Source organism: Ylistrum balloti, unplaced genomic scaffold (genome assembly GCF_031769215.1).
Source record: "Ylistrum balloti isolate Yb309-2 unplaced genomic scaffold, AGI_CSIRO_Ybal_v1 Utg370140, whole genome shotgun sequence".
NCBI classification, from domain to species: Eukaryota; Metazoa; Mollusca; class Bivalvia; order Pectinida; family Pectinidae; genus Ylistrum; species Ylistrum balloti.
In genome coordinates, this window is record NW_026782147.1 from 92,207 (window position 1) to 153,877 (window position 61,671).

At 32.6% G+C, this 61,671-nt stretch overlaps 1 protein-coding gene across 1 annotated transcript; it reads left to right on the forward strand.

Moving 5' to 3' along the window:
• Window positions 1-5,146: 5,146 nt before the first annotated feature.
• Window positions 5,147-32,314, forward strand: LOC132550699 (ALX homeobox protein 1-like). The gene is made up of 4 exons (XM_060214791.1): window positions 5,147-5,387; window positions 9,309-9,649; window positions 31,268-31,402; window positions 32,018-32,314. The coding sequence occupies exons 1-4, from the start codon at window positions 5,147-5,149 to the stop codon at window positions 32,312-32,314; spliced, it is 1,014 nt and encodes a 337-aa protein (XP_060070774.1).
• Window positions 32,315-61,671: the final 29,357 nt, after the last annotated feature.

The window sequence follows — 61,671 nt, forward strand, 5'->3', positions numbered from 1 at the left end:
GCTTCCAATTCGGATACAATTTCGTTCGGTAACCCACATCTTACCGTAGACCTTAATTCAAATATCTTCAGACATGTGCAGTCCTTCACGAAGTCTAGTTACAGATTTTCAGTTTGATAAAAAATAATTTTGTAGATATGTAACTTATGCATATTTCCATATAGTAATTGTTTCCGTATATAATTGTGAATAACTGGTGCCCCGTCCCTTGTTCTACGTTTGAATGATAAATATGTTTAAATTTATCACTTCTGACAAATTACATATGACTGTTTACCGTCTGCATTAGGTTATCGTCCGAATTATCAAATTTCTCAAAACTAGTAAACATCCATTTGCAACCTAACGTTACACAGCCTAGCTGTTTCTCGATCTCGCCAATTCTCTCCATGTCGGTTGCTACCAGTCGTGAAACTTATGACGTCACAGCCAATAGGGTCCCATTCAGCGTTGGTCACCATTTTGGTGATAAGTAGTAGACGGACTGGTGAAAATTCAGTATCTGGCTGTGGCCCCGGCCGATTTTGATGCGGTTTTCAACAATTTTAATTTTGGATAATGAATAATAATTGCATATTCATTTCTTTTTCATTTCTTTTTCAATCAGGGTACACTTTAAGGTGAGACGATACCCAGCACCCGGAGGAGTCGCGGAGACGGAAAACCGGTCAACCAACCAACCAACCATCACCATAGGGTGACACTGGCCTGGCCGAACGGTCCCTCATCGGGCGTTTGTCGCTGTGAGAACGGACATGCACATCTGGCATGTCACAGGAGAAAGGATACATTAACGGACACATGTGGTCGGGGAATATCTGTTTTTAACGTCATGATATAGGAATACAAATGACAATTATTTCGTGTCTTTTCTGTGCTTCGAACTCACGCTAATTAAACGACGGTAAGAAAAGGAGCGGTCAGCTTAGTTGGTCATTTGAACCCTCGAACGCTGTGTTGTAAGTGACCATGCGGAATGCACGTGAATTAACACACGAGCGCTTTGCGATCTCGGGCATGGTGATACAGAATTTAGCAGTCAGTTTCACAGATTTTTATTCGGCAATGCTATAAAAAAATATTCTTGAAATAGGTTGTTGGAAATGCACGCGCGCGCGGGAGAGGGAGAGAGAGAGAGAAAGAGAGAGAGAGAGAGGGAGAGGGAGGGAGAGAGAGAGACAGACAGGCAGACAGAGGGGGTGGGGGGAGGGGGTGAAGATATGGCGGCAGGGGGTAATGATAGACTATTCAAGATAGTATCTACTTAAAAGAAGCATTATATGAACATCATTTACGACAGCAAACTCTGATCGGACGGATATACAACATTAACAGGATTAAGAATTAAATTTGATTTTTAAATTGATATCATTTTGTTTGCGTTGCACAGGAAATGCAAGAAGTATAAGGAAAACTTGACACGGGAGACAGAAAGAAAATAAATATTGACATTAGCCTTACACCCTTAGTCTCGCTTACAAAGTCAATAACATATTCAGATAATCCCGACATCCAGCGGGCTCCCGCCCGCGGCGGTATCACGCCTCCTACTGTGGGATATATACATATCCCAATAATGAAGGTTTGTGATAAAACCAAACAATAATGCTCTATTTGTGAGTTATTTTACTGTTTTAAACTGGAACTGGTATTTCATGGTGAATCCACGAAGCGCCCACAAACCAAGTTCTTTTTTTATTTTCTCAGAAGAACCTTACTAGTCGGCTCGTATTCGCTATATTATCGTGACAATTGTACTTCAGCAATGAAGATTTGACAAAATTTAATGACAAATTATCATTTATTATGAAAGAAAATAAAACACTGCGACGAAGTTAAAAATTCCAGAATTATTTTCTTATTTAATGAACGATATATTCTGTTAAAACAAAAAAATACATAAACAAAACAGATATATGTATTTATTATATACAAAGGAAATATAAATGCATTTTGTTTAAAAGTGAGCCTAATTTCAAAATATTATGATATATTTTAACTTTGACATGTAAGTTAAATTTCAACTTAGATAATAAATTTTAAAGTTTCAGTGAACGTCACTACTTCATTTTGTAATTTTCATTAATTAAGAAATTTGAATTTGAGGCGCCTGAAACAAGTTTCAGATTAATTTAGTCTCGTTACCGCCATCCATTAGAACTGATGTATTATTATCAAACGACAGAACATTGAAGCTGTAGTATTATTTGCGACACTGCAAGGCTCCGTTGTTTTCTCGCTGTTTCGTGCTATGACGTCAGACGATGTACACAAGCGTTACGTGGTGTACATTTCACTTCCTCTTTTAAAAGGAGAGCCGCGTTGATTCATCCGGGTCATTAACCGGGACACCAATCACACAGGTTTAATATTGTCTATGAATAATGAAAGAAAAAGACAATATTCATTTAACGATTGCTTCAGTACTTAATTGATGTAGCATTTTATAATTAAAACGCCTTGTAAAATTGCATAAGTATTTTTTTCTTAATTGGCATAGGGCCAATTGCCAGATAAATCCCAGTACCAAACTAGATTGAAATATCAAAAATATATAAAACATATATGTTTTAGCTAATCTGAGCAAAGTTCTCACTCGAATTGTATTTATTCATTTAGATATTGTTTTGTCGATTGTTTAACGGTCAGTCACCTAGACCTGACTGTAAAGAAATTGAGTAATTTAATGAGCATTTAAGAGTAATTGCTATGGGTATGTTTGGAAATTTCATTTAAAGAATACCACACACTCATATGTTTTTAATGATTCGAGAAATGTTTATGGAACACATGAAATAAATCGTTAATCTAGAACGACAAAATTGCATATGCACGTGCATCTGTAATTTGATCTACGCGTGCCACGATATATATGTATGTCAGCAGTTGTTTTTTAACTTTCACTTCTGAAATAAGAAATATATTTCATAAATGTGATTTAGTAAAAACGATGTCATGCATCCATCAAACTGTTATTTAGCACCATTTCAATGACTGAAACTATTTCAATGGAAACCGAGAAACCGATATGAAAACTTAGAGAGGGAGAGAGAAATGCTCTGTCGGTACTGAAAGGATATGTTCCTGATGACTAGTGGACAATGTGTAGGATAAAGCTTGTCATAATTTATTCATTTATTTTATTTATCTATTATTAATTTTTCAAATCTACTTACCGGATCAAACTACTTCTTAAGCATCTTACTTGACAAGTTATTTAACACAATGTAATATTGAGTGCAACCTTTAGCCTGAATTAAAAGACTTAAAGTTTATTTTTTTTAAATCTATCTTTCTGTTCATAGTCTTATTTTCCTATTAATAATACCAACTAATTTCATGGATACAACACAACATGTTGAACTTTTTTGATATATCTATAAATAAATAAAAGATTTTTTAAAATCGACTTATATGCATATAATATTCTGAAGCTTTAAAGAAAACAAATATGACTTATATCTGGTTTTACTAGCACACCTACATGTAATTTTAACTTACCACAACGTCACCTTTTAAACATGTTTAACCAAAAATCATTTGAGGTAAATAATATTTTGATTGATGGTAGATTTATATACACTTCTACGAGTTCATAATAAATATTGATTTTTTAAATTTTCACTGTATCTTTTTAACAATTTTGGAAGTAAGCGCACCAATTTATAACAAATTTTGTATATGATCTAGACGGAATTGTGTATTTGTTCTTCCTGTTGGAGGGAACCTGGAGTTGTCCGAGAAAGTCCACATCATCTGACACGTGATGTCATAACTTCCACTTTCGTTCGGAGAATGTAACACACGCCTCCTCGATAGATGCCACTATCCACTACACCCGAACAACACATAAACATTCGACTCTTTATGAACTTTTACGAAAAAGTGAAAATGAATGGTAGGTTGAAGGTTCATCAAAAATGAACGAAATTATGTAATTATATACTTATAGTGTATAATTCACTTTTGTGAATTAATTAACTCAGAAAAAAGTGTTTCTATGTGTTTCTAGGCGGACGTCTTTAATTGACAATTATGTACAATATTCCATCTATCGATGAACAACCATATTAATTACAATGAACGCATATTTTCTTCAAATGGTCATACATTTATAATTATTCTTTTCAAATTCTGCGGACAATTCTTTTAAAGTAAAAAAACTAAATAAATTCTTAATCGATTAAAACATGTCCACTGCTAAACATACATAAACGCCTTTCAAAACCAAATACGTGATGCGAAAATATCCCTCACAGCAATAATTTATATTAATAAGTGAATTTAATATTCCTAATCATCTACACAGTATTTTGTCTTATAGCTGTTCTAAATTTAAATCCATATATTTCAAAATGCTAATTTGCTGACCACGTCAAAAATATTTACATTTGACCCTATCTAAACAAAGTCTTTTTCATACTTCCGCCATTGTGTTCAATTTTGATATTTTAGTATTTACCTAAAGAACTAAAGCAGGTTACTTCCTCTATTTTGTCAAGGGGTATGTAAAACACCTCGATTTTTAATCCCAAACATGTGCACTAGAGCAGTAATCCTCTAAGATGTTGAGGTATATGATCCGAATTTCCTGTGGTCAGTACCCTGTCCGGACAAACCAGTGTTTGACCAGATGCCGTGGTCAGTTTGCCGGGATGTGCATACCCGTGTTGACTGCCGCACCCCTAGCTCGTGTCATGGTTTGATGGAAGTGTTGGAAACTGCAGTACACACACATGGTCCCTCCTCCCCGCGGGTACTCCCCGCGTCTGTATCCGGTATCATAGAACTGTATTATAACATGTTGCAATATAAACTCTGTACTGATACCAAGAGCTCACTCTGCCCGACATCATCGGACGAACCACGAGCTATTACTCTTAGAGAAAAAAGTGATTCTTGATCATAAGTACTTGTGTGTGTTAAGTACCATCGTGTTGGTTCGTTTATATATATATGTGTGTTGGGTTTCGTAACTTGGTACACTTAAGGTCATTAACACTAATTAACACATCGCCACATGAATGCCATTGTGGTCATCTATTCGCCATGGTTATCCAGTAATTTCTGACCGCTGTTACTGACCACTTTCTCTTAAACATCATCATTCGTATATTTATTGACAAGTCTCTATTCTTCTTTCGCGATGGATTCACGCGACTACGAAGTGAAGTTAGAGAAAATGTATGGTGCTTATGGGCGTATTCCGGACTCTTTGCGTGCGTCAGTTCTTGACAACGGACCTTACGTGGACAATGGTCACAATCCTCGGACAAATGCTGACTATAATCAGCAAAGCAAACCGGAATTATTAAACCATCATTCAATTGAGGGCATATTAGCCGGAAAGGGTCGTGGAGGAGACCCGCTTTTACAGCGACTGGAAGGTAAGCACCGACATCAAATTAACGTTATGAAGATATCACACATATCAGTGTATTGCCTATACAAGCCAAAAATACCATCAGTCGACCAAAGTTATCGCCAATGTATATCAAATTTAATGTCAATATCGGTTAAAATATTATCAGTTACGTCAAAGTTATCATTGTCAATACTGACCAGTCAAATCTATTGTCAATATCAAAGTTTGATTAAATGTCAATCTATTGTCAATACTCAGAGTTACCGTCAATATCAATACCGGCCAAGTTATTGTCAAAATCAAAGTTACCGTCTAACTCAATGTCAATAATTTTGCAAAATCGACTTAGTTCAATTTTCGTTTTAAACCCAATTTGCAATTAAATTTCTATAATTAGTCCTGTTAAATTGACACCAGTGTGTGATCGATAACGTTACGGATTCAGGTGGTTTAAGTCCAATTACAACAACGTAGTTTATTAAACGACTAATGGAATTAATAGATATGTTTCATTGACTTTTTTTCTCTGACTTTAATAACTCTTTGGATTTTTTTTTACATAAGACCAGTCAAACAAAAATAAATTGAAAAAAAATGGCATTTATTTAATAATGATTTTTTTCAGTGATATATTTCTGTTCTTAGCTATATTCTTTCAATTATACGGTATTGAAAGTTCAATAATTAAATGCCGTTTCATTAAATCAAGAGGGCGAGAAAACGAGTGAAATATTTTTGCTCTTCATTTTTGAATCCCTCGTTGAATAGATGCATACGTTAAATGAAAAGGTAATTTTTTTTAAAAATATTTCTATGGGGAATAATTATTCATCATTTACTCTTTATCATTCATAATGAATTAATAATTTAGCATAAATTATTTACCGGATATGTAATATTCTAACTTAAATAACAAGTCAAATTCCGAGTTGTTGCTTCCTCTTTAACTATTTAAAGCGTGACTCCACTTGAAATTTAATTTTAAAATTTTGATTCGGTGCACAAATGACATCGACATTTAACAGGCCATATAACCGATTAAACGTTTACAGAATAGAAATACAAGATCTGACTGTCAGCTGTCAATCTAAAAAAAATAACAACAACCGATTTATACATTTGAAACATAGTATTTTTTATCCTTTGTCCATCTCTCAACTTCAGTAATTTCAAGTTGGGTATAAAATTGTCAAATGTTTGAAACCAAAATATCTATACATAGTTTTATATACATCAGCCAGGAAATAACACCCTATACCTTTGTTGGAACTGGTCAATGGTCTTTGGTATCTTGATAAGTAAAAAATAAATAAAACCGCTGTGAAGGTGTGTATGTTTTTCATTAAAGCAGAGTCAATCTTAAGTGGGTACATATGTTTCCAGGGACGTGCAAAGCATAAAAACGAAGCTGGTCAAATTGTACGGAAAGTATATTTAATAGAAAGTGACGTTTTCATCTGAGGGCCTACGTCTTTTATTTTTTTACTATAAATTCAATATGGATAATATTCTTGTTATGAAAAGGATTTACAAAGATACACAGGAAGTACTAAGTTTTTGGTCTTAAATGATATGATAAGCAATTTAAATTTGTTTAACATTTCAATTTTATGAAAAAATCTCTTCACGTCACTAATGAAGGAACGAATGGCATAAAATATGACAATATGATTAGTCAGTTAAGTTTCTACAATTTATAAATGGCTTCTCCAAATGAATGAATGTATGAAATATCAAAGCAAACAGCATTTTTCTCCATTGAAATTATCAAACTTTTCCTCTTTAAAACCAGAAGGAGAGCAATGCTAAATAGGTTAAACTTTCGACACTAACCTGGAACTATTATAAGTTAAACTATGACGATAAATATGAAACAATCTTGACGACTGCTGATTGAAGTTAATGCCCATATAATTTGAATATGTAAGTTGCCAAAACGGAAAACGACATGAAATTGACACTTGCATTGACGTCAGTGGAAACACGTACTCTAAAATCAGATACCGAGCGTTATTCAATCAACACAGTGATATTTGATATTAAAAACTCTGATTTTGTCAACAACAGTCAATATGGTGTTTTTTTTGTGGAATATGTGATTGATGATGTCCCTATATATATATATATATATTTATATTTTTTAAAATTACTTTTTGTTTATAAGTACACCACTAGGACATGCCATATTTGTAATGGATTCACTCAAATTCGATAATTTATGAATACAATATTCATTCAGGAAAGTTTGAAAAATCATAAAATTCAACACAAAGAGGTATCGCCATCAACAGAAGACAGACATAAGCAACCTTTATCGTTAGGGAAAACACAAGGGCAGTATCTGTCTATTACATCAATAAATTAGAGTTATATTCATATCCGATGTCAGTTCGCCACCATCGTGCCAGGAAACTATACCAATTATGAAAGATAATTAACTTGATATTAGTATTTAAGCGTTTTAATATATTTTATTACCTCAAAAGTGAAGCAAAAAGATTGGATACAAATTACACCCATTTCATTAGATTTAAAGCTCAGCGATGGCTAAGGTGAATGACGTATTAACAAAATAAGAGAAAAAATTTCCTATGAGAAATGAAAACTGGAGATAAGAACTGGAGAAAGAGGAATATATCAGAATATATTTTATTGTATATATATTATAAGGTGATATGTTTCAGTTAAATAAAGCATACTGTAAGATAACGTCACATCAGTTATGTTAATAGTATTTTATATTTATATGAAAAATATTTCTTAGATATCAATTTATTCAGAGTTGTTGTCTCAGCCGTCAAATTTTGTTGTTTTATAAAGTGTGATTTCGGTTGTCTGAAACTTAGGACTGTCCAATCATTTTGATTCATCTAACATGTCTGACGTTTGTTGTAGCAGTTCTAATTAAAGCTCAGTTGCAGAACGATTCTAAGTTACAAACCTATGTTTATCAATCCCAGACTGACCATCACTTTAAGTAAGACAAAATCGACATTTTTGACCATCGTATGAAAATTTACAAGTCTATTAATAAATCACAATAAAATTTGTTATTATTCTAAGCGAATACCTCCATGTTATTAACATCACAACGTGTATTGACTGTGAGGGAATAGAAAACCCCGGACATTTAACAGCAAATAAACAAGTTATATCAGATAAGGATCTCTCTAGGCTAGCCAATTTAGAGAGGGTTTCCAACCTTGACAAGCATGCTCCTCGCTGTTGCCTGTTTCAATATTATTTTGATTCTTATGAAATTGCAAAACAAAATTATGTACTGCAGAGGCAGTGTAGTGACATATAGCTTAGTGTCCCTGGTGCACGTTTAACGGGATAAAGAATATGTAGGGGGTAGTTCCGAACGCATTCTCATGGTGTTTAGTTTTTATTGGTAGTCTACTTATGCTAATGAACTCCTGCAAAGCTCTGCTCCCCCATACCATCTGATAGGCGTTCTCCGGCACGAGATTGAAAACACGGTATACGTTCGTGTATCTGCACGTTAGATTTGGGACACTGAGAACGCATGGTGATAATAGATAGTTAATTAAGTTATGTAGCGGTTGATTTTGATAACGAACACAGTCAAATATTTTGTTTTTTAAAACCTGATTTTCGAATGTTGATGATATTGTATTAGTACTACGGTGCTGTGGTCCTTACACTTTACAGCGTTAATTACTTAATTCACTAATATCGTTCATTTTTCCGAAGATTTTCGCTGCCATGACGAAGTGTATGGACAAACATGTCAAAAGAGTTAAAATATTCATATAGATTTAGATAAAACGATATATTCACTGATATTTTTCGGGGATAATTGTACCTGCTAGTTTATTTTTGTTCCGGAGTATGTATATTGTGAAAATATTAATTTAATTTCGAAACAATTTGTTTGAGAGTTCTCTTTTTATGGAACACTATTTTTATTGAAACATAGATATGGATCAAGATATGATGGAAAGTAAAGTGATGAGGAGTTCCGAAGAGCGCGTCAAGTCGGAGCCGAACGGACAAACGAACTGTAACAAATCTCCAGCAGACGACAGCAAAGTCAAATGTAAACAAGAATCATCGGATATTAACGAAGACGGCGATGATAAAAAGGACGATTCCAGTGAAAGTGGCGACCAAAAGGGTAAAAAGAGACGAAATAGAACGACTTTTACAAGCTTCCAATTAGAAGAAATGGAACGAGTGTTCCAGAAAACACACTACCCTGATGTTTACGCCCGAGAACAATTGGCCCTCAGATGTAATCTGACAGAGGCGAGAGTACAGGTATATATTTTTATTTATTTTATCTTAAAAGAGATTTACAGACCATTTATCTTAATATGCATAAACTTAATTACAAATTACTATCAATTGATCATTAATTTAATTGCAGAAAAAACGGCACATTTACATCACGTGACATACAAACATACTTTCATGTATATACATACAATGATAGATTTTGGCAAACGTATTTTGTTTAATCGAGAGAAGGACAGGATGAAATGATAGAAAGAGAGAAAGAGGAGAAGCAGTGAATATACAAGTTCAGCGCTGTTTTTGTGGATCTTTGAGGAAATCATGCATTTACAAGATTTAAAACTTTTTACAGTGTATAAAAGTTTGGTTGTAACGACTTGTACTTTAGAGCTCTGTTTTCATCAGTGTATAAATTTCAACATAAAAATCATGAAAATGTTAACTATCGCATAGTTTATCAATTCTTATTAGATAAATAATAATTTAATAATTCAATAATATTATATTTGTTTTCATGATGTGAGGCAATAACGCTTTAATCTCTGTGGGTTCAGCTTCAGTCTACATTCTGACACCGCGCACCTGTTCGTAAATGACTATAAAAGAAAATCTGGTGCTTTCCGAAGGTTGAAATATCATTTAGATTAAGATTTCATAAAAAATGTGTTATTCAAAAATACTTTACAGCAATACCCAGTTTTTGTCTTACTGACGTTCAATGTGTATTTTCTTGATTTTATCTGGAAAAATGAAAAACGAGAAAAAAGGAAAGTGAGAAAAAATGATAAGATTTGATAATTATTTGCATCAGGGAAACTTAGGACGAGTAATTCGGTATACCTGGCATCATTCCAATCTTACACTAATTTTGCAATAAAAATATAAAAGAACTAATCATGCAATAAAAATCACACTGTTTTGAATATCAAACGAGTTTTTTAAAAGGAAATTTGATACACGTGTATTTTGCGATAAAGTGAACGTGTATGTCATTAGTCACGTGAAATGTTGTGTCATTCATCTAGTGAAATTGTGTGTCATTAGTAAAATGAACTTGTGTGGTACAGTATTCAAGTGCATTTGTGTGTCATTAGTCGTGTGACTTGTGTGACTTATGTCATTAGGCAAGTGAACTTGGGTGTTTTTTGTCTAGTGAACGTTTGTGTTATTAGTAAAGTGAACTTTTGTGTTATTAGTCAAGTGAACCTACGTGTCATTGGTCACGTGAACCTGTGCGCTACTAGTCAAGTAAACTTAAGTGTTATTAGTAAAGTGAACTTGTGTGTTATTAGTGAACTTGTGTGTTACTAGCCAAGTGAACTTGTGTGTCATTGGTCAAGTGAACTTGTGTGTTATTAGTCAAGTGAACTTGTGTGTCATTGGTCAAGTGAACTTGTGTGTTATTAGTCAAGTGAACTTGAAGGTGACTGGACCATACCCTATAGAACCACACGCGTACACTATGTACTGTACTGTGATAGGATGGTCTTTCATCAGCAGAAAATAATTTATTAATATGCGGAGATTTTTTAAGGGAACTTCTCTCTTGTGAAAGTATGTGGAAAAATATTTCCTTAACGCTGTATACTACGTCAAAGTAAAATGTGTATCTATGCAAAAGATTCCCACTCTAGAAAGCCTGGCATATAACTTATATGTATAGGGTTTGTTAAGAAATGCATTGTCAAAATCAAGTAACAGTTACAAATTGCATACAATGTCTCAGATCGTGTGCCACTCAACATTAATAAATAAAGCAAGAGGAAAAAAAAGAAAGAAAGAAAAGTTGTGATTTTTGGGGATAGGTCAAGGAAAGTAAAACGAAGTAATAATAATAAAGTGACATTTTCCTAGCCTATTGCAGAGATTTATTAATTTTTACTGGCTGTTCGTTATACAAATGTAGTTGGTCCTTTGATTCGTTTCGTCTGTTTCATGGAATTGTTAAAAAATAGTATTTGTTCTAAGTAAGATAAAAACGTAAACTAGTAATATGACAATATGTTTCGGTATTTTGAGAATTTAAAGAATTGCTATTTTACTAATTTTTTAATGAATAAGACAATACACACGTGTCCACCGTTTAACCCCGCTTAATAACATACGATGGGATACAACATGAGCGTAAAATAAACAAACTCAAGTGTCCATTTTATTGACATAAGTACTTCTTTTTTACTTCACTCCTACAACACGTGCCGATGTTCCCCTTAGTTTGACGGCAAAGCTAACTTTATTAGAGATCAAATTGCCCTTCCGCTTTGTGACCCCTGAAATACTCCGTTGTTTTAAGGGAAGAGGACTGAATTCGGGTCTGGTATAAGCCCCATGTGTAAATATTGTCGACACGAGTTAGCGCTAGCTCCCATAGATACATATGTCTCCATCCAGCTGATTCAGATTATATACGAAGCTCTCGGACCAAGTAATTAACAGACCCCCTATGTTTTTACCCTTGTAAAGTTTTACGGTCCGCTTCCACTCCCGGAGTTTAGAGTGTACTTAGAGTCATCTGGTACAAAGATATAAAAACGATCGAGTGTCTCCGAAACTTTGTCTCCCGTATAGCCTCGTCTCATACCCACTCTATACATACAAATGGCGGGAACCCTCGACTTTGATTTTAAAGATACCGAAATCTGGAAATTAAATTTGATGTTTATATGCGATGTTTTTATTACCAGAGAACCGGGTACAGGCAGCGCTATCTGATAACTGCGTCAAACCTATATCAGCGAAATGTTTGGAATTTCTTCCTCTCCGCATCTCAAAACTCTCAAAACATCTACCGATCTGTTAGGAGTTGGTGTTATCATTCAAAATCTCATAGAAATATAGCTGTCACTAAGTTCGGCAAATCCTCCCGGAATACCTCACTCAATTTGGAATAAATATTTAAATGCTTTTTAAGTTCGGCATTTGCATCGATCGCTCAGTGCTGTGCGATTGAGATTTTGCCTCGAAATATAGCATTAAAATAGAATTACTATTTATGAATTTCTTTTGTCTAGTTTTCAGTATATTGATAAGACATTATCTATGTTTGATATTTAAATTGCTCTTAAGCTTTTTAAAAACATCACGCCCCATTGCAATGAATCTATGTTTTATCACGTTCATATAAGTATTTTTGTTATAATGCCATGGTGAGGGCGTATACATTTTATGAAACACCGAAAAATACAGCATATAAGAAGGTTTCCGGCAATATTAGACAGCAAATATGTCTTTAATTGGTTTTAGAATCAAAGATGTAAAGATTATCACATTTTTATATCAAAATTTTGAAATGTTTTCAAATTAACTTTGAGGGATGAAAAAAATATTATAAAAATGAAACATAAAATAAAATCTATCAATATTGACAGGAACTTCCGTTTTTAATCTTAGAAAGTCACGATTTTTTATCTATAGCGGTTATTCCTTCCATGTAATGTGATAAAATAGGAAATAAATAAAACATATGTCATAACTGTTTACAAATGGGTTTTTTAACTAGTGAACAACAACATGGAGACGAATACGTATTTTGGTAACAATGTGTTTGCGCTAATGATATAGATTTATAATTTGTAATGTATAATTTATAAATATTTCTATACTGTATTCTGAGATTCACAAGGCATGACTTCACTAACTTCGACAGATACACATATTTTTCTAATACAAAACACCAGATTATATCGAACACAATGCCGAAAAAAATAAATATTATTTTCAAAAATTGCTTAAATTCTCTTGTTATGATAAAAACCAGAAAAAATATCTTAAATAATGCAAATATTATCTTTTCAAAAAAAATTTAACACTTTATTTAATCATTAACATCTTCACACTGTCGATGTCCGTTTGGCACATTGAGTTAATTACGATGGGGATTCTTTGTTAATCTGTCGCTCGCTTCACACCATATGTTGTGGTACGCTTACAAAATGTGTCGAATTCCGCCTTTGTGTTGACTTGAAAACATTTTATTCAAAATAAATTAGGTCTTAATGGGACACGCCCATTCGTATGTGCAACACTAGTTACCAAAACTGGTATCGGTTGTCAGTGTTCAGAATCAAAATGACTACAGATTTGTTATGTGGTTTAGTTTGAAACTAGAAATAATAACTTTAGTGACAGGATATGATGTCTCACCGAGGAAATTTCATTAATTTATATATATTCGTTTGCTAAAAAATTACAAGAATGCTGGACATCTTGTATTTTGTATACCAAAGCACAGCGTCTTCTTTTAAACGTCAAGAATATTACGTCCCAAAAATCAGAATACAGATTTCATCATCAATTTCTTACACACAGAATATCAATTCTCGCTTAAAGGGACAAGATCATTTAGTATCCTAACCAAATGTAAAAACGGTCATCGGCAATATTGATTCTAATACGTAAGATTATAGATAGATAAATAAATGTCCCATTTAACTTTCTATCATCATTACTCTTTTGTTAGATGTCTTAAATTGTCCAAAAGGGTTGAAAACCTCCAGTCAAATCTATTTTAAGATCGCAATGCTAATTTCATCAAATTGATTTTCATCAAAAATCCAATTAGTGCCAGTAAATATTACTCAATTTTCAATCCTCTAATTCTGTTAACAAGTCCATTGATATCAGTATCATCGTCAGTAACACGAGTATATTCTGATTAAATGTTATTTCCACTGTAAACTACATGTATTGTTATTGTATCTATTGTAATTGTAGCTGTTAACTCTGCACTGTCTTGTGGTACTTCAGTTGTTTTGGATGGTTAAACTTTTCTACCAAACACTTCATAATACTATAGGAAATCTTTGACTTGAAAACTTTAAAGAAAACTAAAAATAGTATCAAAGGCAGTCAAATGTAAATTATCACGACGTATATTCACACTTTCCACTCGTTTTGCTATCTTAAATTATTGATTACCGACAGTGCAACCCTTCACACGGAACAGCCATTTTGTTGGATGCACCGCTAATGGCTTCATTTCTTACGCCATAAAGTGCACGCGATTCGTTTTATTAGTTTACATATTATTTGACGTGTGAATGTAATATTTCCGATGAAATGAACGTTTTTTTCTCTTTTCCCAATCTTTTTTATCCGTAACATCATATAAGTTTATAAATCCTGTTGAACCTACCACTGTGTCATAATGTAACTTCTTTTTCCATCCGAAACGATTAATCATCTATCAAAATTTTATAAATTAAACCTTAGACATGTACCTAAGTTTACTGGGTACCAACAGTTTGATTTTAAACCCGCCATTACATGTAATTACGCCAACACTACATTGTACCACTTACTAATTGATCCTCGAACTCTTATCTCGGTCGCCATCTTTAATTCCTGCCATTAAGAGTTTTAAATAATCATTTTCACCTTCGATTGGGTATGGGTGGTGAAAGTGAAATCAGACGCGCCTCTGAAATGCCGTTTCCCATCATTTGTCTCAGCTTATCAGCAATAAACACACGTTAACAAGAGACTTCTACGATTAAATACCACAGATACTTATCCTGTTATGCTAATTCAATTATTTTAATATGAAAATTGGCAGATCAATTACGCTTGTGTTGTCAGCCAGGGAGTTTGTAATGAATAGATATAGGAGTTTGTAGAACAGTGCCCGCAGGGTGGCAAGTAAACGCTGGTCCGGCTCCGGTGTGCGTAAAATCCGGATGGGTGACCCGTCGTGTAAAGAAAAGATATGTATTTTTTCTGTAAGTTCGACTTTAATCAATAACGAAAGTAATCATATAAAAGTACATCTTATGCACAGGGCACGTGCAGAACACAGGTAGGTAAATGTAAAATAAAATTTTCATTATCTTGCATCGCCTAAAATTCCTGTAAAATGGTGAACTCTCTGGGATTCTCCACAGAAACATACGATGAAATCTTGTTTTTTTAGTACGGCCATCATAATGTCATTACGGGTTAATGGTCTTCCACCCCGAGAATTAAACATCATTCACGGTATTGTTTTTACACTATCTATATCACCGTATACATTTAATTCTCGATGCCATGGTTTAGTTTTTTTTTGAGGACACAGGAGTTGTACGCTGTAGTAATACTCCCGGAATCCGCGGCGGTATAGATTAACTGTATCACGTTATCAGACCTAGGACGTCTACGGTAGGTAAATCGCTTGCTTTATCTGATAAAAACATAACTTTGAAATACAGGATCATTTTACCCATCAGTTGAAAAAGAGAATTACATAAGATTTTTTTCTCTCTCTCTTGGGTGTTATTTATAAAGAGCCTAAGAAGGACATCGTTTAGAGTAAATTATATTCTGGTTGATATCGCCGAGAACCGGATAAAATTCCTCGCTAACAGTGAGATACAAATTGTATGTTATTTATCTGTTACACGCTTCCGCGCAAATATATCATACTAAGTTATGAAATTGATGTACATAAAATATGTAAATGAAAAAAAAATGTTCATGGAGGTCATTCACTATTCGAAGCCATTTCCATCAGTAGAAACGAGATAATTCTCAATATATTTTGCGATAATTTTCTGATTGTTTCGTAAATAATGTCTCATCCAATATCTACAATCTCTGTATTAAATGTTTATCAAGTAATGCCCCAAAACAGACATTAAAAAATGTAGGTTGAAATTTTTTTCCCTCAAAACTTTGATTAAAAGATGCTTTTAGGGATATTCCAGCTTGCAAAAAGTGTATATTACGAAAATAAAGATCTTGGGAGAGATGAATAAATTTTTATGAGTATTTTAATATTTAGTTTGATATCTGTGTATTGTTTACATGTGTGTTACTGGAGAATAGTTAAACACAGTAGGTAAAACGTTTACGATTATGTAGTTCTATGGAGATAGATAGTTACAAGGTATGTACATATTTATAAGTATCAACAATGTGTTAAACATTTTTCAGTTTTTTCAACATTTTCGAAATATGTATTTAACTTTTCTCTTTGAAATATAAGTTTAGTTTACTAAAAATCAAGAAATGAAAGGTTTCATTCAGTGAATGCTGATTTTTTATTGTTTATTTTTATTTTAATCATTTTAGTAAATACTATCATCAATGTCGCGTGCGGACTGAATGTTTGGTTATCTTTGAGCTCTCAAGTCAACCTTCTTAGCACAATACCTTACGTAACACGAGTGTATTTATATACTAAACTGTAAAACCTGTTTATCAAAATTTGTAAATAATATTCTAGAAGGTAAAACAACAAATTGATTGTGTCCCATTTAATTTTTTAAATGAACGCCGGATTTCCCAGAAATTAGCCATATTTTTCTTACGAAGGGATATTGCGAAAAAATTCTCTGATTGAGTTTCACACGCAAAATGAGCACAGACAATACACAAAAGTAGCTAGCTGTTCTCGGACATCAATAAAGAAATTTATAGAAGGTAGCTTACCTTTCTTCATATGACGTCGCAAGCAAAGAGAACAGAATTCTGAAATTACACAACAGTATGGTTTGATTTCAGAGGGTTATGGTAGGAGTACGATCTTATTCTAATCTATAGACAAAGAACATCAGACATAAAGAATAAGGGGAAAACACGTGGGTCTCAATACACGTGTACACTGTTTTCTTATCCAAACACTTTGTCATTAAAAGATGAAGATATGTATGTTTATTCAATATTTTATAACCTGTTTGATGGAAGTCGAATCCAAACCTACCGATATACCGTGTCAAACGTCATAGAATTCACGGTCAAAAATCTAAGGACTATCATGTACAGAGAAGAAGGACACGAACTACTGAGTGTGAAAAGATTCCCTATGGTCGATATTTAAGATTTATATACTTAAGATAGATAAAAGCAATTGACTAGGAACATAATCTTCGATTGCGTAAGAAATGTAGGTCACTGCTACCGCAGATGCAGTCTGCCTGACCTTCAGTATTTGAGCACCGAGAATGCTACATGTAGTCGATATATTATGAATCACTTTTGAAGTTTGTGGCATGCCTTTCCAGATTCTGTGACTTTAGTTTATTTCGGTATCCATTGATGTTTTTTACACGATCTCATTTGCATACTGCTCTGACAAACCTAAGAGGGATTAAGAGGGCTTTGCAACCAAAGCGTTGCCTCCCTTTATTCCGGCCTTCCATGCAACACTTCACAAGACAACAAATAAGGTCCAAGACTGTTGTAAACATCTATCACTACCCAGCATCGTGTACCCAGCTCCCCGGTCGGCAGTACAGTGGCTTTGTTCCACGCTAGTCAAGTTTATTCTCCCCCTGTGCATCAGACTGAAGGATTATGGAAATGGCCTTGTTTGCCTCCAAACACGACAACCGTTAGATTACATTTGTGACATTCTGCACGTTTTTATGTTAAATGATTATAAATTCAAAGCCTCTTTTTCTTAAATCTCTGTAAAGTATTAGATGTACATTGTTTGTATAAAATGAAATTGTGTAAAGGATTTTAGTGCATTATTTGGACAAATCATGTGGTTTTTTTTTTCACTTCAAAATCGAACTCAATCATGTCTATAGTTATGTTTCTTATCAAACGGGACGCAACCAAAGATTTGTTTCTTTGGTTCATGCAGTAAAACACATTAACATTGCCCGTGCGTATTGATTCCCAGACTCTTTCACACACTTCAGTCAGTGTCAATCCGCCACGAAAACTATATAGTTGTAGTTGATTTATGTATTTATAAAAACAGGCAAATAGTGAGAAAATAAAGTGTGATTTCTCTTACTTTTCCATTTTCGTGTGATAGGAATGTTACATACATGTACATAGCCATTCCCCTATACTACGACAAATCGTTATCGACATATTAAGGTTTGTATATAGAATTAACAAGCTCCAGTATTTGCATCTGAATTTAGACATACTCTGTTTTCAAGTATGGATTTATTTCAACAAGAGATTTGTCATGTTTATAAGGATGGTATGAATTGTGTTGGTCTTGAGATATTATTGATATGAACTTCTCTATATCTAATTAAATTGGCCATAAGGTTAATATATATATCCATCCATAATCCACGTGAACAATGAGAATGTACATAGATTTTGAAGTTTTTTCCGACCTTGCACATTTTTCATTTTTGGTGACATTCCACAATATTGTTTACGCTTATGTTATTCATTCCAAAATCAGCACTATATTATACGGTATGTTTTATTACTAAGAATTTAGGATGTAAACATTCGTATGAAAATTATTGAAAATGTCAGCATGATTACGATTTTGTCAAGTATATCAATGTATGGGTGTAACACATGAGGATTTTTGTACATTTTGTTCTCTATGGTTGTATTTCTATTGCTAGTCCTTATATAACCACCAAACAGCTGAAATGCTCTGTACCAGTATCCAGCTTGATAGCAAATATTTAGATGAGGTTCGACCGTTTTATTAGAATCACAGCGAAGTCATATGAAAACGGGTACCCAGCTAACCACATCTCAAAGGTACACGTAGAAGCAGAAAGATTGAAGAAGAAAAAAGAAAATAGGTACCGTGATTGGATAAGTGCTGGATATTTATTTTAATTTCTTCATTGCCTTCTTAACATAACTCACTTGATAATTCTCCTGGCCTGAAGTAATACCAAATTTAGTTGCCCGTTTCCATAGCTTGCTCAATTTTGTTCTGTCCCTGGATCTGTAGAGGGTATGGAATTCAGGAAAAAATAAGACCAATTATGTTTACATATTCAGTAATCAGTTATGTTTTTTTTGTTAATTAGGTGAAAACAAGATTTCTTGATATGACGGAAGTGAATATCTTAATTTCATGCACAGATGTGCAGTATTCACGTATACTTATGCTTCTTGCTAATAATCAATTGAATAATTGAACAGCTTTTCGTTAATGCTGTGGCTGTCTTTTTTCTATACTGATGTTGCATTAGAAATTAACCGTGTAGATAATTAAGAATCCAGTTTTCTCTCTGTTTTAATTGTGAAGTATAATTTATGTATACAAAAAATGTGGAAAAATGTTTGGTACATTTATTCTAGGTTGACATTCATGCTGATTCTACTCTTAATATGACAATTATTAATCACGATACACCGAAAAATCTTACTTCTGATTGTGACGTCACCAATCAACATTCGGGAGGTAAAATTCTCTAGAGATAATTGCAATTAAACAAAACAAAACAAAACAAACAAACAAAACAAAAGACGAAAACAAAACAAAAACTTTATTAATTTTCTTCTTTTTCGTTTTTCGGTCATACAAATCATCAAAATATATTTCCTTTATTCGTGAAATGAAGCTGTTCTCATCAGGAACCAAAAATATTCTAGTTACATTCTGGGGTTCTACAGTGCATGGAACACCACCCAAACGGATTTCATATCATGAATATGTACATATGAGGCGATAACACGAAGAGCTTTTTCATATTAGAAATTTAATTTCTCACTCAATAATCGTTTCATTGTAAATTATATACAAAACATACCTTTACGGTACAACCAAGAGAACATAAACATTGTTTAAATATTCCTCACATGCTGTAATTGATAAAACTGTTAACATAAAATTCGCCAATTGGCTGATACTAATCTTTATAATTGGAAATGTTAAGAAAAGAACAGCGTTGGTGCCTTTTGCACTATAAAACCACGCACGAGAGGGACATCTCGAGGACTATCTCTCCTTCCATTACGATTTATGTCAAATCTCCACCGATCTCTTACCGGAGAAAATAGTTTAATTACCTTTATCAAAAATAGCTTTATATTGGTGTACATTTAAACACGATTGGTAAAATGCATGTGAGATAACTACTGTTACAAGATATGTAAAAGTGTTTCACCCTGGGTCAATGACTTAGCACAATTTATCTGCGTCAAAAGAGACATTGATACATCATAGAGGCGATAGAAAGACGAACTGTGGTGTAATATACTGTGTTCCTGTTTATTTTCTGATAGCATATCACCTCTCGGTGTAGATCGGAAGTTACATCTTTTTAATAGTAAAAAACAAAAAACTTTAAATAATTTTTGATATCAAAGGAAACTATTATTTATTTCAAAATATAACCAGCGCTGGACTATCTAAATTGCCTGTGGTTTTTTGGTTATTTTGAAATTTTTGACGACACGTAACATGGAGCCCGAGAACGGGACACAGCGACATTTGGACAATCCACGATGCCTAGTGATCATCCTGCCACTTCGAATCAGGTGACCTTACTGGTCAGATTAAAAGAATTATAGGTATAGAGAGGAAAAGAGAACGTGTTTTTTTGCAGATATCCCACTTGCTTGACACTGCGTATAAAATTACACATAAGGAATATTTTTTATGTACTTCTTCGTTGGTTTTATCCAGCTAAATTTCCCAGGCATAATTATGTAAGTCTATTTAATACTATTAACACGCAATTCAGGAGCATTAGTGCAGGCCTTGTCCTGGCAGTGCCGCTGGGTGATTACATGTCTGGGACGGGGGATGGCCCTATTGGGCTAACTGTGGGTACTTAAAACTCGAGTGTGGATCAAGATAAGGCTTTGATTTCTCTCTTTACTTGAAGAACTTCATTAAGTTTCTTAAGTCCCTGATATTAATTCACAGCAATCCTGTAGTTTTCGTTGCTCACTGCGAACACAGCGGGAATGTAATGGTGTTTATGCCAACTTAGACTATCCGCATGCAAGCCTTCAATCTAGGGACGTATCGACAAACACGTTTTTCGTTTCTAGAAAATCATCATGCATTTTACAGTAACGATGGCAGGTATAGCTGATATATATATATACATATACATATATATGTATATATATATGATGTTTTATTCATATTGCCAATATGAAACAGATATTTCGAAATGGGTGAATCATTTCTTCACTCGCATCACTGGTTTCGAAATTTAGACCCTTAGTATCACTGACGATTTCGAGAAGTACGAAACAGTTGTATGATGCTATTTGATTCACTATTTAGCTCCACCGTATCTAATTCTTAATGTTATAACAAAATATGCTGTTCACTTTGTATGTTTTTATACAGTGCACACTCTTTTTTTATAGAATATTAAACATGATTGATATTATCTAGTCGTGTTAGTGCTTTAAGTCTTTGTAGTCTAACGTCAGATCTATGAATAGTGGGCAGGAACCTTCGATATCAGTCGATAAGTTCTTTCAGTCAAAGACAAATTATTCTGATATCATAGACGATACCCAGTTAAGGTAAAATGGGCATCACTTTATACCAAAACACTGTAGACTATCAGTATTCGGGAAATTACTACAGGTATTCAATATCTATCTAGCCTCATAATTTGGAAAAAGGAAAGTTTAATTGTAGAACTATATCATTCAATGTTATTTTCACATAAAACAGTTCCCTTGCTACAACAGATTGTTCAAAAGACACTCAGGTTTATAGGACCTTTAGATACATTGAGGGGTAGATACTGCATGGACAAATGCTGATTTTATCTGCATTAGTTATATTATGTTTTCAATTTTTTTCAAGCTATAATTTTTTTAGAAGTATTGTGTTGAAAATGTGGTTATAAATCTGTTCTAAATTTCTGTTTTAATGTCCTGTTCACGAATTACAGCAGAAAATGTAATGCATGCTTGAGCATAGACTAGGTTTCAGGAACATGGGTGCCCTGTTGAAGTTATGACGCAAGACTCGATATTTCAATGTTTTAGTAAACTATTTCTTTTTCTAAGAATGTAAATTGTCAAATAACAGAACTAAAAACAAATATATACGATAACGCTGTTCAAAGCGAATACTTTAAATGAACTAGCATTGTGACTGCATTTTCGAGAGATTTTCCGTACAACGCGAAGGAGTAGAATTAGTGTTGCGTAACGTCCTGTAAATAGATTCGGTCATTTAAGGAGGAGTAATATTGGTAATGTGATTTATTATTTATAATTTTAGCGAAGTGTTGATTACTTTCGTTAGCATGGATTAAATGATGTAAGCCAACTAATTGGTATATCTCTAAATTAATCTTAATTATATGGTGATAGAGTTAATTTTTTTTCAATGCTGATATTTCTTTTAAATGTTGGTATCAGCGTGTAACGTTAACAAAATACCGCAGATAGTTATGAGGCTCAGTAAACATTAGCTCAAGTATTGTTAATTGCCTAAAATTAAGACTAGATATCATTAGTGTGCACTCTTACAATAATTTTGCACTGTGACGCCCGAGTTGTGTGGCATTTCAATGGCATCGTGGTTCTTGGAGCCGTCGCCGTCGATCTCCAAATGTGCCCCATGCACCCGGCGCCAAGAGTTAGGTAAGAAATACAAACCTGACACCTGTACTGCACTCGAAAATTCACGTTTATCATCTATGAAAATTCTTATCTTCTATGACATTATCTTCATATGATAAACGATAAACGTTGACTTTCACTTAAAATAAGTTATATAATTACAAAACCTGATGAAGAATTTTTTAGTGTATCCTTTAATACTTATACAAATGATTTCAGCTTGTTTTAAAATTCAAAATTTGATATATGTTCATTTTTGTTTCTTTCTTGGGTATTCATGTGAGCATACCTGTTTAAGAGTGCAGTTAACGTCCTCTTCGTGTACTCGTTTAGCGACTAGGTTTAGTGACTACTTAATCTATATATACATTTAGTTTTACTTTTCATGTCAGTATTCATTCCTCCGAAAACAAATGTTTACTGAAATTCCGTATATTGGCATAGTTAATGATAAAAGTAAGCAAAGGCTCACCTTTAAATTCTATGCAATTTTTCGTGTTAGAGATAAAACAGTATATTTAGCATGTATTTGTATAATCTATGTATTCTTAAACAATTTCAATGAAAGGGATATAAAGAGTACTAAGTTGAAGTTATTGACGTGCATATACATTGAGAATGTAATTTGCATTCATAGTCAGTGACGCATGTTTGCACGTAAAACAATATTGCAAAATCATATATTTTGGTGAGGTAAATTTTCATGGTTAAAAACTGCTTGGTTGACACTTATTTCGATGATAGATACAGTTCAATAAATTATTTTGATTTACAGAGTACCCACGAAATCAACGATCTTAGAAATCTCTGAAATTAATTATTTTACGGCAAAAACATGGGCACCAAATAATGAATGAAACTGCCTTTTAGTCCTTTAAGATTCATCAGTGTAGTCAAGGTCATGATTTGTTGAAACAAATAAGGCGACTGTAAATAAATCAAGGTGAATGTCAGAAACAAGTGAAGACGCGCATTTTCCCGAAATTCAATCAATCTCTTAATCTGAATATCGACCATTTTTATAAAAAAAACATCGAGAACTTGTGTTTTATTAACCTTTTCACTATTTAAAAAAATATTACCTTCATTGTAAGATAAATGAAAGCACGTAGTTATGTTCGTGCGCAGACATAATTAAACATAATCGACATCATTGCCATCGTTTGTATGACATCATTTCTGAAAACGTCTGAGAAATGTACATATTATGATAAGGAGAAACTGGTCGCTGATGATATCTTCATAAACAGGTAATTAATTTTCACTGATTATGTATGTTATCCCTCAGCATCCGCTGTGAAGTATATAGGAAACATTCTCGTGAAATACTTCCCGGAACATTAAATAGCCCTGTTTTAAAAACTGAAACAGTTATGTAAGTTCATGTTGTCGGGAGATTATTTTGTTACATTGTTAACAATTCGCCAGCTTCGATGTGTTCCTGTTGATAACACGTGAGGACTCCAGATAACTCCAGCATTTTTACTCCCATTGAATGTAGAGACACTGCTGAGATTTAATTAACTTTTTTTCTTTAGCTCGTTACAAATTATGAAATATCATATCGTATTTCGAGACTGCCTTTTGATGTGTATAGCGCTAACCGACCTCGTAATACCGCCCATAACTATACTGCATAGACTGTTCATGGATGCTGGCTATATTACCATCAGCCTAATCGTCATGGTATAAATAACGGAGCTTTGCCCGGTAAATCTGCTGTTTTCCATATGTACTTTAACCCGTTCTCCAACACAATATGTTTTTTACTTCTTCATACAATTCATGTATGCGTATTTCTTCTCAAGGTAGAAGGAAGGATTTCTTGTTCTTAATCTAATTAATAGCGGTATCCGCGGTCTGGGTTCATGATTCCATCGTTCCTGTATTGACTGCTTGGGTGGTTTGCAGACATGTTGGCGTCGCCAGCCAACCGTCATCATACATTAGAACTGAGTTTTTACCAAAATCAGGACCCAGCACTTTGTTACATTTAATTTATAATCATATTTGCTATTTGATGTTGGTGTTATGCATCTTACGTTAAGTCAATATTTTAAGTACTTTAATTTTTCTCACTTGAGTTTAAAACTATTTAAAAGTCTTAGTTAATATCTGGTGGTTTTGCTTTATACTTCGGATTGGTAATCAGTGAATGGCTTTTGTCTGGAATTGTGGGGTTTACACTAGAGAATAGGATTGAGTCTCCCATGGAGATTTTTATGATTTGTGTTTTTTTCTGATTTTTTTTATTCTAGTTGCTAAGTCCTTTAGCGACGTAATGCCTTTTTTGATGAACGATATCTTTTATGGACTACAGTTTGTGATATGAAGCATTTCCTGTGTTTGAAGTAGCACTATTACAATCCAAACCTTTGAAAATCGCCCACCAATGCAAATATACGCACTTTTCATTGTGTCTGTCTTAAAATCTACGAGACAAATTTAAAGGTGCTTATCTGGAGCTCGAGAGATATAGCAGTGATAAAGGAAATTGTAATCAGTCTAAACGGGGGCATGGGAAATAGGAAGAATTTTCAACAAAACAACATGTATAAGATAACAGTATGTTGTTAGAGATTGGTCACAAAACAATGAAAATTCTGACATTTAATCCAATAATTTCAGCTCCTTTTCTCATAATATGATAACAACTAATGCACTACCACCAAACCAAGAACGTTTTGCATTACCGCGAGGAGGACTAAACGAGTGACTATTCATCTAGAAACAGGCTTGTGGTAATACAGCAAGAAGCGTTAAGCAGAAATTTCCTACATGTAGCTGATTCCGAACATTAAATGCAATACACGTATTAAATACAGACATATTTGCTGTGTTACATGAATGTTGTTCCAGAAATAATTCGCCAAGGGCACATCAAGTTTGTCGTGGTTTTTTCCTGTTATTTTCGGAAATGGTTCTTATATTTGCAAGCATTGGCGAATAATGAAATAAAAGAAATTAAAAATACTTTGTATCAGAAAGCTCAGTTTTTGTGGTTTAGATGTGAAACAATGGCTATTGAAAGCAAACATCTTTTTCGAGTTGGCTTTTTTTTGGCTTTTAAAATCCATTTTAAATATTCTATATGGTAACTCATTAAAATGCATTTTCTTCTATGATTTTCTTTCAATTAGTCACAATTGATAATAGAAATAAGGTATGCTGCAATTTTTCATGCTTCATCGATGTATTCGACGTTGATCTTTTCAACAACATTAAAGGTAGATACTCACCTAATGAAATAAAAAAAAGCAAATAAGAAGTTTTATTTGCACTGACGAACAAAAAGATATAAAAATATCTTTGAACAATTTCGAATTCAGATTCCTTATAGAGCAGGAGGACATCGCGTGCTATTAAAGCTGCCTCATTTATCATAAACTAAAGACGCACATTTTAAGAAAAAGTACCAAAAAGGCTCTCACACCAGCATATTTATAAATGTATTAACAATGCCTGTTGTCATTATTTGAAGTCCTTTTATTTGATGGAGAAATAAATCAATGAATAACACACCTTTTAACTCATTTAATATTTTAATACTTTTTTCCTACACGACTGCTCTAAGTAGAATTGGATTTTTGTGTCTTTGTATTAAGTGATAATTTATGACAACAAAATGATAAGTTCATAGTGGTCGTTTAGCGGAAACCACACGAATATACATTAATACAGGTGTTTTTACAAAGAAAAACAAGTGAATTTCGTAGTTGTCATATTTGAGGAAGGGTATACGCTAAATGATGAAAATTACAAAGACCAATTAATCATGCTATAGGGCCAACAGTGTTGAAATCTTAAAGATTTGGTAAGAAAATCAAATCACGTGTGCATATTCTGATCCATGTATGACGTAAAATAACATAAAAACATATACTCCATGAATATACCTGATAAAAGTAAGTTGTAAAAAATATGCTTTTGAATGAATTCTGCGTTCAAATCTTTGAACTGTGGCATCAGTTTAGATAACTCATAATATTATTACGTTGTTTAGTTTATGCATTTTAAACAGAGGGGTTAATATCACTTATAACACTGGAGCTGGATGGAGTTGATATCACGGAGCGTTTCCTAGGAGGTTAGTAATTATCTTGCTATGGCGTCAGACAATTGTCAATTCTCCTGGTGGGATTTAGATTAAATAATTTTACCATCTCCTATCAACTTACATATGCTCGATTTTTAAAGGATGCTTAAGACGTTTCTATTAAATTATATGTCGTTTTATCCTTTTAACATTGTTCGTAAAAAGCCGAAACAATTATGATAATACAAATATATATCCGATTAGAATCTTAACTTGCGTAAATATGAAAATATTGTGTTCTCACGGTAAAATGGGTTTAGATGATACAGCTTGTAAACTTTAATGGAATTAACACCTAGTCGGGACATTCAGTTGGCGGGATACTAAGTGGCTAGCTGGCATTACCTCGGTATTCTCTCCCCAGCATTGCGTCGTTAGAGTCCCTTTACTTTTTAATATTCTCTACCACATGCGAAAGTGGTAAGAATAGGCGATCATTATCGCCACTTGAGGTGCACTTGTGCCTTGTATCAGCACCCACTCGCAAATTACACGTGGAATCCATGCTTTGGTTCCCCCTTACGCGATAAAGAGATATTCATAGACCCGAGTTTGAGGGAAGACATTTTTTCTCTCAATAATTTTGATTTTACGGCAGATATACAGAAAAATAATTTATATCCTTTGATGACGTATTTTCATTTGTATTCTGATAATGTAAGGTATGATAATAAGGGTTTAAGAATATGTTTTCTTTATTTATTTATATATTGAAGTAATTCATTGATACTATTTGAACGCATCGATTATGTTAACATTAGTACGACATATTACATTATATAAAATCTTTTGCGTGGGATTCTATAAAACTTTTTCATGAAAAAATGAGATAACTACTACTCTTCTTGTTATTTTTCAAGTATTTTATATATTACTATTTTTGAAGATGGAAAATAATATAACGGGAAAACGGAAAAATCGGTTTTTCGTTTTATTACAAATGTGAATGATGCATCTTCATAAAAAATGCTTCAGCCTTTTACTTTAACCGTGAAGTTTTCCTTTTTTCAGACCTGACTCATTCCAAGCCTGTTTTGCTTAAAACATTTCCTTTTTTATTTTGAAAAAAAAGCCTATGTTTCCATACGTGTACATGTACAAAATAGTTTTTTCACTGGTTATTAAAATAAAACTAACATGCTTTTATTTCTAAACGTACTTAACATAACATACAGGAAAGAGAGATATAGACAATAATAAATGACTTTTTTACCTTTGGATGAAATCTAGTATTGTCTGTGATCCTATAAATATGAAATTAAATTTATAAGTTAAAAGGTAAAATGAACTGAAATCTAGAAGTACAAGAGATACTGAAAAAATGAATTTGAAACCAAGTTATCCAACCTGAAATTGAAGGAAAATATGAACAGATGTATGAAAGGGACTACAAGTGTTAAACCATATGGTGAAATGGATGAAATACTGCAACATATACAACAATTATCTGAAAAAAAACTGAAAGGAAAACGAAATTCATAAATTGATATGTTTTCTGTCTGTAAGAAAAATAAACATTAAGCTCCGCAATGCTAACTAGTATTTTATCTTCGCCGGTAAAAACTAATTATATTATAGTTTATTGAAATTTTAAAAGGAGAGCAAGATGCGCTGTAGATGCCAGAGATTGACATCGTGTTAATGCATCAAGTTATGATATTTATATTTTCATACATTCTCGGAAGGATTTTCATAAATAATGAATGGAAAGCGACAGTTGCAAATGAGCTTTCATGATATTCAAACACATGCCCTGTAAGAAGAGGGCCGGATATGAAATGCAACTATGTTCATATATTTCCCTAAAAAGACTGCATTATACCAGAATTACTAAGAACAAAAAACATTTAATCTAAAGAGAACAATTTGATGACTCATTTGCGAGTGAAGTAAACCATTATTACCGCTCACACAAAGTACAAATATATGTTGATTTTTTTAAATTTTTGTAAATATGTGGTCGATATGCTCTGAGACACACTTTTGTTTTATCTCATAACATTCATTAATCTACAACAAAACTTTTGTGGGGATTTTGTTACATTTGTGATGGTTGGTTTAAATGTTAAGTACAGATGCTTTACAATCAGTTTCAATTGCTAACACCATACTTTTATACACAGCAAAAGTACTGAGGAATATTAGAATTATATGGCATAATTAAGCTTTATCAATTTTTATTGTACTATTCGAAGAATGTTTTTTATCTGTTGAGCATTCTGCATATATACCATCTTTTTTTTTACAAGAAGCATCATGGCTCTCTTTGTTGGCTTAAAATTTCAAAGCTCTTGTTGAAAGTTTTTGTGTATGGAATATAAAGTTGAATTACCATTTATTTTATTGTTCCACTGACAGCATCATTTCAATGGATAGCTGATGTCTGTTTGAAGAATATATTGCATTGCCCGTCAAATTAAAACACTGTCTACTTTGCTTTCTTGCTTTGTGGTTTGGGCAATGCCATAGGGATATTATTGTAACAAAAACAATTAATCGTGTCTTGTTATTTCAAGTGCTCGTCCAAATATGCAAGCAGCGAAATTGATACTGTACTTGTAGTTCTAAGTAACAAAGTATGCGAGACAAACGATATCTATTTTATGGTTTAACAGATCAAAGAGTTAAAGAGCAACATATGGCTTGACTACTTCAGGGTTTTCTATACTGAAAACGAAAGTAGATCAGGTGTGTAACATATACCAATCCTCAATGGCGTCTGACAGGTGCTCGTCATTGACACCTAGGTCCAAAGCCCATCGACCTTCCATTTGGCTTCAATTATCGTCCGTCATTAAACCCCTGTTAGCTGCCAAATTCAATAAAGTCTAATTCCTTCCAAGGAGTGCGCTATTGTTTGTACATCTGAATGGCCATGTTAACGCTGCTCCCGTCAGATGCGGCTGCCATGGTGTTTATGTTGGTCAAACTAAACTTATCAAATACGTGGACTGCGAGTCTGCCGCCTATGTATCTATCTTTCTCATTATAACACGGTCTTTGGCATAGATAGGGAGTGGCTGGTCCGTAGACTATACAGTGGTGTATGTAACACGTGTGGAAAATGTGGCCGTTGAAAATAAAAGTATTCTGTTTAATCAGCAACTAATGGACATCGTATGTTATATGCAAGTAATACGTGTACATGTCAGTCGTGATGAAGGCATTCAGGCACAGTTTAATTTGACACTCATTTATTTCTTACATTCACGTTTAATTAGTGAATTAAGTTAACTCGGTTATCATGGTAACATTTTCTGAAATAATCTTAAATGATGTAAATATTTATTTCTTCATCAATATGTCAGCGTTGAAAATATTATGGCATCTATATTTCGAAATGTTCCGGGGAAAGTGCCAAAAGGTCAAAACTTTGAGCAGAAATAAAGGTATACAAACTAACGTCTGAATTGAATGTTTGTAATGCTCATGATAACTATGATAAAAGAACGATAGAAAAATGTTCCTTAACAGAACAAGGGAATGTTCGAAGGTACATAGTATGTATTCGATTACTTGTCTCTAAGTTTTTCCGCTTTTCCTTCATTTCAGAATGACAGTTAGTAATAGATAATGATTTTCCATATTTTCACAAAGTATACCTTTCAGTTTTTAAGATTTAAAGATAATGCAATGTGATGTATTGGTAATTGTATCATTGTCTCACACCATATTATGAACCTGAAGATGAATTTGTCAGCACTAGTGAGTAAACAGAAAGCTAGCATGGAAGCTATGGTAATTTTAGATGCAGGGGACTCTAAGTATGTTCGTTTCGGTCTAGAATAACTTATTGTACTAAGAATCATTCAGACTTACACATAAAAAATACTTACAAATTTTAAACTGGACGTATACATTAATGTTGGTTGTAAGTTCAATAACACATCAGAAACTAACTAGAATTTGTTGTATATATATATTTTCAAACATAATGACTGGTATTTTAAAATTTTTATACGTTTCTAGCATAGTAAATCAAATACAAACGGTTGATGATATTAATAATTGGCAGAAAGAAATATTGAATTGAAGTCGTAAACGGGAAATAATATTGATAAATAACAACTAGTAGGTATAGATACTTTAAACTTTTCAACTGGAAATAGTGATTTAATTACTAAATAACTATGACAAATGTATTTGCAACGCCATTTTTTTAAGTTTCAAAACAAATAAAGTCGACACTGAAAATATCTTGAGATTGTTATTTCGATCTAATTATTATTTATTGTCTTGTTTTAATGAAGAAATTATTATTTCATTTTTCACTTGTAGTTATATATTTTCTTTATATATTTCAGGTTTGGTTCCAGAATAGAAGAGCCAAATGGAGGAAAAGGGAACGGTATGGACAAATCCAGACAATGAGGGCGATGACTACAGGGGCCAACCCCTATGACATGCCCCTTGGTGCCAGGCATGATGCTTACTCTCAGGTACGAAAATTTGTATAACGTCAAGATTAATTATTGATTGCTTTAATTAAGAAAAATTGCGGCACTGACATTTTACGCTTAAAAAATATTTTTCTAGAGTATTCAGTGATATTGCATAAAATTTTAGTCAATTTAATTCTGATGTCTAGTTTTTAGCAGCTAGCTAGTCCTGTAGTTTAATGAAAGGGAAACATACATGAATGTGTAATTAAAACATAACCAAATATGTATTACTTCAAATACCCTTTAACTTAAAATTTTAAGATATCAGAGTTTACATTTTAAAATGCTAAATGAAGTCTTAAATTTTGCTATGGCTTGAAAAAGAATTGATCTCAAATAATGGTATTATTGATGAGAGGTAATTAGAATATCTGTGAGAATTTCGTAAAGTTCAAAATTACCTGTACATTGTCGACGGAAATGCATTATTTTATTAGTGACTTGCTCATGGAATGGAATGCAAACAATGAAATGAATGAATGAAAACAATTTGCTTTATTGATGCTTGTTTTTCATTGACATCAGACAAATTATGAAACAATAAAAATACCTTTGCCACATGTATTAGAAAAAAATGTGTTTATTTTTATGTTTGTTGATCCTTATTTCCAGATCCAACATAACCCATGGGCCGGTAACCCACAGATTCCGTACACTATGCAAAACTCAACCTGCATGGTCACCCACTCGAATGTGCCAAATTTCATGGGTCTTGCCCATCCTGGGCATCTTGCTTCACATCCGGGCGGTCCGCACCAACCTCCAACTCTGGCCCTGCATGGCGCTCAGTCGCCTCCCCTTGACCCTTGTGAGAACGGTGAGCGACGGACGAGCAGTATAGCTTCCCTCCGGCTCAAAGCGCATGAACACAGTGTTGCTATGGGCATATTTAGTGCATATGGAAAGTAAACAATGTGCCACAAGGCATGGCAATGTTATTTTACTGGATAAACAAATATGATAATTTGCCAGTAATGTAATTTGGTCATCGCTGATGCGTTGGCTAGGTGTGAGTGCTGGCTGGGAAAATCCCAAGATTGTCGAAAGGGCTAGCCGACATATGGCGTCAACAGCTGTAGAATGGACACTAAAGAAAACGAAAGCAAAGGAACGGTGTAAATGTAAAGGGTGGAGATAATATGGATTGTGACAGAAAGAATTAAGGAAGGTTACTACAGTACTGATGTTTATACACAGTGAATACCAGAGTGGTAATATAGGCTGATGAACGTAATAGACTGTCGCCGAAATCAGCATCGCATGCATTGTGTCGCGCGCATGTTTACACAAGGGAATGTTTCACGTGCTAGATGCTGGTAATGACAACACATCTACCTGATGCGTGAGTTACGACGGAGCTCGATATACACATGAAGTCTGGAACAGTTGGACACGTGCTTAATTTGTGCAAAGAATGAGACTAACATTACAAGTTCTATTCCCATAACTCTTGTTTCACATAAAATTAATTTGAGAAAAATATAGAAAATTATGCATTTTTTTATAATTCTAGATATTTGTGTTTCCGTCAATTACGCAACGCCGTGACCGAATAAATGATTACAACTGTGAAATGTACGTATATGAATTTCACGTGTATTAAAGACATTCATAGAATTATGAATAACCTATAAAATAGGCAGTTATTTGCATCATCCCTTTGAAGTGCCGTAACACATGGGGGAGTTTCTATTTTACGACAGTAGGTGGTGAACATGTGAACAAAAATTAAACCTCGTAGATTGCATTTCTCGGGGTCTCGGGACACTCTTATTCAAGCAAGGAAAACTTAAGGTGCAAAGGCCCGGGGATGAATGTCTCTGGCCACGATATTGTTAAATATTTTTATATTACAAAGGCATATTTGTAAACAAATAAAGGTGAATTATCTCCATGATACCTCGCAATCTGCAGGCTGAAATAATCATCATTCGAAATCTCTCTGCAGTTTACCATATAATGTAATACCCACATTCCGGAAACATGCTTGCCGAAATGTTTCTATAATTAATATTTAGGTACTAGAAAATGTTATACATTTTTCAGTGTATAACGTAGTATATATCTACATCTGGTAGTTAACACTTTGACCTTTCCCTCGTAATAAATCTGCAATTTTAAATTATGTAAACACGTTTATCCATTACAACTAATAAGTAGCAGGCCGAGGACTGTATGCAGGCTGTTAACATGTAGAATTAAGTCGTGATAAAATCATATTATGGGAAGGAAGACTTACAATTCTTTCTTAATGATCGTAAATAAATTGGAAAAAGTAGGGAGTAGGGAACAGATTAATTAATGATCAGATGGTGTAGGACCCGAAATATGGCAAGGAAATTGAGTAGGCCGTTAACGCTTTAATGGACTGCGGAAAGGACAGCCAAAATATACGTTTTCTTGGGCAACTACATCAGCTGTAAAAATCCTGCAGGAGAATTCAGTTTCAAAATATCTTTAGTCAGTCAGTTTTGATGCTAAAACATGGAACATTAATTATAAAAAAACTTTGGACTAAATCGTAGACTCTTCAGTATTTTCGTAATCAATGAAATATGAAGTTGATTGGTTTAATGGTGAAATATTTAATACTTACTGTCAGGGGTAAAAACAAAAACGAACGTATTACTATTTTTTTTCTATTTTTACATGATACGTCTGTTTTTCTATTTTTTTTCAAATTTAATTATGGGATCGAGATTGATTAAATTCAATAATTATTCATGTTATCACCAAGACATTCACATTCATTTTCCAAATAGCTTCACTCTGACTTTCGCGGTTCTCATATTAATATTAACGTGGTTTTATTTTCATGCTCTTTCAAATTGCATCAAAACAGAAAGAAGTCTTAACTTTCTGGAACGCCTATTCATTTCTTATCTTTGCTTTTCTGAGAGTCTCTGTGAAAATCTCATTATCTAATCTTTTGATGAATCAAGCATGACTTAGCTTATACATAATGAATGATTCGTCTTTCCATGGTGTATAAATTTGATTTTTTTAATCTTCGTTTGAAACACGTTTGTGCTAAATACACCAGTACAATTATATTTGCATATGACATAAAATTCAAAGTGTTATTTATGTTTTAGTTAAAGCATTCATAAAATAAACATTTCGTAATTTATGGTCCATTCAAAAATTCTAAGCAAGAACCCTTCCATTTATTTGCAAAACATAAACACTGCTCATTGGCATTCATCACAACTCAACAGATCAAGTTATTGGTCATATTATCAATGAGGGATGTACATTAGACACAAGGTGAATAACAGTTTTTATTACAAATGATGTATAATTATTAACTGCATAATACAGTTGTTTCGTCCTTTAAGACTCGGCAGTGATGTCAAAAGCCTTCAGTGTTGAAACCTAGGAGACGACCGAGGGAAATCCAAACTGGTCAAAAGAAATTCCGAAACATAGATGAAGAAGTGTACTAAACCAAAAGTATAATAAAATAAATTTCAAAATTTTCTTTGTAAAAAGTTTTTAAAAGAATGTCATGTACATGTGTATATTCTGAACCGGGCTCCTTTTTCGAATTAATTGAAATATGGCATGCAGGTCACAATTAATATCGTTAGCTTAAGCTCATCAGGGGTTTCTACCACAAAGAATCTAAACAACTATACAAAATATTTTCAAGTGAATAGCACGTCCCAGTGCAAAAAGGTTTTGATTTGGTAAAAATTAGCCAAATAATGGATTAAACTCTGTCTCAATATTTGAACTGTGTCTTAATTGGATATGATTTAATTCAATTTGTTCATTGAAGTATTTTTATATCCATCGTTATGAAAGTTCTTCTACAATATTTGTGGAATTCTTAAACTTATCTTTTACTTTTGAGGTAGGTCGCCCGTAAGCAATGTTAATGCAAATAATAAATAATCTTGCTGCGGAATTGTAAAATGATACTCTGACGATGAAATTCGAAGTTAATTAGAGTGTTGTCACATGGTCAATGATTATGAGAACAGAAAAAGTCACATAAACGATCAACAAGAATTCTTTTTTTCTAAAGTATCAAAGGATTAAGATTACACAAACAAAACCAGAAAACCGAAAAACAAAACAGAACAAACCCGCTCCCCCCCCAAAAAAAACCCACAAAAAACAAAAACAAAACAAAACAAAAACAAAAAACAAAAAACAATTTTAAAAATTGTTGAAAGTAGTTTTATTATGCAGATAAAGAGTCGGATTCAGCAGAGTCAAACAATGAATGAACTGAACTGCATCTGTTTCCTCCTTCTTGGACTTTTCAGTGATGCTATTGACCTATTGACTTTCGTATTGGACGAAATATATATAAGAAAAACCAGACAAGGAGATACAGTCAACCCAATTACTCAATAAATTTCATAAATGTCATAATATCAGTGGTTAATAATTCCAGAACGCCGTCAATTATTATTGCATTCTGAATCGTGCTTCTATTTGAATTAATTGAAAAGTGGCATTCAGGTTACGGCAAATATCGGGGTTCCAAATCAACATGCGGTTTCTGAAATCTTTTGTGTCTTTCGTGCAATCCTCAATATTGCAGTTGTACTTACAGCTCCTGAGATATGCCGTAATATACATGCCATGCTTAAAAACGAGACCAAAGTATAAACAAAGGAAAGAATCAGAGACCCTTGGAGAGAACCGGGTTATAAAAGCAGGTGATTCAAAATGATAAGTGACATCTGTTTCATCGGCAATACCTGTCATAGTAGTAATTATGCGTCTTGGTCCCGCATATGTAGTGATGCGTTCTTAAACCAGACCCTGATTTATAACAAGGACAGTATTAGGTATAAACTTTGGCCAAGAGAACAGAATATTTTTAACCAAAATAACGCCCAATAATCTTCAACAACATGGATTGCTTGAGGTCACGGCAAGGATGACTGATGCGTCCTGAGGGTACTCGCCACAATCCCCGTGACGATGGATCATGCGTACTGGTGATACTTGCCAAAGTTCCGGAAGGGATGGCTTATGTTTCCTGGGGATACTTGCAACGGATCCGGTAATAATGGTTCATGCGTGTTGGGGATACCCGCAACAGATCCGGTAAGGATGGCTTATTTTCCTGGGAAACTATATATATCAATATTTTCTTTTTCTTTGAACGACAAAGTCAGATATATATTCAAGGAAAAAAATAGTTTACGGTCTGAAATGATGAAGCAAGCCCAATTTGAAAATGCGTAAACAAATAGATAAATGAATTAAAAGGCTGCAATGTGGGAACGTTTAACATATTATCAACGTGCCAAAATCTGTTAAACTTGATATTTGTTTCTGCAATTTCTAAAGAGATTACAAAAGACACCTGTGAAAAACACCTTTTGATACAATTCTGGATTCAGATACAGTAGAGCCAAACAATGTATTAAACTGCATCATACAGCTATTTCATCCTTCTAGGATCTAAAATCATTATTTACAATAATTTCAAAATCTGGTAATTTAATTTTATACATGCTATCCAAGTGTATGCTGTATGCTATGAATTTTTATGAACAAAACATAAACGGAAAATCATGGGAGGAAAAAGAGAAGAAAAAAAACGATGGAATATATATTTCATACAACCTTGCCAAAATAAGTTATTAAGGAATTTGTATTATAAGCTTATGAGTTTAAATGAAATTAGTCTCCTTAGATATCTGTATAATTTTGTTAGGCCGAAAGTGGTTTTTCCACCGCCTCAGATGATATGTGTCTGTTTTATCAGATCCTAAAATCTCTTTCTGCTCAAAGAAAAATCCCATAATCCAGGAAGTTGTTGTGAAGGATCGAACAGAATTTGTTATAAGACTAGCTGGTTGTTATGACAACAGGATCTATCTAGGCACTGGATATAGTCGGTAGTCCACTTTTTTCATTAGAATTTTTTCTTGAAGCGAATAGTCTATAACTTTGTATCATCTTATAATTTTTTTCCAACTTTCATATCAGTGAAAACCAAAATTAAAAAATTAATAATAATTATAATAAAGATGAATTAATAAAAAATAATATCAATAACATAAATAAATAGATAAATAAATAAATAAATAATAACTTTTTCGAGTGGGAAATAAAAAAAAACCCAAATAAAAAAAACATTATAAAACAAACAAACAAAACAAAACAAAAATAAAACAAAAAAGGACAATGATAATAAAAAGATTCGGGAGTAAAATCCAAAAACCAAAAACGAAAAATTAAGATAACAACTAAAAATTCAATAACCAACTTTTTTGGGAGAGTAGATCATAGCTCTCTAGTAGTTTCAATACTTGAGCAACTAGAATAAGATAATATGATGTACTGTAATTCATAAAAGCAAAGTTTATTGATGCACGTTAAATATCGTTCAATACACATCGAGATTTTCGGTTCTTAGAAACGGATATGCATTACATGCAACGGCATGAAGAACGGATCAAAAAGTAGTACCGCTAGCAGCAAAGGAAACATTGCCTGTCAAAGGCACATCGATTAGATTTCCTTGGAACGGGAACCTTATAGTTTGTTTGACGGGTCTTATGTTCAAATGGTGTGTGGCTGTTGGCCATAATCAAGACCATGTCAAAAGTTACTTGAGAGCGTTACTTGTATTAGAATTTCATGCGGGGTGATGTTTACATTCATTTGCCAGAGGTAAATCAGCTTGTAATTCATTTCCAGCGTCTGTCTTTTGTATCATTATAAGATAATGACACCTTCCGATGGAAATTTATGATAGGCGAGGTATTTGATGAATATTTTTAAAAAAGTGTTATTCATTTGTGTGCCCTTTTGTACAATCGATTGAATAAAACTAGATCAAAGAGGTTTTTTCATTCTTCTATGACTCGTTATTGATACTAAAGGGCATAAGCATGGAAAGTCAAAAGGGACTTTGAAAGATCAACGTGAAAGTCACGCTACCTATCAATAAATCAAATTGGTAACTTTTGCGCGCTGAAATTTCTTAAAATTTGACAATATGGCATTTAAGACAATGAATTTTGCAGGAATGATATATAAGAGAGTAAAGTGGAATAAAGTAATGGAGGAAAATTCTGCCAACTACTGTTAAATCGTATATTTTCGCGGGGCTCTATTTTCTCATTATAACAGTTCGTGGACATATCAATACGTGGATTAAGAGTACCCACGAAATCAATGAAAATAAAACCCCCGACGAAAATTAACAGTTTTACAGTAATGAGTAGAACTCAATCACATAGCTGTTTATGGTGTCTGCGTGAACGACTCTCTATGATAGAGGGGACCGAAACTCAAAGGGAAAATTTGAATAGATCTAGAATTAAAGGTTAGCTATTAAATCATTTATAGGAGACTATGAAAATTATCATTTCGTAATTTCTGAAAACGGGGCACTAGTCAAACACGATTATAGATGCTTTTAATGTTTGTTTGTACGACATATTGTTTAAACAAATTTAATATTCCATGGGCAAACAGCAAGAGAATTTAACAGCTAAACAGACATAGCATGTGAAGTCTGGTGACGTGTACAATGTCTGAAAATTTGTATATTTGATTTCCAAATGTAGAATGCTGTCATTTTTCGTATTTTTTTTTCACGAAAACAACAGTTATCTTCAAATTCGATGAAACAATGACTAAAAGAGAGCAAAAGAAATATTAACACGGATGTTTCTGAAATATACATTAAGACATTGTAGACTGATGCTAGTAATGTCGTCACGAGCAACCTGATGTATGTTTCTACGTATTCGCTCTTATATATTGATTAATTAATCATAAAATGTCACTACATAACTACAGCTTAGTATTGTGCAAGGACATAATTTCATAATGCCTGCCGGTGATAAACTAAGCTGTCTAGAGATAATGAAGAATAAAGATAGAGTACACAAAACAAATAAAAGGAAACAGTAATCGACGTGGAAAACAGACATTACGACATAAAAAGGTTTGACATTACATATCCTTGTCTTGTCAAACAAAACAAAAATAATAAGAAAAAGAATAAAAATACCAAACAAACAAACAAACAAAAAACAAACAAAAAATTGAAAACAACAAACAAAGCAAAAAACAAAACCAAATCCACGAAGGGACACACCAATAACCAACATAAGCAGATACAACAAATATGAAGCAAAAACAAATAAACAGATATATTTTTCACTGCATAGATTATCTTCAAATTTGTTTCGTAAACATTTCAAAGAACCTAAACGAATTTTATAGTCTGCTTGAGTTTTTTTATGTTTCTCACATTGCACAAGGTTATGAGCATTTCTTAAATCAGGGCATTATTTGGCATTGTGCCAAAAGTCCTTTAATAAAAATGTATACTGATCTTACATGGCGCATTGGAATATTTTTTCTAAATTGGATTTGTCAAAAACGTATACTCCCTTATTTCATTATAAAAGCTGAAGCTATATATAGGTCACTTGTAACAAATAGATAGCGAACATAAACAAGAAACAATACCTAAATGGAAAAAAAGTACGGAACTTTAAACCTAAATCCAATAGCTTACCTGTTTGGAGGAGAATGGCATCGGTAAATTTTAGGGGAAAACATTCCAAAGGACAAATATGAATTACTTGATACAAACTTTAAATTGCGATTTATTTAATTAACATTTTTTAAAATCAGCTTTGTGTTTTTTTAGTTTAAAATATCCTCTAGCAAATCCAAATAACACACACAAAAATTTATTTCGAATTTTATTATAATTGGTGTTAGCTACACTTCTCATCTAAACGGGTCGAAATGGCAGATAATGTTGCACAGACATACAGCGCTTGCGTTTTATAAACGTACCGATTTCTTTTCAACAAAGTTGTTGTTCATTCAGTCTTATCATATTAATTAGAAAGAATATCATGATTTGTCCTACAACAATCTGGACGAAGACTCTACCAACACATTTCCAGGAAGAGAAACAATGGGATCGTCTACCAAACATTAACTTACCAAGGAATAGGATGTGGATTTAGAGTTAACAACAATATACATTAAGTGACATTGATTTGTAGAAAAAAAAAAAAAAAAAAAAAAAGATTGGAAACTTTACGTTTTTGACATATTTCTTAATCTATTTTTATTTTTTATCTGTCACAATGCAATTACCAAGCATCGTGCCTTGATGTTATGTTGATATCTTTATTAAAGTAAAGTGTAAGTTAGGCTATGTATGCAGATAGGTCAGATGTAAGTTAGCCTACCAAAGCAGATAAGTTAGATGTATGTTAGCCTTAGTACACATGTTAGAAGTAATTAAACCTATCTAAGTTTAAAAGAAAAAAAATCGCCATGTCAGCCAAATCTTAATCCAAACTCACATTCAATAAAACTGGGGCAAAATACGAACAAAAGACTTCTGAAAAAGTACAAGAAGAATAAGAACACGTGTTCCGAAAGAGTGTCTTCTTCTAAACCTTGGTCAATCCAAATTAGTAATGCCACGTTCTCAAATGAATGAGAAAAAAGGGTATACAACAACGGAACCAACAAGCAAATAAATCTGTTTAATACCACACACACACAAAGAAATAAAACATTTCTTAATAAGATCACCATGACGCCCAATCTACCCAATAATTTTCATTAACTGCATCGTTTGAAACCTTGTGTTACAAGTTTGTCCGTCAGATGACGACTTCTTACATACAAATCGTGATAGTGATGACTATCCAGAAATAGAAATTTCACATTAGGAATATTGAAATCACCCTCATATCATAGTTTGGTGAAAAACTGTCCATGTTGGATTCGATCGAGATGAGCAGATGATGTGGAAGAATCTGTCGTGCCTTTGATTTTCAATTCTATTGGGTATATACGATGGATGTTGTCAATAGTTTTTTGTTATTTAAAGACAAGACGTCAGCAATATATCTGAAAATGAAATTTAACGACCTTGCAAGGTCTTTGTGACCTGTTCGATAAGCCCTTCGATAAATTCAGCTTCGTATGAAAAAAGTCATTCAAGAGAAGGGCGGAATTAGTTCCCATAAGTATGACAATAGTCTGTTGAAAGAGCTTGCCACCCAACTCGACGAAGATATCGTCAACCAGAAACTCGATTATTTTCATTATTTCATCCTCCGTATATTTCTCCTTTGATTTGGACGTATTTTTTGTTTTACGAAATACGCTACAGTATAGTTCACAACCATATATTGTTATTGCTAGAAACAAACTCTCACATCAAGAGAACGGACGCGTTTTTCAGTATAGAATGGGGTTCGGTGATGTACATGGTAGAAAAGTCAAACTTTTTTTTTTACAGAAGAAATGTTTTCTAGAAGAGCGTGTTGAAGACTGGTCAAGAGGTCTTTGGAGTTCTACACACTACTAATTGAACCTCTTGAGTAAATAATATCACAAAAAGACTGTAACCCAGATCTGATAGTACTAAGACTGGTGGTTAGTAGTTTGGACAAAGGCTTTTTGAACAGCTAGGCGACCCAGCAATAGCACTTTGTTTTTATGTATACTTCTTGTGACGAATATAATCGGGTAAGGTCCGTATCCTTATCATTAATAGGCAATCTTAATTATTGTTATACTGGAGCAATTATTTCGTCTTTGGAAAAATTGCATAATGTATATGTGGCGTTTCCTTCGTTATCAAGTAAGCCTAGATATTTTTGTATACAGGAAATGTAAAACTGTTTGCAGACAAGGATAAAGTTATTGGACGTCATATCTGCAGGCACAATAACACAATTGTCATGTAAATCTTGAAGTGAGGATTACCTTTAGGATCAAGGAAATCTGTCCTGTGTTTTGTTTCCTTTTTAGATTTCAAGCTCCAAAATATTTTAAGACTGATGGAACTAGTGGATTTAACCCACTAAGAAAGTGAATCCAACGCAGCATGGTCTTGTTTCGCCTAGAAAGTAAGCAAGTTATATGTAAATCAGCCTATTTAAGCGGCAGTCATATTTTGAAAATAAATGTTAATTTAACATATTCAGTCACATGAGTAATTTATATCACGCTTTATGTTTAATTTTGTGAAGTTGTTGTCTGGTCTCCTCGTCTCTCCCTATTGTATTCTGATCCAGACAAACTGATACGTGTTAGGAGTCTTCGCTTCTTTCATGTCGTATCTGATAATTGATTTTATTAATATCACTTGTTTTTATTGTTTTGTATTATGTTTGTAAGGTTTTTTCCTAAATTGAAATAACTACTTTTTTCTGTTGAAATTAAATTGTTCATAGATGACATGTTTATCAAAATATTGCGTTTATAACACATTAAAAAATATGTGATCTAGTCGAGACTGGTGCGGTGATAAAAAGTAGAGGACAAACTTAAGGAAGTATGTTTTGTTTGCTTAACGTCTTAAAAAGCTTTAAACCACACACCAGGTGTCTGTTCTGTTTCATTATATATACGTATCTTGATGTTCTATTCCTTATTGAGATCATTATTCATTTCTAGGCATTAGGTTGCGCTAGATAGCGAACGTATATATCATTTCCCCATTTCTTTGTGACATATCCAAGTATCGAAATAGATTGATCAAACATCACACTTGCCAGTGATGCTAGAGGCAAAATAGTGTTTATCTATTAATTAAGTCAGGAACAATACTCCCTATCGACCTAAAGCATTAACAGAATAGAGAAGGGGTTGAATACTAACCTCGTTATTAAATTAATAGATTCATTTTCGAATTTAAGATTATTTCTCAAAAACATTTACGTCAAATTTCAAGGACTAAAATTTACTAGCAGAGGTTGGTAGGAAGTTCCATATTCTTCAATAATGATACAAATTCATTATTTCCCTGCTTATTCGCCAGACGGTTAATTAATATTCTCTGATGAATTTAATCGGCAAAATGAAAGAGAATATCAGTGTAGTTATCTCAGGAGTGGATTAACAATAAAACTTTCGTGTGTTAGCCGGGTTTGTGTTGATTACATGTATCATTGGAAATGTGTTTAATCTATATTTAGTTATGTTAAAGAGTTTGTGTTATTGTAAGCGTAGTTTATTCGTACACTGTATTTCCATTTACAATATGCTAAAAGAAATAACACGGAGGCCCCTGAAAACGTATAAGGATAATGAGATTTGGGTTTCGGAAGGGTAAGTGGCTTTTTTTTCAACCACCATGTAAATTCTGTTATTTATTATCGAATACTGTATACCGGTAAATTTTCTCCAACGTTTATGTTTCGTCCTTTTCGTATATAAACACAAAGGACGATTTTAAGATTAGGGGCGAACATTCCGTCCACACATAAAACGCTTTTATATAAACCTCAAATGGCGAAATGAACATGAGGCGAATTTGTGTATCATGGAGAAAGGGTGAATATAACCTAGGGCGAAAATATCCCGGTATACAGCAAAATGGATCTTATTGTAAAATAAAGTTTAAGAGAAAAGTTGTGTTTGAGGTTTTTCTTTGAAAGACACTCATGTGTGTAAATATTAATACTTTGATTTTCGAGTTACATTTTGTGAATTCACCATATTTGTTCTGTAGAAAGTTGAAATAAGTGATAATAAGCGATGTACATTTAGGTTATTGCCCTAAAAGCTATAAATAATTCTAATATTCATCAATTAAGTCTTTCTTCTTTAACTTTGCATTTTTTCTTGAACCAAATCTTTGGAAATCTATGTAGTGTTGGTGAATAAATGATTGATATCCAACTTTTAAACACTGAACGTTAGACATCTATTTGAAATGTCTTACAAACTGATATAAGATATTGATATTATTCTGGTTATAGGTATTCACATAACGTCCTTCGAAATGTTTTATGAAAAACTAACAACACACCACGTACATTTAACTAAATACATATTAAGAAATGTTGATAAAGTTCAGCATTCTATTGAAAGACTCTAACTGTACATAAAAGGCCTTCAGAAACTGGGAACACTTTTTTCATATTTTTTTTTTTTTTTTTTTGACAAAATAATTTTTAAAATGACTTAACCAGCTAATATATTTGTCGATTTGCTGTCTTTCCGTATCCGTGATTAAATATTGATTTTTGCTTGATGTTGACTTAACATAGACCGCTCTGTTGTTTTCCTTGTAACTTACATATTTTGTATAATCAAGTTATGAAATTATATGTTAATTTTCATTCAATCCGAAACACCTGGTTTTCTTGTACTCTTTCAAGAATTTTAAATCTTTCTTTTGTTTTTATTTTGTCAAAGTTTTATTGAAGATGAGTAAAGATTATCATTTTGTTTTAAATGGTTGAATTTTGTATTTTGAATGTTTTACAACAGTTTTTAAATCATTCATATCCGTAACTTATAATCACACAATTTTGTGATATCACTTTTAAAGTTTATATTTTGTCTATTTTGTCCGCTTGAAATTTTAATACCGATTCTGTTGATAGATCGCATGAATTTTTCTGATATCATTATTTATGTAAGTGCACTTTATCAACTACATCAACTGACGGCAGTAATATTAAACAAACTCTCTCAATGTCTGTCTTGTCATCATATTAACACGTTCAGACGTACCACAGTAGACTTAGGAAGGCACGTGTATACTAACATTAATAATAAGTAAGTATTACAAACTCTACAGCATTAAGAAGACATTGATAAAGTAATAACTTGATATGAATACTATTCTTCTGGTAACGTTTTGTTAGTAGTAATTCTTACAATGTAAGATTTCTAACTCTTCATTCTGTTCCACGTGTGCCTTAATTGCATCTTCATAGGTGGTAACTAGTGAAAACGTATAGGAAATTATATACGAGATAAAAGACGAACAGTAAGTACATGAACAAAATACGAATTATGAAATGTTTATCAAACAATGCCATTCATTTATCACATCATAATGTCATCACAAGCATTGCTTTGACAATTTGGGTGTTGGCAACAAAACGCAAGCATTAAATTGTAAGTAGAAAAGTTAATGACATCCACATACTTAGTAAACGTACACGATAAAAGAGTTACCTGTGATGCATAATCATTGATGTTTGGAAATTGCATTAAGGAAATCAGACAAAGGGCGACGTTTGTGAGGTTTACAAACAACATGATGTATCTTGAGTCCTGTAGTAAATTAAGTTGTTACCTTCATTGTGATCATTCAAATATTTCCAGAATGCATGTTTCCGAGCAAAATGCATTGTTATACCAATTTAACAATTGTTATTGATTAACAGTAAAACTGGTAACATACGACTCAGCTATTGGTTTGTCTCAGTAAACCATAAAATTATATGTAAATATGAATAATATACTTTTAAATATATCTTGTTTTTATATTGCGCGAATATTTTGTCTTTCATCTCGTCGTTCTTAGTATCAGTATAATATAAGCCGTTTTGTTTTTGTTACCAATTAAATGTTCAATGAGTTAATCTATTCTAATATTATTTAAGTAGGAATGATTCTACTCATTTTAAAACATTTTATTTACTTTACTAAGAAATTTGGCGCAAATTTATTTAAGTTATATTATTTAAGAAGGCTTAAAGTCTTATTTCAAGCCTTTCATGAATTTTATTGTAAACACTTCAGCAGGTAAATTTGCCGATAAACTCAGAATCCAAACTGGTAAAATTGATCTAAGGAGCACCGATTTAAATACTTGCTCTCGCTCTATCTTTCAGTGTTTTATTGATGATCTGAATAAGTGTTTTAAATAAAAATTTACACGAAGATTTTCCAAGTTTGAATTCAATGTATCTATGACTTGTAATACAATGGTATTAAAATGGTGTTAGAGTACATTTCTAAAACAGATAATATTTATCTAATAGATGAAATAGCAAGGATGGAATATAACAAAAAGTAAAAAAATGTATTTACTCGGTTATATATCAAGTTTTGTTTAATCAAAATAATTTTACAATATGTATAAAAAAGAGAATATGTATTAACAGCAGAAAGGTGAAAATAAATCAATTAATGTTGAAACCCAATACAATATAGAAGAAAATTATGTCATAAGCTAAATAAGCTTATCAATTCGATATTCGAACTGTAATGTAATTTTTATAGTTTAATTTGCATTTTCTATTCAATTTCTATGATAAAAATATTATCATTTGATCAAAAATGAATCTTTCATTTATGTTTCAAAATTCCAAAGTGATGGTAAGAAATATCAAAACCAGATGGGTGGTACACTTACCCAATAATTCAATAAATTTCGTAATTTTCAAATATCTGGTTGTTTTAGAACAACATTAAGTATATATGTATATCCTGAACCGTGCCACTATTCGAATGATTAAAATAATGCGATTTTGATACAAAACCATTCGAGACATGTATCACTTATTAATACAATGTTATCTTATTGTATTATTCTGTTTGGAAGAGTAATTGCGATATTTGTGGGATCTTTTATCATTTCCGTAAAGATGCAATTTTTGTTATTTTTTGGTCGTATGAATTCTCTGTTTGCGAGTTAATACAATTTGATAAATCGTATTGGCAAACATTTTATTTCCTTTATATATTGGGTTATATTTTACTTCCAACGATAGATGTTTTTTAAACTATCTTACTATTAAAGTTACATTTGTTTTTAAATGAAATCTTTTGTAATGATTACGATTTTTAAGTAAATGCAATATTTATTAAGAAAGATAAGCAGACTAATGGGGAACGCTTCAAACAGAAATTGGAACAAATGGTACAAGAGTCAATCTTCGTTATCTCGACAGTGGCTATTACAAGCTGTCTTGTTTTTCTTAAACTACAATTGTCACAGGTATAATAAAAGAGTCAATCTTCGTTATCTCGACTGAGACTCACATAGATACTACTAGTCAGTTTTGTGGCTATCTCGATTGAGATTGATTAATTGACGGACATGGGCGACAGAGCAGATGACGCTCATCCTTCTGGAACACAAATCCATATTTTAGTGCATCCGGGTAATTATTTTATTCTATCTTGACCGCGGTTCATCAAACTTTTGCATCTGAGTGAAAATTTTGTTAAAGTGTCGATATTCTTTTTTAATAGTTTCTCCGTTCATCGTCTATTTCATCGTCGATTTCATCGAGTATTGTCTTCTGTCAGTGACCTCATTACTATCCTCTGAAATAACTTTATCATTCTTTCGTCTATTGTATAGTTTCCCAAGTTTCGTTACTATTATAAACCTAGACATTTCGTCATTTCCATCGAAAGCAGTTTCATCGTCTTATGCAGAATCGACGTCGTCATTTTTTCATTTATCCTGGTATATTTCAAGTCTATTCCGCAGTCAATTTCATAATCGTTTACATAATTGTATAAAACCTCTCAAATGAAGGCAGGGTCATTCTTTTATACTTAATCAAATGAATATTTCGCGCTCAAGGTGCAAAACTAACATGATTAAGCCGGTTGTAAAGGTGTTCATTCTATCAAATTATATACTGTATGATTAATTGTCTTTGAAATATATCAGGCAAAAATTAATGGTTATTCAGGGTATTTTTATAAACATATTCATGAAATACAAGTTATGTTAAGAAGTGCTGGTATTATTGTTTTCTTTTATGTATAATTTGTTGCAGATTTTCTGCTAGACTAACTTTCAATTTCTGACTTTAATAATGTATATTAAATGATGATACAATTACTTACATATAGTTTGTAAACAATTTTTGTTTGAATACTTTAATAAAAATTGCGTGACGCTGTGATATAAATCGAACACGACCAAAACACGTTTTGTACTTTTACATTACCAGGAATCTTATCTGTTTTATCCCACAAATTAATCATTTGTAAATGAAATACGGAGTAAAATAATGAATTTTATTCAACATAATTAGAACAAATTGAACTATTTTGAAAATTTGTTAATCCGAAAATAAAAACAATTTTACATCTAATATTCTTTAACTCCAAATAACACGATCAGTTTCTTAGAAGAACGTAAAATATGTCTAAAGTTGTTCAGAATCACTACAAATGAAAAGTTAAAAGAGAAACGTAACATAACGGGTCTTTGATACTTCTACACAAAGCCAACTAATGCTGAGGTTTCCTTAATTATGGTAAATAGATACATGTGTAGCCTATCAGTACTTACGTATGAACAATGCTTGAATCGAGTCTGTTATTATACCAGCGCATTAAAATAGAAAGAACTATTTAATCTGTTTAACGAAAACCGGTAAGAAGCAAGGAATTGACTACAAAGCAAAACGGCAACAAGTACTAATGTAATTTTGACGACGGAGAAAGTTATGATATGATGTAATACTACAAAGAAACGAAAACGGAAGAAAATTAGTACACATTTACAATGAACACGTACATTATGAACAAATAATCCTATTTGTTATGTTTAGTTAAACATTACATGATACAACGTCTGTGATCTAGCTGACGAAAGATTGGGCTCTGCATTAAACCCATGTTATTCATTAAGTGTGCCTTATCAAAGACTTCACTCTTGGAGTTGACTTATTTAATGCATTCAAATCGATGTTAAACACATATATAGCGAGTGTGATGTATGCAAGTTTGAGTTCAACTATCTCATTCTGTGAAATAAAGTATGATTTCATGATAGAATTTCATTATACTGAAGGATTATATGTAAATGCACTTTATCTTAGTCTTAAAATTACGTATACCACACTGCATCATGTTATCTGGATAAAACGAATTTAGGCTGAATAATTCTATTTTATCTGTTTTGACATCTTAGCAGACACTCATAGAAAATGTTTATCCTTTGCATATCTTAGATCCATGTGCGCCTCGGAAATATCCGAATTAAGGATAGCATGAATTTCAACGGTTCTGATATGTCGAACATTTTCTTAGGGTGTAGAGCAGTTAGTTTTAGGATAAAGATATTAGTAACTTTATCTTAGTTTTAGGGTTTTCATTCGTTCTAAAATGAACGGGTTTTAGTTTTAGGGTAAATATACTACTAAAGGTTTTTTTAAGGTTTACATACCACTGAAAAGGGTTTAGCTTCAGGATAAAAATACTTCTTTACTTTCAGGGATAAGATAAGGTTTACTTTTTAGGGGCAAAAAACTTCTGAATAAGGTTTACTTTTAGAGATAAGATAATTCTGAATAAGGTTTACTTTTTAGGGGTAAGATACTTCTGAATAAGGTTTACTTTTAGGGGTAAGATACTTCTGAATAAGGTTTACTTTTAGGGGTAAGATATTTGTGAATAAAGTTAACTTTTAGGGGTAAGATATTTCTGAATAAGGTTTGTTTTTAGGGGTAAGATATTTCTGAATAAGGTTTAATTTTAGGGGTAAGATATTTCTGAATAAGGTTTAATTTGTAGGGTTAGATATTTCTGAATAAGATCTTTATTTCTAGGGTTAGGGTTAGGGTTAGATATTTCTGAATATATTTGTTTTATTTTCGTGTAAACAGAACTCCTGACCGGATCATTAGTAACATATAGTAACAACATAGGTTTCAATCTTGAATAAACGAAAAGTTTTTATTCAGTAAAGAGAGTGGTTTTAGGGTACAAGATTTATCAAACTGGCTATAACTCTAGGAACTATACATTTTAAAAAGTATTTTAGCACAATGCTGGTTTGAATTTCTCGTCATTTATTTATTTACATGTATTTGTTCTTTATTTGTTTATCAAATTAGCTGGAAAGGAAGGCCAGAATTGGCTGAAGAAATCCATACAAAAAAGTACATTTGTATTATCAGTTCTTGACTTGAGAACTGCTTTGATTTAGCTGGATATATTGCCGAAGTTACTTAATTATTGTAATAACGTTGTATTGTTATGTTGCTGTATATCTGAAATAATTGGATTATTTGATTCTTGTTTCTCAACAAGTTAGCAATATTTTTGGATAAACTGTCTTCTCACATTAAGTTATTTCAGCCTTGCTATCAGTAATATGTCTTTGTTCTTTCCGTAAAGTACAGTGTATTTTTTGTTTTTGTTTTTCTTTTTTTAAATAGACAAGATTGTTGGTCTGGCTTCAAAGTATCTATTCACGATTACTTTCAATAAGAAAATCTAATGGTAGGTAAGGATGAAAGTTTTCTATGCTGAATATCTGCAATCCCATACACTTAATGGCCAAGGAAAGTGCTTTGTTTCTATAGATATTTTTTTTTTCAAAACAAAATAATGTTAAAAGAATTTTAATAATTCTACAGGGCTTATCTCTGTACACGCAAATTATTATTTATAAGTGTATAATTTAAAAAAAATCAATGCGACACAACCAGTAGAAAAGGAATTTACAAATAAATAACCTGTTAAATGAATGTTATATTATATCATGAACTAAATTTTTTAGACATAAATGTGTGATAATACTATTGTGACGTCATAAATACGCAACGTCTTGATGACGTCACATGATTGTCTCAGTTTTGAAAAACGTACCGTCCGCATAGGAAACAACTCGGTCTTATAGTGAATATTTATTTGCTAGTTTTCACTTGTTTTTTTTCAGAAATGCGGATTGTATTGTGAAAAGAATCTTACACTCGTGCCGATGTGATATATACTTACTTAAATTAATTAACATTTGATATGTCACTCTTCCAAAGACACTTTGTCTTTTCGCCATAAAATCAAATCAACCAATGAATTTGGATAATTAACAAATGATAATAAAATTTCAGCCAAATAATCAATTCTATTCCATTATCATTCTGAAAAAGATGTACAAACATATTTGGCCCCTTCATCTTGATTCAATAACGCCCCCTCTTCGACGTATTAAAAAGGGACCTTTAATTGCCCGGTATGAAGCAAAGCGTAGCCAAATAGGCCTCAGTGATTTGTTTCGAATATATTTAGCACAATGAAGTTTGATCGTGTTGAAGTATACAGAAACAACATAGTGTTAAAAACGATTTATTGGAGGGTAGTTTTGTTATAGCTTTTTTATACTGTATAGTTTGTTAATTTCGTGGTCGTCTATTTTGGCTATTTCAAGGGTTATTAAATTTCCCGTATGTCTATACATTGTGATAAATGCAGACAAGCATGTAACATATTTTCCTTTATTTCAGTTGATGTATTTAATTTTGCGGTATCTTTGATAGCCGTAACAATAGCGAAATTAGATTCCCCGCGAATATTACCAACTAAACATTATTGTCAACTAAAACTCTTAATTGTTGATGTTTGTTTAACACAATCCAAATCAGCTTTTTTTTCAAAACAGTGGAAAAAATACTCCTTGAGTGTGTGTTAATATACTGAACACGTACAAAAATGTGTAAATACCACACAACTGAATGGCATTTTCAATACCAAATTTAGACACAAGTTGGCCAAATAATTAATTGAACTGCACAATACAGTTGTTTAATTCATGCAGGTTTTTCCAAAACGATCCATATCCACCCACTGCGTTATCTGTTCGGTTCACGCCATATCTACCATATCCTGGCTCACGCCATATCTGTCATACCCACCCACTGCGTTATATACACATCCGGTTCATGGCAGATCTGTCCTGACAAATATGGGTTTCAGGATGGTTAGACAAAATTACATACTTATATTATTTAGTGACAAAAGAGAAAACTATAAAAGGAACTCGAATTTATCCTTTATCTACAGAATAATGAATTAGTGTACCTCTCCGTCTAAATTTTGTCATGTTTTTCGATCACTTTGGGCCTACCTCTGTAAACTCCAAGGCTTTTTCGTCTATCATCACAAATGAGTCCTGGAAAAACGAAACAGCTGTATGATTCAGTTTAATTCATTGTTTGTCTCTACTGTATTTCATTAAATTCCTATTGGATGATGTTATTCGCGTCTTTTGCACAATCTATTATTATGACAAAAACGGTTGCATATTTTGGTCAGAAAACGAGTATTTTTGTTATTCATTTCATAGTATATTTTTCTCTTCTTTTTTTTTCAAGCGGAGCATTTTACTGATTTTCATAACACTGTTTCTGCTAATGTTATTTTTGCTACTGGTGGAAACATTTTCCGGTTTCATAATACTACCATTTTGGTACTTTTTCCCTAATTTAATGCTATATTTTTCAGTTTGTTTCATAATTCTGATAATGTTGGTACGTCTGTCCACTTCATATATATATAAAAATGATTTTTGACAAAAGAAGAAAGAAAAATCATTTTTATTTATAATTTACTCGCATCTCGTCAAATCAAGTTTTTTTTCTCTCTCTCTCTCTCTATATATATATATACAATTGGAGTTAGTATGTTCTATTTTTTTACTATTGTTGTTCCGATTCGTTTTTATTTAAAAAATCTGATTCTGATATTGGTGGCGAGCATTTTGTTTCCTTTTCAATCTTATTTCTATATTTTATTTTTATTTTTTCATTTCAACATTTTTTTTTTATTTTTGCCTTTTATTTTCTATATTTATTTTCCCCCTTTCTATAACATTTATATTAACAGTACGAGTGGTTGTTTTTATGATTCTACGATTCCTGTTACGATATTCCGTTTATCTACGGTTGGTTATATAACATGAGTTGCGATTCTATCTTGCCACGATTTTCTAGTTTTTGATGGTTCTGTTGTGGAGGCCTATGATTTTGTTTCGAAGGTCATGTTGTTATTTTTGGTTTTTGATAATTTTGTTTTGGAGATCACGATTTTCGATTTTTTTTATCCTATTCTTGGTGCTAAAATGATTTGTATAATTCCAATAATGCTGGCACGATTTTCCTTTCTTCGAAAATTATTTGTTATCAGTAAAAATGTAATTTATTAGTGAGGGATGCGTTCATCTTTTTCTTATATCCCAATGTGTGTTCTCGGCTTTGATAAAGTAATTAGCGTTCTTTACGATGACATCGATATCAGACATTTTAGAAGAGGTAATGAGCACTTTAGAGTGAGCTAATGGGGATTACAATTACCCGTGGTGCTATAAATTATTCTATTTTAGCTACTTTCTTATGTTTGCTTCTCATCCACGTACTTGAAGGCCAGTTGTAGGTAAATCGTTCTACTTTAGTGCCTTGTAGGTAAAGTGGGTTGATAGGATCGGTCACCAGCAGGGCTACTCCCTCCCTTAATACAAGGATTCACTGAAATACATATCCTGCCGTTTCTATGTCATTATCAAAAAGAAAAGTGCATCCTGTGCTGGTTCTTATATGTCTCTCTTTTCTCCTCTATAAACATACACTTCATCTTGTGATCATCATCAACTGCCACCACGAGTAAAAAATATAGAGCTCTGCGCGACTGCGTATTCTTTTGAATTGCTATCACATTAGCAATATGGTGTTATCCGCCCCTTTAATGCAGTTTATCAGATAAAGCTGAAGCTACATATATCTATTCTAATAATGTAGGTAAGATGATATTTATTTGATCATACTTATTTATATGGATCAAGGGAAGTCCAGGTCGGAAAGTATCAGATTTTGCGATGAGGACAAAACCGCTTATAGATAGAGGAGTGATGTTAGACAAGAAATCAGAATACAACTGTAGGTGAATTTTCGACTTTAAATTCTCATCATGAATACATTAAAAATGAATCAGTTATTGAAAAAAAATATCGTAATTAGAAAAAAAAATAATATGAGAGCATACGTGTAAAACAGATTATGCAATGTCGTGAATTTATAGATATTAAGAATTATATAACATTAAAATGTCAAAAAGTACAAATTGACAAACACTGCTGCAAATGGGCTTATCTATGTTGATATTATCATAGATTTATATCAAAGTATATTGATTTGGTTTGTGTTTAAAACATTTTATGTCTGAGTATCAGAAACAGCTGTTTCTGTTTCAACGATAATTGGGTCATTTAAGGGATTGTTTTTATGTAAGACCACATCGAACTCTATCTGAGACTTCACATCACTTCCGGATCAAATGGACTGAATAAATTAGTCTGGGATGTCTATGGAGAAAATACCCATAATAATGGTAGAAAACTTATAAATGAAATATCATGGCTTCTAACTGTATGTGGACTAAAAATGGTTACCTCCCTTTTTAACCATAATACCCTATTAACCTTGTAATATAAAAAGTGTACGTTATCTACTCTTGGTACTTAACTTCTTCGACCAGTAAATTGCTGCAGTTTTGGGTTTTACATCTTTTTTATGTTTGCTTTCATTTTTGTTTCTTTTTTTTTTCCTTTTTTTTTTTTGTTGTTGTTTTGTGTATGTGTGTTTTCAGATTGTATATATATAATTTTATTGAAAATATCAGATATATATGAATAATGAAACTTATCAAATTATGGGGCGAGTGCATCTCTCTATCTCAATTTTGACGTTTCTTCCTATCAAATTTTGGTTTCCATCAGTCGTCTCATAGGTTTCAAATTTTAGGCCCTTAGCATCACTAACGAGTCCTAAAGGGACGAAACAGCTATATGATGCAGCTGAATTCATTATATTCCTCTGTGGTATCTTATACAAATTTATATTGAGAGGTGTTATTCACTTGTGTGTCTTTTGTGCAAACTATATACATCATATACGTCATCATTTTAGTATTCCTACTTAGAGTAAATTATATTGTTTCAAAGCTTGGTAAACAACTTTTTGTCGCAGATATGTCTCTTTCTTACATATTGTTTTCGTGGTCAAAGCTATAATATAGAACACACCATTCACATAAATAAACATATATATCTGTGCATGCATTTCTTCAATAAAAATTCTGATCTTTCCATTAGTTAATGTATTTACTGTGTAATTAAGATCTTATAATTAACTGATTAAACTAAATAGATTGTTACATAACTTTCTATAATATAATCACGTCAGAAAGATGACTTTGTCTGATATCAATTTAGAAAATCGGTCTACATGTAGTACTGATAAATGAATGTGATACCCAAAACATCCAAAACAAAACAATTCGTAAACAAAATTTAAAGTAAGACAAAAAACAATCAGAATAATCGATCAAGTTTACGTATTTGTACTTTACAAATTACATGTAACTCTTTCTTAACATCAATATTTTAGGGTACAGAGTACTAAGACACAATATTCCTAAATATTCTGACGATCGTCCGTGAACAATTAATAAAATTGGTTTTGTTTAAAATGATTTTCATTTGTTGTTGTTGTTGTTGTTGTTGTTAACTGTTTCTATTCCGAATGGTAATTTTATTGACGCTTTGTTTACCATGTCAAGGTACCAAGTCAAGATTTAAGACATTTTCATCCATTAAAACAGCATCTAAATTAGTAGTGACCAGATGGTACCGTTCTCAAATGTCATTTTCATATCTTAATATTTAATAACAAAACGCTTTGATATTTAAATATAACAATAATATATTTTGATGTTTACAACAAATTACTGTATCTGGTCTACTGGTATTACAAACTTAGTTCCATTCTTCAAACTAAAAAATTACAACATTTAAAACACCATGCTTATGGCATTGCTTACTCTTAAATTACGTTTAAGCTTAATTTGAAAAAAAAATACATATCAACAAAATTTTTATTTACACTTTACATTGATGAAATCATCCTTATGTAAAAAATGAGTAAGAGATCACGTGTTCTGGAAGGGAAAGCGTCCTAGCGTTTTCACAAGATTGTACAAAAGACACACATTTAGAGTTAGAAATAGTAGATCATGATAAATTACACTGCATCATATAGTTGTTTCGTCCTTCTAGAACTCGTCAGTGATGCTTAGGGCCTAAATGTTAAACCTAGACGGCAACCAAGAAAATTCCAAAGGAAATGTCTAAATCAAGATATAAAATCGTGTGCCTACATCGACGACACTCCGTCATATAAGCATTGGTTCAATCGACTTCAAGCAACATTAGAGTTAATATTCATTATGCGATTTGTAGTCATGTAATCTTCTGTGTGTAAAAAGTTTTGACATATTTACCGCGCATGCGAACATTTTTTTCCCGGCTCCATTGCTGTTGTTATATTATAATTACATCTGCATCTTAAAAGCGAGGAAACGTTAGAGAGGAGCACTTCTAACCAGTTGCAGAGTGTCTGTGCCGGTAGTGTAATTCGGTTTAATGTCATATAGATGTTTTTTTCCTGTGATTGCACAAAAGGTGAATCAGAAGCGTCAAAATGACATGGTTCCTTTTGTATTCAAAGCCAAATGAATATGATTTTGGTGTATTTAAGGAGCTTGTATCGATGATGTTAATTCTCTTTGGTGATGAAGTCTGCCTTTATTCATGTAATGCCAGATGGAGACACTATTTCGTCATAATCAAATTAGTCTGATAATAAATTGTTAATTTGATTATAACTTCTAACGAGTCTAAGAAGATTCTCTAGATGTCTTAATCAAAATAATTTTCGTGATATTATCAAAACATTTTTTCTAATATAACTATGACCGGGAGGAGCAAACTTTAATTTCTACGGTCATGTCGAAAGTCGGTTTAATTCAATCAGTTTAATATATAGATCTGACAAACACATCTGTCGTATTCAATGACTTCACATGGAATCCTACTGGGTATCACCGCTGTGAGCAAATGTATCTCATCAACGCAAAAACAAGAATCATCTTTAATTAGCATAAGCGGCGGAATGCCAATAAATCTCAGAGATACAGATATAATGAATGGTGTTGAAAAGAACACTGTTCAGCGTGATCTATCAACACATTTTGTGTAGAAATTCTTTACGTTGATGCCCGTTTTTTATCAGAAGTAATAACCGACCATAATGTAATGTCAAAGTATATACGGGGAATTTGTAGGTACTACATAATATTGAACCCTCTAAATCAGTATAGATACCCGTAGTATCAGAGAGACACACATAATTTAAATAGAGGAGATATATTTATGAATCATTGATTTCTTTAACTAGATATTTGCTCGCTTAAAGTAATATTGCACACATATTTGCTTCAAATTTACCATATTTGTAGTTTTCAACATCTACCAAATATGAATTGAGTTAGATAAGGAGTGTTATATTAAATTTTTGTATAAACTATGTACATCAAAGATATCGTAACTCTGTTACTGGCAATGTCGTGACATCAAGCAGTGTCGTAAATCTGTCATTGACAATATCCTGACAACAAAAGATTCGTAACAATGTTTCTGGTAATGTCATGACATCAAGCAGTGTCGTAAATCTGTCATTGACAATATCCTGATAACAAAAGATTCCGTAACTCTGTTTCTGGTAATGTCATGACATCAAGCAGTGTCGTCAATCTGTCATTGATAATATCCTGACATCAAACGATTATGCATCTCCGTTACTTGCAATATCATGTCATCAAACGGTTCCATGTATCTACCATTGACAATGTCTTGACTTCAAAACGTTTCGTATCGCTGTTATTGGCAAAGTCATGACGTTAAATAGATTGAAGATCTCTCGCCTATTTTATTGAGGTGTCTTCCACCAATATAGAACACATGTCATTTGGTGCTATACTTAAGCATTAGTAATTTTTCCGTGCATAATTGTGTGCACATCGATGCAACCAAATCGTTTCTAAAAGAAAAAATAATATCACATTCAGTCACAGATGGAAATTATTAATTAGATTACAAACAGAAGTCTGTTTTATCATGCTTGTACAAACATGATCACTGTTCAACTCGCCTGTGATCTCGTCTAGCGTGCCATCACTTTCCTCGTCAAAATTGCGACATCCTGATATCGACTCTCTTATGCATTAGTTGTTAATATGTACAAACAAATGTGATAATGTCTCTTTGCACGCGTTACCGTTGTGTTGGAGTAACATACGACTGTATGGTTTAATGAAATCCACATGTCTGATACGAATGATGGAGCCAGTTATTAAAGTTAGCCTACCTCCCGGAACGATTTCCTAATTATGTAACCCATTTCGAAAATGAGATATGCCTGTTTGTATACAACCTGTGGCCTGTTATGATCGTCATCAAACGTCTGGGTAGACAGTATTTCTGTAACTGAGACAAATGTCATGTAATTTCTTGTAATGTTAAATTTATTAATTCCCTGAATGTATTCGTTTATAAACTATAATTTGTGCCACACTTGAGTTCTAGATCATTATGCAGGTAAATGACACGAGATATTAATTTCTTTATACAAAACAGTCGGTTTACTAAACCTCATTAGCTGGTTTACGTCTATCTCAACTATGTTTTCTACGTTGGAGGTTTATTTCATTCAATTTAAAAAAAAAAAAATCAAATTCAGAAGCGATGTAAAGCGTTTCATTAACCCAGTCGGTTCGTTTCGACTCTTTCTTAAATAGTACGTCAATTAGTGTTTCCATCCTGGTACGTAAAATTGTGTTTAAAATGTTCAATTGTAATCGATTAAGAATAGCATCAAAAAGTCATCAATCGTACAAGAATCAATAAATTCATCTAACTTTGAATGTAATCCACTGTATCAATTATAATTATCATTTATGCTTTCTGAATTTATTGAGAAATGAACGCAATTAGTTATATATTGTATCGCTGATTTCTTGATAATGTAGATAATAAAAGTTGCAATCTGTACAGCAAAGGGATGGGAACCTAAAACACGAGATACACTATTAATACAAATATCTTTTGATACATTTTGCAAGAAGTAATTTATAAGTTGCAGCACGTTAGCATGTTCGTGCTCTTAGATTCTAATGATAGATATTCTATATTTACTTAAGGCAAAGTAAGCTCTGTAATAAACATGAAGCCATTTGAAAGCATCTCCTCATCACATGAAAATTTGAAAATAAATATGAAATATTAAAATCAAGTGTTTTGTGACTTTTTATTCTCTAGTTTTATATCCTAATTATGTTTTAAAAGCCAAGGCATTGAAGTATACATCATGATTGATGTAATTGTATCTATTATGCTTGAATCAAGTTTTTAGTCTATTTTTTTACTCGATCCACAAGGAAAGTAGCTAATTGCTAATAGGAAGATGTAAGTGAAAAAGGTAAGAACAATATGTATGTGTTCGGTAATAATTACAGTGCTTTACATAATCCCTGTACCTTTTCATCACTATACTCTTTGATTGGGCAAAAGTTTTAGAGAAACTGAACTAAGTTGCATGCAGTAGAACATAGAGAAACATAGAAACATGAATAATTGGTAGCATCGACCCGCTAGTAAAATATTGTTTTTAACATTTGAATAGTTCTACAAAAACTGAACTTTTCTATTGCAAAGTTTTGACAGAATTTTCCATACATAACAATGTACATAAGTATACAACAAAGTCTTCTGTGATAGAAAGTAGTGTGTAACTTCATTTGAAGATTCAACTTACGGGCAATACAAACGAGTCCTTAATTTCCTAATGTCAAGTAGCATATTTAAAATTTTTCACGCTTAGTTGCGTTAATATGCATTTGTCTTTATGATAATTATGTTATGATCATGGAAAATATGTTGACATCCCGTAATAACATGTGCCTTACCAAATGTCCAGTTGTACTAAAACATCACAAAAAACACCAACACGTCAATATAATCATAATCCAAACTCAAATTAGACAAAACTAGGGCAAAATATGAACAAAAGACAAACAAGTGTTATTGTATAGAGTTGACAGAAGGCGAATCAACTCGAAAACAATTTTTCCAAAACGAGCTTCAACTAGACTACGCAAAAACTTTTTTTCATAAGATCAGCATCGATCTAGAACAAATTACATGACCATATTGCTACTGCAGAAACTTTCAATAGATTTTAAAATGAGTTAGACCGTTACTGAAAGAACCAAGAAGGTTTCTTCAGCTACAGAGCTGAAATAACTTAACTATTGAATTAACTTAATAAGAAAATTTGTTTTATGAGAAACATACATAAATTATTTATCTATTTATTATAGAATCTTGAAACTTAACCTGCATTATTGAGTCAGGTAAAGAGGACTATTCACGTCCTGAACCGGAAATAAACTTATCTGATCTTATCGTGTATAACCGTTCACTTTGTTTTGTTTTATTCTTTTTTAATTTTCATTGTTTTTTTCTCTGATTTATTCATTGACTGAACGATTTTTTATTTATCTATTTATTTTATTTTGGTTTTTTATTTATTTTATTCGTTCATTTGTGGGTATTGCTATTCGACAGCGCATATGCCTATTCACAATAAAACATTGAAAGAACTGACATCAAAGCGCTCGGCCCAAGTAGATTTCGAAAGTTCTATCCATCCACAAAATCAACTGTTCACCAATTACGAAATTTAAGTGCCACGGAAATATCTCAGTTTACAATATACCATAGTTAAACATTAATCCGAATGATAGGGTGCGAATCCAAGTCCGAAACACTATCATCGTTCTAGTGGCCAACATAGTAAAACCATCAAGCATGCCATACATTTGGTGAATTCATATGATCAGTAGAATGAAATCACTAACTAATCCTGTGGTTAATTAAAACAATCAGAAACTTGACATCGGAAGTCGAATCCGAACACGTAAAAGTAAACGGTTTCTGTTAACGACACTTTTGACTGGAGAAACGCTGGAAGGGAGATAACTCAAATACGAAATTAAACCTCATTTGTATTCCCTTTCCTTTTAGTGATATCAACTTTAATATTGTTATATGCAAATTATATTACACTTACACATTGATTGATGTGATTTATAAATACACATATATATATCGGGACATAAATGAAATTTCATTTCATATTAGATTTTTCGCAATGAGGCTTTGAGGCAAGTTTCATAAAATCGCATATGAAATTAGAGATACATGTACTTTTTATCAAATAACTCATAAATGTTTCTAAGTACATAAAAGGCAATCACAATCGGAGTCGGCTATTTGCTGCGAGCTTTTCATTTCCTTACTACGTCATTGTCCATATGACATCACAATCGATTTCTGATTGGCGCAGCCGATAAATGAACGCGCTCGAGTATACTAAACCAACGATACGTAAGAATATAACATGGTCGAATTAATTGGATAACAGGACGATTATAAATTGTTTTATTTGGCGTTTAGGTTTCCTCTGACCTCACCAACAACGTACAAACAACGAATTGCAATGGATTCCGTAAATCACTTCCGCTTGTGAGCAACATGTGTAAATCCGGTTGTCCGCGTTATAAGCCAATCATAGTTCATCTCCATTTATCAGATCACAACACTGTTGTGATGAAATGTTACAAATGACTTCGAGACATACCGTGTACTATTCTAACCTATATTGGCTCTGGTTTGTATAAAAAAAGTGAATATTTGCTCTGATTTCAAGAATTAAAAAGAAATTAAGACATCGTTAACGGCAACATCACAATAAAAAGGTAAAGAAAATAAATAAAAATGATAGAAGTTGAATCAGTTGGTTTAAATATATGTCGTTTATTACAATTACATAGTTTTGAAATAGACT

Coding starts and splice junctions, on each gene's coding strand:
- LOC132550699 (XM_060214791.1), top strand. CDS start 5,147: ATGGATTCACGCGACTACGAAGTGAAGTTAGAGAAAATGTATGGTGCT. Junction 5,388..9,308: donor GCTTTTACAGCGACTGGAAG/GTAAGCACCGAC, acceptor ATTGAAACATAG/ATATGGATCAAGATATGATG. Junction 9,650..31,267: donor TGACAGAGGCGAGAGTACAG/GTATATATTTTT, acceptor TATATATTTCAG/GTTTGGTTCCAGAATAGAAG.